This window comes from Aphidius gifuensis, linkage group LG2, assembly GCF_014905175.1.
Source record: "Aphidius gifuensis isolate YNYX2018 linkage group LG2, ASM1490517v1, whole genome shotgun sequence".
Lineage (NCBI taxonomy): Eukaryota > Metazoa > Arthropoda > Insecta > Hymenoptera > Braconidae > Aphidius > Aphidius gifuensis.
The window spans coordinates 20,932,590-21,004,678 of NC_057789.1; the positions used below are offsets into that span (position 1 = coordinate 20,932,590).

General features: G+C 29.4%; 1 non-coding gene across 1 annotated transcript; it reads right to left on the bottom strand.

The window, feature by feature from the left end:
• Positions 1–36,761: 36,761 nt before the first annotated feature.
• Trnay-gua lies at positions 36,762–36,860 on the bottom strand. Its single transcript has 2 exons — positions 36,823–36,860; positions 36,762–36,797 (listed from the first exon to the last, which is right to left on the bottom strand). It is a non-coding gene; the product is annotated as a tRNA-Tyr (tRNA).
• Between the last annotated feature and the right edge of the window lie 35,229 nt (positions 36,861–72,089).

Sequence of the window (72,089 nt, forward strand, 5' to 3'; positions counted from 1 at the left end):
TATAATCTTTGTATATTTAACTTGTTTATACATGGACTTATGATTTCATATGCAGCGGATATAGAATTAAAACAATTCATCGAAAAAAATTATCATCCATTTTTGACGGTTTTTGTAGAGATTGTAAATGCTCTTGAAAAAAATGAAAAAGAATTAAAATGGATTATGTACTTACGAGATAATTTTATCAACAGTAATGATAATAATAACATTAATAGCAATTGTTCGTCATATGTTTATATACATAATATTTAGTAATTCTAAAAACAGCGAGATCAGGAAGTCAAAATGCATTTACGACTCTAACACTCCAAGCGATTCCACAACAGTTGAATCTTGGTGGTGAATATTATTCATTAAAATTTTTAATTGATTATGATTCTCTTGTGGGACATGCAATTGGGCATTACAAATGTTATTGCATGAAAGATAATAGGTTTGTCTTTATTAATGACATGCTTTGCCATGAAACCAAACCAGTAGAAAAGTCAATCCGTGCTTGATTGTATATTGGAAAATCAAGTAATTGAAGATTGAAAAGTTATATTATTGAAGCGATTGATGTGTTAATTATACATTGTAGCGAGATAGAGATATTTGATGTCCCCCACCACATTGACATGTCATATGACATAGTCAATGAGGTGTTTTAGCCATGTATATATGTGTGGGTACGAGAGAACTCTCACCTTCTTGTTGCTTGAGACTCTGCTCTCTTCGCTTCTAGTCCGGTCACCAAGCCAAACGGTGCGTCCGAACTATATTTATAAAGTCGTATTGGTGATGTGGCTATGCCACCTCTCAACCAGTAATAGATATATATATTGTGTCTTGTTAAATTATTATATCAAATAGTCTAATTGTTAAATAAATTGTTTTATTCTTTTTAATATTAAATATAAATTTCGTGTCTTTGTTTAAAATTATTGTTTGAAATTAAATTAAATGTAAAATAGTAAAGTGAGGGAAATAACACCTCACAAATGGCTCCCAACTAGCGGCACAAACCACGCGGTGAAAAAAAGAGTAATAATTTATATAAATTAATAAATATAAATTTTAGTTGTGACCAAATTTCACAATTGGTTTCCAACTAACAGCTCAAACCACGAGGTGACAAAAAAAAATATAAATATTTGATAAAATAAAGAAATTAATAAAATTCTGAAATCAGAACAATAAAAATAATAATAATAAAATTTGGATACACGTGGCAACTAAGCGTTGGGCAGCCTGATTTCATCAGAAAATAATAATAATAATAAATGTACTGTATGATAAAATAATACATGAAAATTAGACAAAATATTTTCATTCAAATTAATAAGTGACATAAAATAATCGATAATATAGTATTTAAAATATTGAAATAATTGCTTGTGTATAATATATAACATAAAATGGAAAAATTAATTTCATTGGTAGTGAACATGTGGCCAACATATAAGCCAATAATAATTGGAAAGGCTGATGTTCAAAATCTATATACAATATTTAAAAAAATTGAGGTCATTGAAGAATTAATTGAGATAATAGATAGAACAATAAATATTGAAAGATTTAATGAAACAATAATTGAATTTATAAAACAAGTAAAATGTATCACAGTTTCTATAAACGGACTGGAATTAATTCATAAAACATATTCAGAGGTCATGTTGTGGTTGCATGGAGCACATGTTGATATATCAAAATTCATGCGATGCAACATGAATAGAGATGTATATGATGAGGAATATCATCGGTTGCATGGTGGTATAGAACTCAAAAATTTAGTTGATAATATTATGCAAGAAGTAGAGAAAGAAGAAAAAGAAAAAATCATGAATAAAATAAACGATCAGCAGGGGGGTGATTCCTCAAAAGATGCTGACCACAGTGATAAAACAATGTGTGATCAACAAAATCAAGCAATAGTTGTTAATAATCAAGATAAAAATAAATTCAATGTTGTGATGAATAACCACAACAATCAAAATGATAAAATAAACTGTAATCAACAAAATAAATTAAATTTTGTTGATAACATATGTGAAAATAAAAGTGTAGTTAATGTTGTGGATAAAAATCACAACAAATACATTGAAGAAACAAGTAATGATCATGAAAATGAATTTGAATTTGTGCATAATAATCACAATAATCATGGTGAACAGATAAAAAATTATCAACAAAATGAATTAAATCTTGTTCATAATGTATGTAAAAATAAAGATAAAATCACGGTTATGCATGAAAATCACAACAATCATGGTGAAAAAATAATTTGTGATCAACAAAATCCAGCAATGATTGTTGATAATAAAAATAAATTAATAAATGTTGTGAATAATAATTACAATGAATACGTTAAAGAAACAAATAGTTGTCCTGAAAATGAATCAAATGTTTTGCATGGAAATCACAACAATTGTGTTGATAAAATAAATAATTATCATGAAATAATTTGTGATAATAATATGTGTAAAAATAATATTAATAGTAATAATTTGAATGTTGTTGAAAATAAATTTCATTTCAAGGTCATAAATAATACTCATGACAATAATATTGTAAAAATAAATGCTGGTCAACAATACAAAATAGATTGTGCCAGAAATAAACATAAAAATAAAATAAAGTGGAAATTGGTAAATAATAAAATGGAGAACGATAATAAAATTAAATGCAAAATAAAATTAACTTATTTGCATTTAACAAATAATAATAAGGGAGACTCCAATAAATCTAAACATGATGGTAACTTTGGAGGCAGAAAAAAATATCATGGTCACTGGGACATGTGTTATATATATGTCTTGGATTATCAATTGAAGGATGGCAATGGTGAATCACGTTGGCTATTGTCTTATGCCCCATGCCAAGGACCAGGTGGCTTGCTAACTTTTATATTGATTTGTGGGCTTCAATGGCGCATTCAATATATGCCATAAGAGAACCAAATGATAGGTGGATGCTACTTCTGCAATATGATGGAAATATTCAAGGAGTGGCGCAAATATATCAAAATTTTATAAAAGAATTATAAAATATGTATTATATCCTTTTTACAAATAATTTAAATTGATAATTCATATATTAGTTTGTAAATTTTTGAGAATCAAGGTCAAATTTTAAAGAAGATAATTTTAATTTTAAAAGATGACTGATATAAATTTTTAAATTTTGATTTTACTTATTATTATGTTAAATTTTTCAAGGTCAATTTTAATTTTAAAGGAAAGATAATTTAATTTTATTTAATGATCATTGAGAAATTTTAATTTTGTAATTATTAATATTGTTTGTCATTATGTTGAATATTTTATATGTATTGGTAATTATGTAACTGTAAGTATTGTTTTGGAGTCATCAAATATTGAATAATGGTATTATGTCTATTTTTTTAATTGTATGTCAAAAAATAAACATAATAGGGGGGTACTGTAGCGAGATAGAAATATTTGATGTCTCCCACCACATTGACATGTCATATGACGTAGTCAATGAGGTGTTTTAGCCATGTATATATGTGTGGGTACGAGAGAACTCTCACCTTCTTGTTGCTTGAGACTCTGAAACTATGAAAACATAAAAAAATGTGCGAAGATATGCGCAGTGCAACAGTGCAAAATATATTAGATACCCTTATAAACATTTCAAAGTGTCTATGGGGAAGGCTTTTTCATTCCACCAAGTTGAAAACCTCCTATCTTCAGAAAATTTCATAGGTAATAATTTCTTTATATTGTAACCGATTTTCTGACCTGCCCGGCGAGAACTATCGGCCAAGGTTAACAACGAGGATTTCTCACCATCCTCCTCTAAGTCACCGGGGGGAGCCATGTTGGTTATCTCGGAAGCCAACAGCCGTAGGAGTAACAAGAACAAAATACGAGAACCTAACTCAGTCTCAGAAATGGTAGAGGGGCGCGGTCCACCTGATCGGACTATGAAATACGTAACCAAACCTGAAGGAACTATCTTGAACCAAGTATAGTGTGTTACATACGCCTATATTACATTGCGACTGTACTATAGCAAAATACTGACGTCACAAGTATCATAAGTGTAGGAGCAAATATTCTACATATGAAATGAGTATTTTGTATAGGGAACCATACAGCGATCCATCCGTGACCAGGTCTTACACATACGTTGCCATTGCAATAATAATTTTTGCAACAATGATCCATTCGTGAACTCACACATACACATTTATGTGTGATAATGGTCTGACCATCACATACACATTATGTAATGAGAATATAATAATAGTTATTATTATAATAAGAGAACCATATAGCGTGATCATTAGTATCAGTCTGCCATTGGAAATTCGGACAGAGTTTCACCAGGACTTAACGTCTGATACCTAGAGAACCTTTACGAGAGATCCAAACGATGTCGAGAGAACCAGTAGTGAACCAAGAGAGCCAGTCAAGAGATGGTAGTGATCAGTTCGAGAGCCAGACAAGTTGTGTCGTCTAACGACGATGTTCTGCGCTAAGCTACTGTGAGTCCTCTGAATCCCCACTCGCGCGCTCTCCCACCTATTGTCCCAGACATGCGCAGCACGCTTTTCTAGCCTGCAACACGAATAGGTATCCGATCCAGCCCGTAGCCTTTGGAGAGTTCGTCTTCTCGACGGATGGAGGGGAAAACTAGCACAGGTCGAGGTTTAACGTATCAAGTCTACTGCAATTAAGTTGACAGCAAATAAATAATTAGAGCATACAAGCTCTTTGTATTAATCATTTATGTCGAGAACCAGCGAAATAATAAATTTCGTTACAATATATAAGGTCCCAAAAGCTTGTAGCGCAGTAATATTGTCATTTGCATAGATACGTAAATAGTTTTGTATGAATGTGTGAATGTAAGAGAGGGGATATACCTCGTCAGGTAAACTGAAAACTTATCTTCTTCTGAGCTCTTGCTTTGGCAACCGCCAACGTGTTCAGTCACACCGGCAAATATCAATAATTGTTATTTTATAAAATTCGAATAAACTTCCACGTTACTTGAATTTTAATGATATTTGTGAATGCAATTTCAACTAAAAGTACGATATTCAAAGTTACATTATAAATATTGTTAAATAATTAAGCATCATTATTGTGATAGATAAAGTGTAAACTATCAATAAATATTTAACATGAGTATACTGGCAAATCATAATTATCACTTGATACTCTTGAGGAGTATGATAAATTATCAATCAACTTCAACATAAATCTACTGGCAAACCATGGTCATTGCTGGGTATTGTTGAGGAAGCATATAATCATCAATTCAAGCCAAGACCTTGGCATTATTAACACCAAATCTACACCATCATCGTCATCAGGGACATCTCAACATCATCATCAGTTTACCTGACCAGGAATATTTTGAATGTATATATATTGTAGTATGGATGAATGAATGTTGTTGATATTAAAATAAATTTCAAACAGACTTTATAATAATAAAATAAATTCGAGAGCTGATTTACCTCCCTCACACATTTTCCTTACCCACACATCCCGAACCCTACAAGCTCGTTTTAATTTTTTTAGTAGTTTCTCTCAAGAGGTAAGTGCCATTTTGCCCTTTTTTATTCTAATGAAAAATTTTATGCAGATTCTATAATGAATTTGATGAACATTTTTCATAAAATTGGAGTGGGCATTATGGGCCTAGTATTTTTTTTTTTCGTTTAAAGTTTTTGCATAAACTCAAATTTCATGAATTTTCAAAATTTAAATATATTTTCTGGACTAAAAAAAAAAAATGAAAATAAATTTTATCTTCCAAAAAAAACGATATATCGATTAATTTTTTTAGAAAATCGATTTTTTCAACTTTTATATACTAAAAAAAATTTTTTTTCAATAAATTAAGGTAAAAAAATACTAATAAAGATGATGAAGACTATTTTTTTCTTTATTAATCACATACAATATATTTATATGATTTTGTAAATTTTCTCTGAAAAAGAAGTCGAAAACTCTTTTACCAAAACATTTTTATCTTCTTGGGGTATAAAACAATGAAGTTTTTTGAGATTGGGTATTCTTTTTTTAGTGCTAAAACGTTTCTCGATCTCATCTTTTTTTTCATTGTAGATTTGGATGGGTGGAAATTTAACTTCAATACTTGGAAGCGACGAAGTATTACTTGCCCAATCAAATAAGTCATGAACTGTCGTTATTTGATTGTCAGATGGTCGCTGAAGACTGACTCGTGCTGCTTGTCGTTTCAGTGTTCCACCAATCCCATCACAAGGCCCTTCGCCATGTGCAGAGGCAAAAAAATGCCACTCTGATGGAAACCCAAAATCTTCGAGATGGTAACATTGGTTCACGATATTTTCATAGTTTTTAAAATGCTGCGGTGCACCACCAGAAAAATAAAAGATTTTGGCGTTATTATTCAGAGAATTTATAAAGTTAACTACAACTTGAGTATAAATATGAACTGCAATTGTATCGTGACTTGGATTGTCTGATAAAACTACCAAGCTTCTATGATCACCTTGAAAATATATGACTACAGTGTATACTGTCACTTGATTGTTATTCCATTGAAAGCCGGGAGCTGCATCCTGGACAAAAAATGCATAGTTTTCTGCAAAGTCACAAATAAGAGTTTGAGCAATAAAATCATGAGTTTTTAGGTCATCTATTCTTGAGCATAACTTAGCTGTAAACTCTGACGTTTCTGAAACAGAAGTTTTCAAAAAATACCGTGGTTTTGTTACCCATTCTTTAAACTCGACTTGGGTAATAAAATTTTCTTCCAGCAGTTTATTTATGGTATTCATCTACATGTCTGTTTTTGGACACATGTTACAATATCCCAAAAAACAATTCTCAGAAGGATTTAAACACAATGTTGTATTGATACATGAAGAATAATCAGTCAACGGTAAATCAGTACCTTCACTTAATTCTGCTAGCTTACAACCTAAAAAATAAAAATATTATATTCAATTATCCTTTATCTGATTTAGAGTAGTTTAGAAAATTAAATACGAAAGTACTCGAGAAACAAAAAATTTAAGCAGTTTTGTAACTTGGCAAAAATTTTTCAGTATGCCTCAATATATTTTAAAAGAACTGCATTCTATTTTACCTGAAATTATAAGTTTCACGTTCTGATGATTAGAGCAAACGCACACAGTATGAGTGCCTGAAGAACCTGATAAAACGCAATGTTGTGGTCTAAGAAATTTAAATTTTGAGTAACTAATTTTTATATTCGGATAACTTTCTCGGAAACGCTCGAATAGCTCATCTAAATGTAAAAAAACGAGCTGTTTTTGTACGTGGGTGCGGACTCCATCATTGTCTTTTACCGATAAATAATCTTTTTTACCAGCCATCATAGCGCTATTTCTTGACTCTTGATAAAATTTAGATACTGTTTTTTTACGTCTTCAGATAGAGATCCCTGTAATAAAAGAAATAATTAATCATTTATTCTTGAATTTATAATGCAATAAAATGTAGTTTGATAATAATAATATGTATTGATTTCAATAGAAAAAAAAAAAAAGTCTCTCATTTTTTTTGAGTTGGCAGAGACTAATTGTCACTTGACGGACTGAAATAATATTTGATACTAATAAATAATAGAAATAATACCATCGCTTCTCTTAAAAGGCAACGACAATATACCACTTTCATGAACAAGTTTTTTTGCTTCTCTTGCCATGTGTTGAGTAGCATTTATAGTTTTTGCAATCAATTTTGTACTCCATACTGGCGGTAATAATGTTAAAATTTGGATTTTTGTCGCTCTATTCGTATTTGGACAATTGAACTTGACCTTTAGTGATTCAATTAAATTTCGGAAATATTTAGCATCATTTTTTAGATCAGTTTCGTTTGTGTTTATAATATGTGATGCACCAAGTGATGTTTTTAATGACATATTGACTTCATTAGTTTTCTTATTTATGTATCTATCACTATTTAATCTTTTTCGTTTGATAGGTGATACGTCCAATGTTCTTAAACTTAGATTTATTTTCTGGTAAACGAATTCCAAGACTAAGCACTGATAAACAGCTCTTTCTGGGCTTATTGTGCTTTGTGAATCTGTTATCAAAAATGAAAAGTGAAAAGATTTTTAATTTTTATCTGATTTCAAAATTAATAACTGAAGTATAAAAATGATTGTAAATAAATTCAATTTTAAATCTTTTATCTGACGTACTGTTTTGTTCAGTAAACTATTCGCCTACTCGTTCAGTACTTTCTTCACCCAGTTGTTCGGTAATATCTTCAACCACTTGTTCATCTACTTGTCCATCATTCTCGTCTTTTTCATTCTTTTCTTCTGATAAATATGGTTCTGTATCATCTTTATTTTGTATCTGAGAGTTATCTGCAGGTGCAGTCTCACGCAAATTATTTCTACATGTCTTACAAACCTTGAGGTTACGATCTAAATTATATTTTTCTGCAGTTTCTGTAGTTATCTTACGGAAGTCGGTGGTTTTTCGACGATGCAAATGAATAAAAATAAGAAACAATCGGCTGAGTGTCAAAAAAAAATAAAATATACTGTGTCTGACAGCCTTGTAGTAGAATCAGCTGTTTATCCGAAGCTAACGTTCACCATAAAAGAATAGAATAAACTAGTTCCATGTCTGAACGACAGAGGTGCTCTATTTGGCGAGTGAGCAATAGGATACTTGTTGCCAACATAAAAAAATTGACATATATTTGGAATTTGCAAAAATATTAATGCATAATTAATATAATGACGTCTTAAAGATCTCACGTTGAAATTTAATCCGAATCGACTATGATAGATACACTTTAAATAATAAAAAAAAAAAAATTAATACTAAAATCGAGGGGACGGGGCAGGTGGTCCTGCGAAAAATATAAAAAAATTAAAACGAGCTTTTGGGACCTTATATATAAAGAAATTATTACCTATGAAATTTTCTAAAGATAGGAGGTTCTCAACTTGGTGGAATGAAGAAGCCGCCCCCATATGTTTGTGAGGTTATAATTATGAAAGCCAGTTATTATAAACAAACAAGTATTGTTACAAAAAAAGTTTTAAAAAGTGATTCCAAAGTGCCAATTAGTGAAAAATTAGATAACTAATAAAAGTATATTAATATATAATTTGAGTTTGCTTCGTACGTAAGTAGTTTCAACAAAATACTCGTTTGTTTATGATTGTCAAAACAAATTACAATAAGATATATGTGCTTTTATAATTTATCAATTTACTTAGTACAAGTTTACTATTAATTATTTTAATAAATTTATGATTTTATTTTCTAGTAATCTTCCAAGCTAATTTTTGTTATGAACAGAGCCGGGAAGTTCGTCTGTTATTTCAGCTTGCCGTAAATACCATGGCAACATGGTGAAATATAGTTTAAAAAAAAGACGATCTGAACCTCGTACATGGAAAAAATGGCCTCAAAAAATGGCCTTATTTTTTTTGGCCTCTTAAAAATGGCCTTATATTTTTGGCCTCTTAAAAATGGCCTTAAAAAATGGCCTTATTTTTTTGGCCTCTTAAAAATGGCCTCAAAAATTGGCCAAAAGAGGCCAAAAACCAAAGAGGCCTTTTTTTAAAGCCATTTTTAAGAAGCCAAAAAAAAAATAAGGCCATTTTTTGAGGCCATTTTAAAGAGGCCAAAAATATATTCCTGTAATTATTAATATGAAAATTACAATAGTAATAATCATTATTTTTCATAATTACAGATATTATAAGGCGAATTTTTACAAACTTTTTTATAATTTATGTTATACCATCGAATACTAATCCATGTCCATTGATATTATTAGAAACATATTTGTATATTTTCTAAACGCGTCTCATTGAACATGTTGCTCATTACATTCGAAATTGTCTAACTTGCTTGAAACTACAACCTTCAGGTAAAATAACAATACCAGATATCCTTCATAAAAAAGGACAAGACCCTTTCAGTTAACTTCACGTGGCAACGTTTATTCGTCATTCTATTGGCTGACGCTGTAGACACATCCATTTTCTTTAGTTCTCACATACACACACATACACGTTATACGTTCAATACATTCAATAAATCGATATATTTAAAATAGTGGCTAAGTTAATTTAATAGTTATAAACAGTATTGAGTACACTGTAAACAAAATAATAGAAAAATACCTTGCCTCATTCTCACAGATGCAATAATGTCAAGTATATTTTATTTATTTATCGGATATTCTCAATAAAAGTGCCATTGGAGTATGTTATTAAAACATTAACCAGATGCAACAATTAAACCAATGTCAAGTGTCATTGTATTCGGTGTTAACATGTTGTTCCAACTATTAATACATCAACAACACCATATACAACATGAAAATGGTCAAAACTTAATTGAAAATATTATTAACATTTAATAAATAATTTAGTGAACTTAAAGGTATACCTATCAGTAATGCATAAGTTGATAAAAAATTAAGATAGTATATAACTTGTCAAAAAAGTGAATGAGAAAGTAATAAATATTTACAGACATACATTAAGTAAAATGGGGCCAAAATAATGGTCAAATTGTATTGATTGATTCGATAATCATTGAATAACACCATCAGCATCAATAATACGATTTGGAACAAAAAAAGCTAGGATCCACATAATGGTTTTTCTTAAAAAACGAATAATAGCAAGTTAAAGTTGAGTGCTCGCAGGGCACGATCTACACGTCATTTTTTGATTTTCCTGTAACATCACATGTTGATCAACAATACAATTATTGAAATTATCTATTGAAATAAAACTTTATAGATATTAATGATTTAAGTGACAGATAAAAGACTGTCACTCATTTAGAATTAATATTAATAAAATTAATATAAAATAGTCGCACTGAATATCGGAATATTCATCATATTTTTTTTTGTTTATTTATTTTTATATATATGTACAGTTAAATGAAAAAGGCTACTGATACAATAACAAACTCAAAGTATGTAAATGCATATCTAATTATTATATGTATATAAAAAAACATACGAAAAAACGTAACTATTCCCAAACATATGACATCGACATTCAAATGAAATAAAACAACCGCGCAAGCGGGCGCTCAGTCTCGTATTTATAAAATCAAGAATCAAAGTTTTTGGTAATTTATATTGACTGTCACGAACTGCTTACAATCTAGCCATGTCCAGTTTATTTGTCTCTAATTCAGATAATTTCACTACAATTGATCTTGGTAAACATAAATTATCTTTATTATGAATAATCAGTGTACCACGTCTCGATCTTTTACTTTTTGGCATTCCACATCCACCAACAATTCGTTTTAAAATTATAACTTTCATATTTGATGCCGCTGCCGCATCTATACCGCCAGCACTTTGACATATACTACTTATTATTGTCCATAAACGATCAAAAGTAAACTCATTAATTAGTGTTAAATTTGCAAATGAATTACTAGTCATATTTTTTAATCGGAATTTAAAAATAATTCGGTCAGTGTTATTAGTTGACAAAGACATAACACGTTGGTATACTTATCAGAAAGCAGTCTCAATAAAGTTAACAATCCGACGATATTAGGAACATCTCCGATTTTAAATGTATATGTTGGACTTGTGAGTGAACATTTAGGTATTTCTTCACGCATTTTATCGAGTAATTCTGTTTAATCTTCACTTCCACCGGCTTGACATTCGTCTTTTAAAACGAAAATATTTAGAAAAAAAATTTTTAAGGAAAAACATAAAAAGAGATAAATCAGTTGTTTAGCCCTTCCAAAGAGTTGAGAAAAGACTTTTGTTGTACCGCCAAACGACAGCCTCGACAATGGGAGATTTGGTCGAGAGTCTGGTGAAATATATGGTGGTGAGACGGACCCATTAAATAACCTCTTTTTTATTTAAGTCTCAGCAGAATCAGAGTTGTGGAGGCTTGCTTCCAAATCAGAATCAATACCTGGTGTGAAGTCAAGAGTATCCTTAACTATCCGGATGCTTTTGGTGTAGCTTGAATTTCGTCAAATGACTCAGCTGGCTTTACTGGAGGAAAAAAATTGGAATCGTACCAAACAATGGTTATAGATTAGATGATAATCAGTCGAAAAAAGCTCTTCAGTGGTGAGAGTGGTGGCATATTCAACAGCAAGTAATATTTAGCATGTAAGTAATTCCCATAGAGTTAAAATAGGTCCAAAAAAAATTTGAAAAAAGTTGATGACAAACGAAAAAACATTTCTCAGTATCATGGTTGTTGGTGGCATGGATGTAGCGAGTATTTTATTATCATTCGTGATAATATGCAAAAAAGATGGTACGATTTGGAATGAACGTTATGAACGTAAGCAAAATACTCCATAGTATTTAAAAGATCAAGGTTATAATGTTATCGAAAAACGGGAATGTGAATTTGAAAAATTGTTGAAAGATGTACCACCAGTGAGAAAATTTGTGGATTATATTGATGCAAATTATTTAACAGCATCAAACCCACGTGATGTTTATTTTAGTAGTAGAGCGGAGAATTTCATCGAGTTATATACAATACAACCTGGCGAGACTCTACAGTATGTAGACTTCACAAGTCTTTATCCGGTTGTTCTTAGGGATTCCGCGTTTTCATTGGTTCATCCAAAAGTATATGCTGGTCGCGATATCGAGTGAGGATTTTTAAAAAATGAGATATTATAAATTAATGGAAATTAATAAAATGTCGTGTCCTTGCATTATCTGATTTACAAATGCCAGTTTTGCCTGTAGGTTCGAAAAATAAAAAACTATATTTCCCCTTTTTGTCGTTCGTGTTTTGATACAATGGAGCCAGGTTTTTGTGATCATAATAATAATGAAAGAAGTAAAATTGGGACTTGGGTCTCGTCAGAAATAAAACTTGTTTTAACAAAAGAATATGTCGTAGAAAAAAAATATGAAGTTTGGCGTCTATGAATAATAAAGAAACTAATGAAGATAGTTTATTCACAGGATTTTTAAAAACTTTTCTTATAAAAAAACAAGGAGCCAGTAGGTACCGATTATGTGTCAAAACTGAATCTGATAAGAATCAATATATCGAGGAATATTTTCAAGCTAAAAATATTAAACCTGATAGAGAAAATATAGATTTTTATCCAGGGCTCCGTACAATAAGTAAAAATATGCTTAATTCGTTATATGGTAAACTAGGACAAAGAAGTTCTTTATGGCGCAAAACACTTCACAGTGATTTACAAAAATATTATGATATAGTAGATAACGAAAGAAATTTGATTCAATTCATCGACCCATTGAACTGTCTTAATTTCGTGAGAATCGATTGATAGAGACAAAACTTGAACAAGAACAACTAACGTTATATTAGCAGCTTCAACAACAGCTTACGCTCGAGAAAAATCATATTCTTGTATTCATGAAAATAGTAAACAAATTTTATATGTTGACTCTATTATAAGAATATGTAAAAAATAAAATGATAAATTAATTACAGGGCGTAAATTGGGAGATTTAACTAATAAGCTAAAAGAGTACGGAGAAGGTTTATACATAAAATCTTTTATATCAGGTTGGCCAAAATTTTATTCGTTTATTGAACAAAAACCTGATAGTGGTTAATTAAAAATCTGTCAATAAAAAGGTGTACTATTCGACCTGAAAGCACAAATATTTATAAATTTTAATACTGTTAAATCAATAATTAACCGTGAAATAGATCTTTTTGAAATGAAATATAATTATATCCGTTGAACAAAAGATCTACAAGCGTATTCTACTATTGATAAAAGAATAATTTCCGTTACAGGACCTCTTCGTAATCACTACGAGAATATTACATATTCTCAAGGGAGTAAAAAACAACATTTGTATTAAAAAAATTTTTCTCAAAAATGGAATAAAATATTTTGTGTAATCAATAGAAATTTTCCGTTAAAAAAATATTTGTATTGTCAAAAATAAAAAAAAAAATTTTTCTTCGATAAATAAAAAAGAAAAAAATTTTTTGTCTGATAAATAAAAATTTAGTTTCTAAAATATATGTATTGGCAAGAATAAAAGAAAGAAAATTGTTTTTTAATAAAAAAAAATTATTTTACCAACCATTTCATTTCTCAGATTTCTTCATAACTCGATCATGTATTTATTTTTTTTCAGTTATCTAAATGACTTCATTGTGTCAATTCCCGCTTACGATGCTTTCTGCGGAAGCATCAGACTGTTGTAAGACTACTTGGTTAAAAAAAATTCTGAATAGAAATATCACCGTTGTAAAATTTTATAAAGTTTTTTTTTTTTTCATGGACAGTTTTAAAAATTTTCTTTAGTTGAATGTGTAGAGGTTTTACGAGAAATAATAGTTCGAATAAAAAAAAAAATTTAGTTATTATCGATGATCTCATGAGATAGTTAGGCTCTTTTACTGTTATTATAGATCTTTCACAAAAAGAAGTCATTCTCTTAGATTATCAGTCATATTGTTATCGCAAAATCTTTTTCATCGTGGCTTCCATGATATAAAGGTAAATACAAATTATATTGTTTCATTCAAAAATTCTCGAGATCGTTCGCAAGTAATTTTTTTAACAAGGCAAATTTACCCTGAAAATCCACGTTTTCTTCAAGAGGCTTATTTTAAAGTGACCTCTGTACCTCATAGATATACTTCACTTGATTCAAAATAGAGTACTTCAGAAAATCTCCATGTTCGTACATGTGTTTTTCCAAGTGATACACATAATTTTGTTTACATTACACGTGAAGATATAAATACTTTAACGTCATCTAATAATAAACCAGTTGTACGAATATAATGGCAGTCATTACGCGTAATCCGTTCAATAAAATACATAGTGTTCTACTACAAGCATTAGGATATGCTCATCTAAAACAACGTCAAGCAATTTCAAAGCATAGTGACAAAAATCTTATTCGCTGAATTGGTTCATTAAATATTCTAAAAAGTACAATAAATATTAAAAAAACGGGGAAAAAGAAATAAAAAAAATATAAATTGATGATTACATTTTTTTCAAGTATATCTCACTCAATTTCATTAATATTATCATCGTCAATAATAAAACAATCAACTTGTGTTTTTATAACTTGAATATAATTATTTAGTTTCAATGACAATTATATTAGTTTTTTAGTCTTTTTTTTTTTTTTTTTTTTAAATTTCAATTTTACTATTTTTTATAAATTTTAGTAGGTTTGGGTATTCTTTTTTTTCAGATGTAAAGTCTTGATGTTTGTTGGTGATTTCCAGAATTCATCAACCGATCTGGAGAAGCATCGACTAAATCAAATAATGATTCTTTTGGCTTTACATATTTTAATTTTTCAGCGTAGCTGCTTCGTATTTTACCCTTGCGAAACCCTCGTCTTACGAATGTCGAATCGTGTTTAATTAAACCATTAGTCACTATTACCCGAGTGTCCGTAAACGGTGAAATAATTGGTTCGTGAACATAACAACTGAAAGTAGTACATGAAGGGTTATTACACTTTGCTCTGGCATAGAAATACATTTTTAGATTAGGCTTATTAGCGTCAGAAAAATAAAATTTGTGTGTTTCAAATTTCAAAATGCAGTCATAGATATTTTGGAAATAATATTAAAATCATCAGTCCAATTTCGTGCCATTCTAAACTTCTCTTTCCACCATTCCGTCCAAAATTGCGCACTCACATCTATTTCTCCATGGTTAGTCAATACTTTGCGAAGTTTGAATTCTTTTTTTACTTGAATTTGTTTTTCTTCATCGGTTTGATAACAGTAATCTGAGTTAATCGTAGATAAATCACATACTTTATTACTATAATTTTTTAAGTTTGTTATTGACTGATTATTCTAAAAAAGTTGTTTATTATTTGTAAATGCATTTGGTGTACTCGTAGAAATTTCTTTTCAATCAGAATTTTTATCATTTTTTTTTAAATCAAAGCCGTTTAAAGAATTAACCGGAATACCATTGTTTAACTCATTCGATTCAGTAAAGTCTTTTATGTTACAAGGGCAGTGGGAATAATGTGTGAATTTCCAAAGCGTAAGAGGGGTAGTGCGCTTTTTGGAAATTCACACATTATTACCACTGTCCCTAGTAACATAAAATATGGTTCGGTACATGTGCCCAATCAGAGAGCCCGCTCACAACTCATTTGGAGGGGAAACACTCGCCAAGGCTCGTGCTTGCCCCTCCAAATTCGTTAAGAGCACACTCTCTGAGTGGGCACTTGTAACGAAATATACTATTTCCGAGTTTTTTGAATAATTGAAATTTGAGTTGTCTAAAAAATTTACTGGCATACTAATGTTTATTTTAATTAATTCAGTAGAATCTTTTTTACACTTAAAAGTATTATATGTCATATCATTAACATCTTCGGTTATTTTATTTTTACTCAAAATAGAAGTGTCAGTCATTAATGTAGGGTTATTCTGAGTTCCAAAATAGTTAAGAGTATTGAATTCCTGTTTTATTGTCATAGATTTTTTTGCTTCCAATTCTAATGATTCTAAAATAATCGATTTTTTTTTTCTAAGTGTATAAATGAAGCTATATTTCATGATTTTTTGATTGTTAATTAACTGTAATCTTTTAAAACATCTTCACGCAGCTTTTTTCGTAGGCCTTTGTTTTGATTATTCGGTTGTTTCAGTAACCACTCTACAAGCTCATTGACATTATTATTCACTCTTCTATATATTTTAAAAATAGCTCGGACTATCATATAAATTGTTACGACAACCATTCTCGACTAAGTCTGTGTTTGAAAATAATAATAAAAAGTATTAGAAGAATCTATCATTGATAATAAATAAAATAAAATATTTATCAAGAATAATTAATAGGAAAAATTAAACAAGTTACTAATAAACTCATACGACAACATTTGCAATTATTATGAAAATATAATTAATATATAATAAGAGTATAAGAAATACAAAAATATTATTTATTCATTTATTTATTCATTCATTCGATTATTTATTTATTCATTTATTTATTTATTTATTTATTTATTTATTTTGAAGGTCAGTCCCAACAGATATAAATCCATTTACAGGGCACTGATACATATATGTATACCCTGGCGAAATCTGCATATCGATATATACGAAATTTGATATTATAAATATTGTATTATTAATACAATATCATATAATTTATTATGTAATAATTATAATAGTCAATTTAATTATTATATCATACTGATAATCATTGTAATTTAAATTATGATATAATGAAATATTATCTAATATTTATTATTTCTTAGATTGCTTGTCCTGACATTTTTATATATTGGATAAATAAAATACAAGTATTTTAATTTTGGCCAACGAAAAGCATAGCTATGTATATGTTATAGTATATAGCTTAATTAATTATTTTGCATATTTGGCAGTCAATTTTTTAGTTATTTTTCTACTTTTTGGACATTTGTATTTTGAAAATAAATTTCATGTATTTTATTTATAAAATAAATAAAAATATCATGTAGCTAATTCAATATGTTTCATGAAATATAGTATTATTCTTAGCTATTTTATATTCCTTGACATTATTTATTTTATAAATGAAATACATGTAAATTTATTTTCATCCAAGTAATTAAGTGATTATTTTTAGCAATTTAGGTTCAATTATGTTTCAAGGAAATAATTCCTAGTCACATTAATTCCTTAGCTGCATCTTTCTTAGCTACTACTTTCCTTAGCTACATTCACTATCTTTTTTAGTTATTTCGTTGCCTTAAATTAAATACTTTGTCTTATTTATGATATAAATTCAATCATCATGAGATAAATATGAATATTTCATATATCAGATTAAATTACTAAATCATTAAAGGCACTTATATATTATCAAGAGTGTAATCATTAGCCAGTAATTTAGTTTAATATAAAGATTTACAATTTACATTAAAATAGTATTTATATATAGTAATATCATCGTCAAGTCATATCAATTTCACTGTCAATAATACTAGCAATTATATTATTTATTATAATGTCAGTAATTCAGTATACATTGTACAATCATCATACATTTTGTTGAATTAGAAAAAAAAAATAATTTGAACTTACGATACAGTGTAATTAAAATTAATTATTATGATTTATTCATTTTATTTCTGCTTTTATTTATATTTTCATGCAATACTAATATTCTTATAAATTTCCTCTATTATATTTTATTATTTCTCCTTTTTTTTTCTTATTTGTATTCACAATTCTTTCATGTTAAGCAAGTAATTATTTTTTAGCTTAGGAGTATCCAATATACATCAAGTTAGCAATTCGTTAGAAATGCCTACTTTTACATTTAGTATTCTATCAGAGAGACAGGGGTGTCTACAGATTAAATCTACTAAATGTACCACCGAATATATATAAGAGGTACTTACAGATTTATTTATATTAGATTTAAAAGAGAAAGGAGAGTATTTCCTAAAATTCGTTTTCTTTGCATTTTTAATAATAGTAATATTTTTTATAAATGACCGGCAGTCTACAATACCTCTAATTAGTTTAATGGAAAAAGAAACGACTGCAACACATCTTCTCACATGAATCGGAATTAACAGGAAATTTTTATTTAGTATTTTATCACATGTACCACGAGTTGTATATTGACCAGTTGATTTGAATATTGATTGCTTAAAAAATAGCCTTTGTATCTTGTTTAATAATTCAGCCAATTTTTTGTTTTTTATCAAAAAAAAGGCCTCAAAAGTCGCCTCTTAAAAAAGGGCCGTATTTTTTTTTGGCCTCTCAAAAATGGCTTTATTTTTTTTTTTTGCCTCTTAATAATAACCTTTTAAAAATAGCTATTCAAAATGGCCTTATGTTTTTGCCCCCTTAAAAATGGCCTTTAAAAATAGCTATTATTACGTTTTTGGCCATTTTAAGAGGCCAAAAATATGAGGCCATTTTCAAGAGGCTAAAAAAAAAAAAAGGTCATTTTTGAGAGGCCAAAAAAAATAAGGGTATTTTTTGAGGCCATTTTTTCCATGTACGAGGTTCAGATCATCTCTTTTTCAACTATATTTCACCATGTTGCCATGGTATTTACGGCAAGCTGAAACAACAGGCGAACTTTCCGGCTCCATTCATAAGTGATAATTTTTCCAAGATTATAATTATTCCACCATTAAAGGCTCATTAAATTTACAACAAACTAGTAGGATAAACAACATACAACCAGTTTTATAAATTCATTAAAACGGCTCCAAGTGCTGAGAATATATACTAAGTATTACGCTGCTTGCTCTTGCTACGCTTACAGTCAAAAAAGTCGCTACCTCGAGGTCACTAGTTTCGGGGCACTGACGAATCAAGAGGCACAACACCGTCAATGTTAGCAAACAAAAAACTGTATGATCTAGAAAAAAACATTAAAGACAGTGGGAACAGAGATGATGCTCCAAACAAAATGCTGGTTCCAAAATTGACAAGTGAGGCAAATTAAAAAAATGACCATGATTCAAATCCATTACTACATTTCCATAAACTAACCATTGAGTTCTAAAAAAAGCCGGAATTTCTTTCTCTCGATAGAATGATGAAAAGCTATGTTCACGATATTCATCAATCACTAATGTTTAGTTATCCACGAATACAACGAGTAATCAAGCTTTCCGCAAAATGAGGGAAGCTTATTGCAAACTTTGATGGAACAGGAGTGATTGCAGCACCATTTAAGGGTTTGAATGAACCGAGATTTTATTATTCTTCACTTGTACCAGGAGACATTGACATTGCTTTAGTGCCTGCTCTGGAATTTTTCACAAATACCCATAATATTCCAAGTATAACTCATTGCTTGGATCAATACAATCATGCTCAGAAGCAACACACGACTTGTCGCCAAGTTTTTTGGATCATTGGAACTGATTTTAGCATTGTCTTCATAAGTTCTGTCATGCAAGTTTTTAACGAGATGCAGTTATCACAGCATTTGAAATTCACCTTCAAATATTTGACAACATGTAATCCAGAAATTCAAAAAAAGCTTAAATATTTGACAATTTCTTATGTTTGTTTATCACATTCAGTAAAAACTGTGTTGAGGAAGGCTGAAATAGTTATAACTGCAATTGAACAAAAAGATTTAGCAGGTTCTTTTATAGTGCGTTTAATCTACTCAGACAGTTTGCAAATGAAAAGTGATTATTTTGAAACGGTAGTTTGCGTATTTGATCTGCCATTCATCCTCCCTAATTTCGCGTAATATTTTCTTGAAGTTCAACGACTCCAAAAAAAAAAAAATGAAGAAAAAACAGACGAAAATAAAGATGATTATGCTTATAAAAAAATTTATCTCGACTCTCATGGTGGAGTCGGCGTAACAGAAGATATCATTCATAAATTAGAACTTAAAAGTCATGATCATATCCGATAAAATTCTCTATATTATCAATTTTTATTTAAATATACCAAGCAGAAAAAGAAAAAAAAAATAAATAGGTTAGTAAAAGATTTTACAATAGCACACTCATGATTTATTTTCTTGAGTTCATAATGTGATATTTTTTATTATGGTCTGCTGTCATGATTTAAGAAGAAAAAATGTTGCGCAGCAGCAACGCATCTGTTGAAAACTTCTTTAAAATTATAAAATCATTTTATCTTACAGGTAAACTTTGGATTACACTTGCTCGATTTAAATTTATCATGCAAGAAAAAATTTTGCACTTGCTATCACAGCAGCAATACTCGAACCAGACAACTTGATAGCTATTAAATAAAGTTAAGAAAGTATTGTGCGAAAATTGAGGTGGATTAAATAGTAAAAAAAAAAAAAAAAATGAACAGGTACTTTTAGGAATGATGAACAACATCTACAGGCAATCTTTCGCCCAGCTATGACTGAACACAACTGCAATAGTTGAGTTCTTTTTTGAAGTTATCTGACAAACAACTCTATACAATCAGGACCACGTCGTATCATAAATTCTGACAGAGATTTGTCATATGTACAATGAAAATAATATGCAGCACTAAGCGGTACATGATTGTCTGAATCATTTTCTCCAGGTTCTAAAATACACTCAAGATCTGTATAGATGACAAATGATGATGGTTCTTTAAATCGATGATTTTTAAATTTTAATATATTTCCACCTTCTTCTGGTAAAATCATTCTCACTTTATTGTTATTTTCACAATCTGTTAAATGTTTTTTATACGAATTTTCAATTTTGAAATGACAGAGGCAACGATCACACAACCACTTTTTATGATTATTCTTTGAAATTTGTGTACTGACAAGTCGTGATAAATTTTGTATACAAGCAAAATGAAATATTGGTTCATCAGTTGACAATCCACTATTTATAATACGTAAATAAATTGTGGGTTTTGATGATTTATGTTTACTCAAATGAACTGGTGCTATTTCACATTTATCATAAATATCATAAACATTGATAGATGAATCATTCATAATCTCAAATTTTTGAATGTCACGTAATATTATCGGGAAATCAATACCATCATATTTTAAAATTGTCTTAAAATCTGGGTATGATGTCATACGATAATTGTGTGATCGAGTTGGATACAGAGCTGCTGTGACTGCATATAAAAAACAGTACTCATCATTATTTTTTATATTCACAACTGCTCTTTTTGCTTGGATTTTCTTCGGTAATTCGATAAATGTTGATAAACCACCTCTCAGTGGCTCATAACGATTAATATTAATCATTAGATTTATAATTGCTCTAAGTGTCCAACCAGAATCTTTTTCTTGAAAATCTTCAATTTTTGTGAGGAATTTACACGTCAATTTATCATTGAACCAATTGCTCAAATCAGTAGTTGGTAGAATCACTTGATTTTTCGTATTGAAATATTTTGTCTCATCGATAGATTCACCATTAGTAGTATACATAGGAGGATCCTGGCTCACCCCCCGCTGTGATCCCCTCCCCCTGCTGCGCCACCCCTCCCCCGCGACCCCCCACCGTGATTTGCGATTGATTTCGCGGAATCCGCGGATATCACCCCGGGGGGTCCGCGAATTAATTTAATTAGGTCAAATCGCTGCAGGGGATCCTTGAATTAATTAATTAGGTCAATTTATTAATTAACTAGGTCAGATCACCACAGGGTGTCCTCCAATTGATTAATTAGGCCGAATCGCCATGGGGGGTCTGATTTTTCATTAGACGCCATATTGGTTTTTTCATTAGACGCCATATTGGTTTTTCTATAAGACGCCATATTTGTTTTTCTATAAGACGCCATTTTAAATTTTTGAAATTTTGAAATTCCCGGGGTCCCATTTTTTTATAAGACGCCATATTGCTTTTTCGTAAGACGCCATATTGGATTTTTTTAAATGTCATCTTTGGTTTTTGAAAGACGCCATCTTGTGTCATTATTATAATTAATGGAAAAAAAATATTTTCCCCAACTGGGATTTGAACTCAGACCTTTGGCATGAGAGTTTGGCACGCTATCGTCTGAAACAAACAAGAGATTATGCTATTCCCTGTCGGTGAAAGAATAGTCCTTCGTATATATTATGGAATTTCAACTTGTTCATATATTATTAATATTTATAAATTGTTCATAAACTACTAAAAATGAAATATTTGAATTTTATAAAAATTATTATTTATAAATTCAAAGTATATAATTTCAAAATTTCCCGCGAAACGACGTCGGTAAAGCAGTAATCGATATTATTGATTATTCTTTTATCGATTATTGATTATTCTTTTATCAATAATTGATTTTTCTTTTATCGATAGAGAAAACAATTAACTAGTTGCGCTAGTCGTCAGAAAAAAAGTGGGGATATCAGTATATAAGCAAGTGCATTTTCATAAAAGTCCTCGTCTTTACATCGATCATTGTGGAAAATTATATCCTGTCAACTATATATATAACAAGTAAGTCATAACCTTAAAATTTTTTTACATTTTAATAGAAATAGTAGTATAAAAAATAACATCGATCATCCTTATTCCATCAATCTCATTGCAATCCTTGGATATTTTATAAATGTTTTAAGTCTTTCATCCTTAGATTTTCACCAGCTATCATTTAACATCAATATTTTTTGCACCAGGTCATTATTTCTCTAAAAAATAACATAACCTTCAAAATTTTAGTAATCCATTAATATCTTCACCATCCTTGAATATTTTTGAAATGTTTTTAATCAATTATCCTTAGATTTTCACCAGCTATCATTTGACATCAATATTTTTTGCACCAGGTCATTATTTCTCTAAAAAATAACATAACCTTCAAAATTTTAGTAATCCATTAATATCTTCGCCATCCTTGAATATTTTTGAAATGTTTTTAATCAATTATCCTTAGATTTTCACCAGCTATCATTTGACATCAATATTTTTTGCACCAGGTCATTATTTCTCTAAAAAATAACATAACCTCTAAAATTTTAGTAATCCATTAATATCTTCACCATCCTTGAATATTTTTGAAATGTTTTTAATCAATTATCCTTAGATTTTCACCAGCTATCATTTGACATCAATATTTTTTGCACCAGGTCATTATTTCTCTAAAAAATAACATAACCTCCAAAATTTTAGTAATCCATTAATATCTTCGCCATCCTTGAATATTTTTGAAATGTTTTCAAGCAATTATCCTTAGATTTTCACCAGCTATCATTTGACATCAATATTTTTTGCACCAGGTCATCATTTCTCTAAAAAATAACATAACCTTCAAAATTTTAGTAATCCATTAATATCTTTGCCATTCTTGAATATTTTTGAAATGTTTTCAAGCAATTATCCTTAGATTTTCACCAGCTATCATTTGACATCAATATTTTTTGCACCAGGTCATCATTTCTCTAAAAAATAACATAACCTTCAAAATTTTAGTAATCCATTAATATCTTTGCCATTCTTGAATATTTTTGAAATGTTTTCAAGCAATTATCCTTAGATTTTCACCAGCTATCATTTGACATCAATATTTTTTGCACCAGGTCATCATTTCTTTAAAAAATAACATAACCTTTAAAATTTTAGTAATCCATTAATATCTTTGCCATTCTTGAATATTTTTGAAATGTTTTCAAGCAATTATCCTTAGATTTTCACCAGCTATCGTTTGACATTAATATTTTCTGCACCAGATCATTATTTCTCTAAAAAAAAAGTAACATAACCTCCAAAAATTTCAGTAATTTGTCATTATCTTTGCAATCCTCATATATTTTATGAAATTTTTTAATAAATTTGTAGATTGTCAGTATATAACTTTCTTTATAACTATTTTTTAATTTTTAGGTCAACCAAACAATTATCAATAAAATGGATCCAACTAAACTACAGAGAATACTCCGAGAGGATTACCGAAAAACAGTTGAACTTTTACAACAGGACGCGAATCCTAAACGCATCCGTTCGACAATTGTTTCATTACGTAGAGATATTACAAATCATAATCAATCACTTCGAAGTTTGCCAACTGCTTATAGAAAAATGACTCAGACAACAGTCATAATGCTGACACGTTTTTTATCAAAATTGGAAAGTTTGCAAGTACGAGGTGCAGGTGCATCTGCAACAGTTGATGTATCAAACGCTTCTACTGAAAACTACATTGAATGGCAAGACTTAGAAAATGTATTTAGAAACAGAATGAAGACCAGCGTTATAATTAATTCATCTTTTACATCTTTAAAAACATAAAGATGTAAAAGACTTTTTTTCTGATGCTAAGAAAATGTTAATTAGTCAGATAGCTCATATTTTACAAGATAAAAATGCACTCAAAGTCAGACTGTATTAGCTTTGAACTATGAAATTGAAAAACCATCTGATAATAGTGTGGAAGTTGAAACAAAATATTTCAGTGAAGGCAGTTTTGAGGTTTTACAATCATCAGATTTAAATCAATTATTCAAGGAAAATTTTGAACATTTTCTAGATGATGTTGAGGAAGCTGAATTAAAAGGATCTGGTTGGAAACTGCTTGAAATTCTTCATCTTGAAATCCAAGTCAATGATTACATACCACTGCAAGGTGGTAATTCATCTTTCGTTGAAATGCCATCATGGATACTGAAAACTCACTCAGTTGTAAACGTAAAAAATTCTGATAATTTGTGTTTCATTTGGTCAGTTTTAGCATGTTTATACAAAGTGCCAAAAAATGGTGAGCGTGTGAGTCATTATATGAAACATCTTGATAAAATAAATTGTAGCGGAATAACTTTCCCGATAACATGGGAAAAAATCAAAGTTTTTGAAAAACAAAATAAGTTGAAAATCAATATTTACGGAATTGAAGATGACGATGATGATGATGATGATGAAAGTGATGATGATGATGATGATGATGAGAAAAAAAATAAAAAACTTAGAAAAGAAAGGATAGGACCATATTATATAAGCAAAAATGAATCTGATCATGAAACGATTCATCTTTTGATGATCAAAAGAGAAATAGAAGCGGGAGATGATGATGATGATGATGATGTTGTTGTTGTTAATGATTTCAATTCACAAAAAAATTTGTCACAATATCATTTTGCATGGATAAAAAACTTATCAAGATTGGTTTATGGACAAGTTTCTAAAAATAAAAATAAAAAAATCATTTGTGATCGCTGCTTATGTCATTTTCAATCTCAACAATCTCGCGATAATCATGAAAAACTATGCAGTGAAAAATGTAAAAGTGCAATGAGATTACCGACTGCAAAAAATAATATTTTACAATTTAAAAGTTATAAACATCAATTAACGGTACCGTTTATAATTTATGGTGATTTAGAATGTTTATTGGAAAAAGTGCACAGTGAAGAACTTGAAAAGAATCAAATTTATCAAAAACATGTTCCAAGTAGTGTAGCTTATTATTTAAAGTGTAGTTATGATGACTCACTTTCCAAGTTCAATCTTCATAGAGGTAAAAATTCAATTGAATGGTTTATTACAGAGCTTGAACAAATTGCTCATCAAGTCAATAAAATAATAGATGATATTAAACCAATGTCTCTTACACGAGATGAAGAATTACAATTTTTGAATGCTAAAAAATGTTATATTTGTGACAAAAATTTTACGAAAAATGACGTTAAAGTACGTGATCATTCGCACTGGACCTCAGAATACCGAGGTGCCGCCCATCAAATATGCAATATAAATTACCAAGAATCATGTATCATCCCAGTAGTATTCCATAACCTCACAGGCTATGATGCACATTTTATCATCAAAAAATTAAAAAACCAGTTTAAAGGTAAAATTGATATACTTGGAATCAATAAAGAAAGATATATTTCATTTACAAAACGTGTCAAGGGTACTAGAATTAAATTGAGATTCATCGATTCATATACATTTATGGCTAGTTCCATAGATTCATTATCAAATAATTTAGATGATAATAAAAAATCAATAACAAGAAGCCTCTGTAAAAATGATGATGAATTCAATTTCATTACAAAGAAAGGAGTATTTCCGTATGATTATCTTGATAAATGGAAAAAATTTGATGACACAACACTTCCATCGAAAGAACAATTTTATTCGAAATTGAATGAAGAAAATATTTCAGATGAAGCATATGCACATGCTCTAAATGTTTGGCAAATGTTTAACATAAAAACCTTGGGAGAATATTCTGATTTATATTTACAGACTGATGTTGCTCTTTTAGCTGATGTTTTTGAAAGCTTCAGAGCTGATTGTTTGAATACATATAAGTTAGATCCAGCACATTATTATACACTACCTGGACTTAGTTTTAGTGCAATGTTGAGATATACTCAGATTGAACTAGAATTGTTGACAGATCCTGAAATGATGTTGTTCATTGAGCAAGGTATAAAGGTGGTTTATCACAAGTCTCAAATCGATATGGAAAAGCAAATAATCGATATATGGGCAGTGAATATAATCCAGAGGAAGAAGAGTCATTTTTAATGTACTTTGATTTAAATAATATGTATGGAGCAGCAATGAGAGAATATCTTCCAACTTGTAAATTTGAATGGATTAATAATTTTGATATTTCAATATTAAATTCAACTGCTGATAACTCAAAATATGGATACATTCTTAAAGTTGATTTAGATTATCCTGCAAGTTTGCATCATCATCATAAAGATTTTCCTTTAGCACCAGTACGCGAAAAACCACCTCTAGAAACCAGTAAAACTCCAAAACTACTGGCAACTCTAGATAATAAAAAAAATTATGTTATCCATTACCGGAATTTAAAACAATATTGTTCGTTGGGGATGATTATTACTAAAGTTCATCGTGTTTTAAAATTTGAACAAAGTGCATGGCTTCAATCTTATATTGATCTTAATACTGAGTTACGAAAGAAAGCCCGTAGTGCATTTGAAAAAGATCTTAGAAAATTATTCATCAATGCAATTTATGGTAAAACACTAGAGTCTGTAAGAACTCGTAAATCCATAAAACTTGTAGAAAAATATGGTGGTAGAGGTGGAGCAAGATATTATATCTCAAAGCCAAACTTTCACAGTCATTTAATCATTGACGATCTTGTAATAATTGAGATGAAACCAACAAGTATACTTTTCAATAAACCAATTTATCTTGGATTTTCTATTTTGGAAATGTCAAAAACATATATGTATGATTTCCATTATAATTTCATAAAACCAAAATATGAAGATAAAGTCAAGTATTTATATGGTGATACTGATTCTGCTGTTTACCACATATTTAGTCATAATCCATATGATTTAATACGTAATAATCCTGATAAATTTGATACATCTGATTATCCAGAAAATAATCAATATGGAATTCAATTAAAAAATAAAAAAGTTATTGGTATTATGAAAGATGAGAATAATGGAAAAATAATGAAAGAATTCATTGGTTTACGAAGTAAATTATACTCTTATGTTATAGCAGATGAAAATAATTCATTAAAAAAACGTGTTCATATGAGAGCAAAGGGCGTCAAAAGATCAACTGTAAGACAAATAACTTTCGATGATTATAAAAATTGTTTAATTAATCATGTTATTTTAAAAAAGCAACAAAATATTATAAGATCACATAAACATGAAGTAACAACAAGAACAATTGAAAAAATTGCTCTCTGTTGGCAAGATGATAAACGACAGTTAACTAATGGTGAAACTGACACTCTGCCTTGGGGATATATACCTGTTGAACGAATGTGTTTGAGTAAAAGTATATTTAAAAGAAAATATGAATGATGTAAATAAAAATTGTATAAATGTATATAATAAAAATTATTGTTAGAAAATAAATACACGTTGCTTTTTTTATTTATTAGTTTATTGATTATCTATCCATTGATTATGACTATTGTCAAATCCAAGATATTTTACATACATCTGATTCCCTCGTCTTTTCAAAACTTTTTCAATCAAATAAATATCGGAATGTCGAACTTTTTGTAGCTCTTCAGTATAAAAGCTTCCTTGTATTGGATTTCCTTGATAGTCTTTAAGCTTATACGTTACAGGTAATGTTTTATTAATTTTAGTAATTGTGAATATTTCGTTTGTCCAATTTGGTTTATATCCTTTATCAAAGACATGATTATATTTACTTATTCTTACATGTTGATTTAATTTAAATTTGATTTTAACATGACAATGATTTAAACTTTTAAATACAGTTTGTTTGAATATTTTAATATTTTTACCAACAACTTCAACTGGTTTCATTTTAATTGTGCGGTGTTTTGTATTATTATATCTTTTAATTAATTCTGGCAGCAATTTCAACCATTTATAATTTCCTTGCATGCTAAATTCAAAAAACATTTTGTTTTTTAGTGTTCGATTAAATCGTTCAACTATTGATGCTTTTAAATGAGTAAATGTTGAATACATATGAACATTATATTTTTTTAACATTGTTTTGAATGTTGAATTATAAAATTCTTTTCCTTGATCCACATGAAGATTTTTGCATATTCGACCTTTTTTGAATATTGATTCCATTGCTGCTGTTACCTCTTTTCCAGTTTTATTTTTGAGTCCAACAGCCCAGCTGAATTTTGAGAAAATATCAATGACTGTTAAAATATAATTATATCCAGAATTGATCTTTGAATGTTCAATCATTTCAACAAGATCAGCTTGCCACGTTTCATCCTTATCACGAATATCAACTTTACGTCGTAAAAAATTTTTTCTTGCTGGAGCGTGTAACTCACGCACAACGTCTCTTTTATAATCAGTCATAGTTCACTGACGGATGTATACAGACTGATTTTTTTATATTAATATATTAATATATTAATCCACATTCTCTCAACTCTTCAATAATTGACATGATCTCATTATCATGATTCGGATTACCAGCTGTTCTTGATGCTACTAATAATCGTAATCGATCAACAAGTTCATTCGGATCGTCCCAATAGATATAATTGACTCTAGTTGGATTATTTTTTCTAAGAGTCATAACCGTTGGTAATAATCCAGTACCATAATGCTCATTATTAACATTCTTATGAGGCGCAATAAAATCGATGTATTTCCGAGATGCTGAATTTTTTATTAGCATATTAGATCTATGATATTGATGATGTGCATTTGTATTATTAATAATTTCATTATAATTTTTTTCATCAATATCAGTAATAGTTCTTCTGTCTGGTGATTTCATAAATAATAATTCCATTAATCCAGGTGTTATTTTGTATGGTGTATCAAAAATATTTAATTCATCATCGTTAAAGAAAATTTTCGCATTTCCAATTTTGTAGTCAGATTTTACTTTTTTTACACCATAATCTTTATCCCACTGTATACTATTGATTTTTCCTAAGTAATCATCTATTAAATCTTTATTTGATTCTTCCACAAATGTTTCCTCGCCTTCATCAGCAGTATCATATTCAGCTTCTTGTTCATAAACTGATTCTTCAATATCAGAAGTACTAAAATTGTCCTCATGTATTGAATTATTTTTTTTATCATTCGTATTTTTTTCATCTGGAAATGATTTATCATCATCAATTAATGATTTTTTGCTAACCGTTGTTGTTGGCAGTTGTGCAGCTAATTTGTTGAGCGGTGTGACAACAGGTTTAAGATATTCATTTGCAGCATCTGATATATTTTCTTTCCCTAATTTTATCAATTGATATTTTTTCCGAATAACGTCTTGTACTTTTTCAATTTCACTTAAAAATTTTGTTTCATCAACTAGTTCTTGCTCACAAAGAGGCATGTTGTTCCTTTGCGATTTTACAATTAACTGAGAAAATTTAACAAATTGTTCTGTTATTTATAGTTATAAAGCAGTCAAAATTTTTTCTATATCTCCCTTTATCTATATCTCTATCTTTATCGATACACAGGAAGCAATATTTTTCTTTCCAACAATCCACACACATCTGACGGAATTTACTATACTCCATATCAATATTAACGTGATCGTGATGTATATGCTTTAAATTTGTATCATCTTGTGGGAAGACTATTAAAAAATTGATATTATCACGTATTAAATGTTTTGGTATTCGTGCATATGATTGACATAAATAAAAAGAATCAACAGCTTTGTGCCTTCCCATACAAAAAAATGCTTTTATATGATTCTGCTTTTCAGTTGCAACATCATCAAATATAAACAACGAATTTGGTTTTGCTTCATCAACTGGTACGACTTGATCGTTGTCGGAAAATTTATAATAATTTATTTCTTCAAGTGGTTCTAGTAACTTTTCTAAATATTGATATTTTGGTTGGTATAATGATTTACTATAAATATAAATATTTGCAAATCGTAAACCATTTGGATCAACAATTAAACTCATTAAAGCGTTCGTTTTACCACAATTACTTCCTCCAATTATCGCACATCTTATTGTATTAGGTAGTAAATCCCCATGTCGTTTTTCTATTAAACCATTACCACTTTTTGATGTAATTATATCAAAGTTTATAACTGGTAATTTTAGAGCTTGTTTCTGGTAATCCATCGTGATGAGCACTGAGCTCAAATCATATAAATTCAACCGTTTTATACCAAAGCAAATCAGTCTCTTATGAGCTATGATTGAGCATACATCAAAAAAGAAAAAGAACAAAAAACGTTGTGGAAAAGGAATTCTCAATAAAATAATCAACAAGTTACCATTTGAACTTCATCTGCCTGGTTATTCATATTGTGGACCAGGTACCAAGTTAGAAAAACGTTTAGCAAGAGGAGATCCGGGAATTAATCCTTTGGACGCAGCCTGTAAAAATCACGATATTGCATATTCGAAAAATCGCAACGACATCAAGGCAAGAAACGCACCTGATGATATTTTAGCTCGTGAAGCAGCTAAACGTATTTTTTCGAAAGACGCTAGTTTAAGTGAGAGAGCAGCAGCTACATTCGTTACTGGAGCAATGAAAGTAAAATCGAAATTTGGCATGGGTTTTGTTACTGAAAAAAAGAAAAAGAAATGTACGAGAAAAAAAAAACCATTATCTTCGTTGAAAAATAGAAAAATAAAAAAAAAGACTGGAGGAAAATTAATAAAAAATAAAAAACGTGCAGTTAAAAAAAAGAAAATAACAAAAAAGAAAATATCATTTTCAAAAATCGTACAAGCAGCAAAACAAGCAATGAAGGGATCAAATAATTCATCAGTTGCAATTAAATCAGCAATAAACGGTGCGAGAGCAGCTATTTAAAAAAATGGTGGCAAGAAAGCTATTACAGTACCTAGAGTTTTACCAGTTGCTAAACATATCGGTGGTGCACTACCACTTTTAATCCCGATTTTCTCAGCTATATCAGCATTGGGTGGATTAGTTGGTGGAGCATCTGGTGTTGTCAAAGCTATCAATGCAGTAGACAAGTAAAGAACAATTAAATGAAAATAAGCGACACAATAAAATGATGGAATCGATTGCCATAGGAAAAGGACTTTATTTAACACCACATAAAAGCGGTATGGGACTTTATCTCTCTCCAAAAAACTTCAACTGATGCTACCACAAAGAGCTTTAACTGATGGTGATTTATTAAAATTTGCTAAACAATCAAAAATTGCTAATTTTCGTGGAGTTTTTATGCGAAATGATATGCCAAAAGATGGACCTTGGAAACAAGAGTGTGGAATCATTAATTTAGATGATAAAAGGAATCCTGGAACACATTGGGTAGCATATAAAAAACTCAATAAAAATTCAGCAATATACTTTGATAGTTTTGGCAACTTACAGCCACCGAAAGATCTTGTCAGTTATCTTAATGTTGGTAGCATCAATTATAATCATAAACGTTATCAAGATTGGAATACGTATAATTGTGGACATTTATGTCTCGCATTTCTCACAGGAAAACTATAAAAGCAGAAGAAAAGAAAATTTCCAATCAGTTATTTATCAACCTTGACAATGAACGATACGTTTACTTTAACTCTCACCGGTAAATCTTCAGTCTTAGAAACTGATTACTTTCCACCCATACAATTATCAAGTGAAAAAAATTATTCATTAGCACTTATTTCATTTTTATCATTTAATTCATTACCAAATATCGATCATGAAAATAATATGATTACATATTTGAACAGTTATGATACAATTGAAATACCAACTGGAAGTTATGAAATAGATGATCTAGCTGCTTACTTAGAAAAATATAATATCAAAATTACATATAATAAAAATACTCTACATTCATATATTACAAGTGAAAGAGACATTGATTTTGTAAAACCAAAATCACCAGCACGTTTACTAGGATTTACACCGAGAATATTGAGTTCTAAAACAAAATATGAATCAAACTACCCGATTAATATTTTAAAAGTGAATACATTGATAATTGAGTGCAACATTACAACAGGAGCTTACGTGAATCAACAAAAAGTTCATACAATATATAACTTTTTTCCTGCTGTACCACCTGGTTATAAAATAATTGAAGTACCAGCTAATCCAATCTATTTACCAATTACTGTTAAAACCATTGATCATTTACAATTAAAAATTGTTGATCAAAACGGAAAATTAGTGAATTTCCGTGGTGAAACAATAACCATTACGTTACACGTAAAATCATAGGAATGGGAATTTGCTTCAATTCACGCGCTATAAAACGTGGGGCATCGTATAAAAGCAGCACATCATGGACACCTCCAGTCAGTCTGAATCGAGCAGTCAAGAAGTTGACATCTCAGAATATAAATTACCTGCAGAGTCTAGGTCTAAAAGTAAAAAAAAATTTTGGAACTTTAATTGGATAAATATAACTTGTCTTAATTGTTTTACACGTCAAAATGAGTGATGAAAATATTTTCGATATAAACGCGCCAGTTCAATTTAACAATGAAATATCCAACTATGAGCTACATGCTCATCAGTCATTTGGATCAACGAGCTTCGATAATAGTGATGAAATAAGAATATCAATACAGAATCAAGATTTGTTTGTTCTACCATCAAAAAGCTACATACGTATGAGTGGAAAATTAACGCAAGAACATGTTGCTGTAAATGCAGAAGATCCACTTGCTAATATTTATCCTTTAACGTTAGTAAATAATGCTATGTGTTTTTTGTTTGATGAAATGCGTTATGAATTAAATGGAGTTTTAATTGATAAATCAAAGAATGTTGGTATAACATCTACAATGAAAAATTATTTGTCATTAAGTTCAAGAATGAATTATGAAAATGCAGGGTGGATAAATCAAAATGGTATGAAATTGATAAATGATGATGGATATTTTGATATATGCGTTCCATTAAATATAATTTTTGGCTTTGCTGAAGATTATCAAAAAATAATTGTCAATGCAAAACATGAACTCATTATGATACGATCACGTTCAAATTTAAATGCGATCGTACGAGATAATGAGAGAGTTCCTGATATGCCAGAATTTGATTTAAAACTTACAAAAATTGAATGGCTTGTACCGTATATAATGTTATCAAACAAAAATAAAATTGATATGATGAAATATATACAAAAAGATCCTGTCATTTCTATTGGATTTAGATCGTGGGACTTATATGAGTATCCATTGCTGCCACAAACAACTCATCATATATGGACAGTGAAAACTGCAACTCAACTGGAAAAGCCACGTTATGTTATTCTTGGTTTTCAATCAGATAGAAAAAATGATTGGCAAAAAGATGTAACACATTTTGATCATTGTAAAATAACAAATGTTAAACTTTATCTTGATTCTCATATTTTTCCATATGGGAATTTGAATCTTGATATTGAAAAAAATCAATTTGCTTTATTATATGATACGTATGCTAATTTTGCAGAGTCTTACTATGGCTCAAAAATAGATTTAGTAACAAAAGATAATTTTATTAAAAAATCTCCATTAATTGTTATTGATTGTAGTAAACAAAATGAGTTTTTGAAAACTGGTGCTGTAGATGTACGCTTGGAATTTGAATCAAAAGAAAATTTTCCTCAAGGCTTAATTTTACATGATAAAATAATTGAATATAGACCAATAAGTGGAATAGTACATAAGTTAACATAAATTAATTGTAACCTATGGTTTTAATTAAATAAAAAACAAACGAAAATAATTTGATTTAGTGTATTTATTTATTTATTTATTCACATTTCCTCATCATCATCGAAATCACGTAGATCATATGTACTATCATCTAATATTACATCTTGGTTATTTTCACCATCAAGAACCATGGTTAGTGTTCCTTTCTTGACAGCATTTTCTAGCTCCTTAAATTTTTGATCATCTTGATTAAAATGTGTAGCAAATCTTTTTGGTAGATATGCATAATTTTCATTGTTGATTTCAACTGTTAGCGCTGGACCATACTTTGATGTTGGAAATCTCGCTACTTTAGTAATTTTATAAACTACTTTTCTCTTAAAATCTTTTAATGATTTGCGTTCGTTAGCTTTTTGAAGTTTTTTTGCTTTTGCAAAACCCATTTTTAATATCTGTAAATGGAAAAGTTATTTTTTAGTTGAAAAAATAATTAAAAAACGATGATAATATCAATAAGTTAATAAAAATTTATAAATATATGATAAAACTTACTTGCTGGTTTCTAAGACTGGGCGCACTACAGCTGATGGACTGAACGATGAGTGATGCTTAGTCTCTGTGCACGAGAATATATACTAAATCTCAGGTCCCCCACCAACGAAAAAGTTCCCTTTTTCGGAAAAACAGGTTATGCTTATCCCTACTATAAATTTTTTAAGAGTGGGGGAACGTTGTGATTGGTTGATATTTTGTGGGGGAAGGAAAACCAGGTGATGCTTATCCCGACTAAAATTTTTTTCTTCTTAGAAAATAGTTTTTACTTTCTATTATTCTAATCTCTTAATCCTCTAATCTTTTTTCTGGAATTTATAACAATAGATGTGAAAAATATTCTTTTGAGAAAAGCTAATAATTCCTGTTTGAACATGTTTCAGTATATTTTCTAAAATTCAATCCATTGTTGTCAGATGATTCATCAATTTTTATAACAATGAAATCTAGTCAGTATTTTTTTTCCTGTTTAAACATGTTAAAACTTGTTGAAACTTGTTTCTATTATTTTATTATACAAACTAAATCTTTTTTTATATCTTATATTTAAAGGAAGGAAGGATAATTCTAAAAAAATTAACAACTTTAAAAAAATTTGGTTTTGCATCATTTATTCATTAATAAAATTTAATTCTCTATTATCAGTTCCTTCTTTACATTTTAAACAATCTTTTTCTAGTACATAATAAGATATTCCAACTTCATCTTCACAATCATTTTGTATTGGATGTTTTTTACATCGTTTTAATTTTGAAATTGTTGGATTTGAACGTTGTTCTACTGATAATTTTTCCCAAATTTCATCAATTTGATGTGATGCAAATTTTATAATAGCCATCACTGGAAGTGCAGCAATATCTTTTTGTGTCAAGTCAGTTATATTGTCAACTGCACAAAAATGTAAAATGGATTTTTTCATGTTGGCTCTTGTTGAAAATTTTTTAATATACCAGTATTTGTATCTCTGTGCATTTTCATATGCACATTTGTAAGAACTGCATAAAGGATGTGAATTCATATGTCGTATTGCTGGATGTTCCATCTCTAATATTTTTATATCTGGACATCACAAGTCTTCCAAATTAAAAATTGTCATTGGATTAAAACGTAAAATAAATGTTAACCATTTTTTTCTATCTTCACCTTTGACAAATAAATAATTAAACTTTCCAACTAATTCTTCAATGATTATTGTTGATACGTTATTATATTGATCACAACCAGCTTCCCAAGATATCCCATGATAATTTTTTTCACAATTATCCACAATTTTTTTATATTCTTCAGTTAGACGTGATTTTTCACAAGGTGGTTTGAATATTTTTATAGTTGGTGAAGATCTTGAATTTATAGGTTAGATAACCAACTCTTTTACAACAAATAAACCTTGAGGTTCTTGAAATCCTTGAAAATCAATAAATGCTGACATTTTGTTTTAATATATATCAACTCAGCTCAACTCAACTGTATAGTGACCAGTTCTAAACTGATGATAATCTTTTTATACCCCTGAGTAACCACTCCCCTCTTTTTTCTATCCCTTCCACTTCTTATTTACTCCTACCATTTTTACCCCCTCTACGACTTATTTTACAAACATCGAATAGATGATGATGAAATATTGAAATTACTTACAATACTTTCTGTAATTTGTCTTGATGATGCAAGAGCTAAGGTTCCAACCTATAAAATGATTGGTCCTCAGTTCGAACCATTATCAAGACAAATTTTTTTTTTTTCATTCCATCAACATTATTTTATTATAAAATGGAAAAAAAAAATCTTCCTTCGAGCCGGATTTGAACCAGCGACCTCTGGATATCTCTTATATTTTAATTAAACCAATTACAGTCCATCGCTTCTACCAACTGAGCTATCGAAGGCGATTTAGTTTTTCATTGAATAATATTTGAAGGAATATTCTTTTACCGACAGGGAATAGCATAATCTCTTGTTTGTTTCAGAGGATAGCGTGCCAAACTCTCATGCCGAAGGTCCGAGTTCAAATCCCGGTTAGGGAAAATATTTTTTATTCATTAATAATAATAATAACACAAGATGACGTCTTTTAAAAACCAAAGATGACATTTAAAAAAATCCAATATGGCGTCTTGCGAAAAAACCAATAAGACGTTGAAAAAAAAAAAATCCAATATGGCGACTTACGGAAAAACAATATGGCGTCGTATGAAAAATGGGACCCGGGAATTTCAAAATTTCAAATTTTAAAATGGCGTCTTATAGAAAAACAAATATGGCGTCTTATGGAAAAACCAATATGGCGTCTTATGAAAAATCGGACCCCCCCCCGTGGCGATTTGATCTAATAAATTAATTAATCAATCCAATTAATTAATTCAAGGACCCCCTGCAGCAATTTAATCTAATTAATTAATTTACGGACCCCCCGGGGAGATTTGATCTAATTAAATTAATTCGCGGACCCCCTGGGACGATATCCGCGGATTCCGCAAAATCAACCACGGATCACAGCGGGGGGTCGCGGGGGGAGGCACATCGGGGGGGGGTGGTCCAGAACTGTCCTATATATACTACTACCATTTTTTACAATTCTAAATTTACAAGCTAAAACACCATTCACTTTCAAATTTTCATGATTTTTGATAATATTCTTTAAACGGTTAATTGGCATCTTTTTAGCATCCTCTAAAAATGAATGTATATCAGTATGTTGAAGATTGACGATAGTTCCTGATCGTATTCGTCCCTGAATTGCTGAATCACCATCTAGCGACTTCACCCTGTCACTTAGTTTTTTAATATATCCAACACCAGCACCATGTTTTTGTTGACTTTTAAATCTTTCACTCGATGATCTAAGTTGAGAAATCGTTGTTTGAATTCTTAATTTATCACTAATTGTCTTTCCAACTTTCAATGCTTTATTCAAAAGCCGAATATTTTTTCTTTCAAATTTTAACCAATTTTCAATTTGTTCTGGTGTTCGAATAGTTTTATATGCTTCCTCCATAATTTTAATTAATCTAAGACACTGTTCAGAACTCATTTTGTTTCTTTATACTGATACTCACGTTATGAAAAGTAATATGAAACTGAACGTGCTATATACTTTTCAAGCTTTATATATACTAAGTTTTTTTCTGGAAAAAACAATAATATTCCATTCGAATGAAAACTGTTCCGAACAGATCAAAAATGTTCTGGAAAAAAAAATCGAGTATGTTCAGGGAAGATCAAAAATATTCGGAAAATAAATAAAGAATGTTCGATTGATCGATATTTATTGATAGATTGAGAATATTCCAGACTATGAAAAAATCTGATGCAATATCTAAAACTCTTGAGAACGTTCGAAGACATACTAGAACATTCCAGAATATTCAAAAACATTCGAGAACTTTTTTTCAATATAAAATGAGTGAAATCAAGAACCGGAGCATCAGATCAATTCGAGCATTCAACAGAATTCATTGAGATAAACAAATCAAAGGTATATATATATATATTTTTAAATTAATTTATTTAATATAAACTCTTTTGATTATTATTATTTCATTTATATTATCATTTTGTAATTTTTTCTTATAGAAGATGGATTTATCAAAACTTAACCGAATCGCTGCCTGCATTAATGGTAATGTACCATTAAAGAAGATGGTTGATTTAACACCAGGGGCTGAATATAAAATCACCAATTTGAGAAAAGCTAATACAAGATTCGGAGTAAAAGTCATCGCAATTATTAATCAAGAATTTGACGTTTTTCTACCAAACCGGATTTCGGTATTTCTCGAAAACGAATCAGAATTCAGCAGCCTAAAAAACTTAGTAGATGGAAATCACCTTGCATTACGCGTTCTAACAGAATCACCTAATAATACATATGAGTTGAGATGAAATTAGAATAATTAAAAAAATTAGAAAAGAAATATTCAGTAATATTTGATGCGATTGATATTAAGAAATTATATTATAAAAAGTAAAAATAAATCTACAATTAAGTAAACAAAATTTAAAGATTTCTATTTTTTACTTACTTATACATCCTAAAAAAAGAAAACAAAACAATATTTTTCATAAATGAAATATTTAAATAAATCATCGAAAAGAATTATTTTTTTAAAATATGCATGTTTATTCTAAAAACTTTTCTAAAAAAAGTATGATTGTATATATAAATTACATGAATGGATAAAATTTTTTTCGAAAAAAAAAAAAATTGTATATAGATGATTATTATTATTATCGATTAGTGTTAATTTTCTATTTATTCAATCAAAGTGAAACAGATTTTGTTGTCTTCCATCGTGCATCGAACATTTTCATCATCGAATAAAACTTGTACTCCATTGTCTGGTTTTGTAATTATTTTTGCGATTTTGATAATAAAAACCAAAGTCGATTGCTCGACTTCATGTAACCATTGTGAGGGAATCCAAGCTCTAACGGTTGGATCTTCATCATTTACATAGAGAACTTGAAGTCTGAAAAAAAAAATAGAAATATCATCATACATACTTTAAACAAAGTGAAACTGATTACACCTTAATCATATATTACAACAATTCAATCATACATTCACAATAAAATCATTCAATTGTATTTCTAAAAATTTCAAAAAATCTATAAAAAAAGAAAAAAAAAAAAAAAAACATTAATAATGATCAATATCATTCAAACACAAAAATAAATAATAAAATAAATATATGCTATTTTATTAAAATACGATTATTGACATTATTTTTATCAAATTTTTTCATAAAAAAAAAAAAAAAAAAGTTACACTTTTTCATTACAAATAAAAAAATAAAAAAAAATATAAAAACAATTACTCCGAAATCAACACGATTTTTCAATAAAACATTTTGTTATCCAAAGTCTCAATTTAGTTACGTTCCGTCTAATATCATTCAATCACAAAAAAAATATTTCAAAAACTGAAGCTAATTTAAGACAATACACTTTTCAATTATTCCGATAATAAAAACTAGATACCATCCACGCTCTTTCATCAAAATACTATTATTGACACTTTTTTTATCCAATTCTTTCATGAAAAAAAAAAAAAAAAACAAAATAAAAAGTTACACTTTTTTATTAAAAAAAAAAAAAAATAAATAAACTCATAACTCGTATTTATTCAATCAATAACATCGTGATATATATTATAATCAATCACAAAAAAAATAAAAAAACAGTTACACTTTTTCGTTTACAAAAATAAATAAAACTACAAACAATCACTGAAAATTCGAAAAAAAAGAATAATAAACTTATAACTAATATTTAATCAACCACAAAAAATAGTTTAAAAAAATATATAACTGATACTACTTTAAGATGACACTGTAAATAAGTCTTATAAGATATAATATATTGATACTTACCCTGACATGTTTCTATTTTTTATTTATGCACTGATAGAAATTTTAACTAAAAATTAAAACCCATGTTGAATAGAAATTACTATACTGCTTTGTATTTTTTGTTTTATTTCTGGGATAGGCCGCGAGAGATGATATTCTACAATAAAATTATGTAAAATGTCACACAATGTCAAAAAATTGTTATGTTACTTCAAGTCTCTGTACATCGTTATCTATTGCAGATAGACATGGGGTTGAGTGGAGTTAATTATTGAGAATTTAATTCTAAACAATTTATAAAGAATTACTTTTTTTGATTAATGTCTTAGATAATAAGTTATGAGTTAATTAAAATAAAGCACATACATGTTTTGTGGAAACGATAAAAAATATTATAAGTTCGAATAAAAAATACTAAACAATTTAATAAATATTCTAATATATATAATAAAATTTATCATGTACACATATAAAAGTTAGCATAGACTTAAATATTTTTTACTATATCGTTTTGTAAAAATTCTGGTTGTGGGGCGAAATAACACAAAGATGGCCGACTGATTAAACAAATGATTGAATTGTCATGTAATTTCAAGCATTTCTACAGCCTTATCTGTTGAAGCTAGGTATGGGGTTAAGCGAGGTTTATTGTTGGTAATTTATTTCTAAACAATTTATCAAGAATGAATTTTTTCTATTTATCAATTAGTTTTCGAGTTTTGAGCGTGTAAACAGAAAAGAAAAAAGGTTGCCGGGAATTGATTGCCGTTCTCCGTGAATCTAGCACAAACTGCCGAACTTAGCACAAAAAATGTCCAACTTTTAAATAAAATTTATAATAAAATATAGTAAATTCTGAAACCGGTAGTGCGTGAATTCTCAATCTGCTAGAATTTACTTGTGAGTATCGTAAATTTAGTCATTTTTTTTTAAGAAAAATTACAATAAAATCATGTAATTTTTATGGCTTAGTGTTGTATATAGTCAATGGCCAAATGTTTTACATAACTTTATTGTAAAAATTATTTATCAATATACGAATAATTCTTACAAATAATCGGAGGAACGCAGTTTTTACTATTCGCTTTGTAATTTTTTCTTATACGTTTGTAATTTTCAGTTAAAATTTCTCTCAGTGTGAGTTTATGAGTTAATGAGGCAACCACTGATGTCGAAATTATAATGATGCGTGACATATATGTAGACCTTTTATAAGGCCTACATTAGGGTGGTTCTTATTTGGGTGATGGCAAAATTTTCATCGTGCCGCCCCCTAAAATCGTTAAAAAAAAATTAAAAAAATTTTTGGGCTATATACGAAATTTTTATTTTCATCTTAGCCACTCCCTGTAAGAGGGTGAAGTTTCCCGTTTAAAATACATAGGGTTTTCTTACTTCAACGTAAGAATCGATCTAAAAGCGTCAATTATGCATGGAAAGAATCTTTCATTATATTAAATCATCGAGAATGAAGTCTGCTTTAAGATAAAAACAAAAAAATCTATATGGGTCATTCCATAATTTTTTTATTACATTAAAGTTTTTTTTTTTTGTTCGATTTCGCTAGTTTTCAACGTTTTCAATATAATATGAGTGTTATGACATTATACTTTATATATTTGATGAAAAAAAATTTTAAATAAAAAATCTATGGGTCATTACACGTAAATTTATGAAATGGGTCATTTTTTTACACACGTTTCATGTTTTACAAATTATAAGTTATAAAAAACTACAAATATTAAATTTTCAAATTAAATTGCATGATGTGTATAAACCATGGAGTTAAATAAAAAATGTAAGCTTTGCTTTTTTACTGTGTTGAAGCATAGGCTGTCGCTGAAGCCTAAAACTTCGGAGTAAGTCAGCTCGAAAACTACCAACTGCAGCGCTGACATCAGCCCTGCACAAAAAAAAAAACAGAACGAAATATTCTTATTCACTCTAGACTGTACATCTATGTTTGAATACCTCCTTGGACTATTCAGGTGCAGTTTAATTATTAATATGGATTAATTGATCAAAATATCCAATAACATCTTATTTTTTCTTATTTTTCAATAAAATTAAAGGTCATCTTATAACTCAAATTGTTCAAGGAATGTCATTTCTTGCAAATCTTTCTATAATTTTTTTAAGTTGAAACAAAAATTTCAATTTTAAGGGATACAGTAGATTATTGAAATACTAATACATTCTATGTAATTTTTTGGTAATTGTTTGGATGCTTGTTATTTTTTATTAATTTTCAAAATTAGCAACTTTTACCATGGGTTATTATGGAGAATGCGGTTTTTGTCAAAAAAAAGTCCATTAAAATAGCAATATCTCTAATCTACAATATGACAATGTAAAGAAAAAAACTATCGGGTTATAAAATGAGACAAGACAAAACGTATGGACATAAAATAAAAGAGGTTTGGAGCTTAGTTTTTTTACAATTAATAATTCAAGTAAAAAAAAATTGTTTTTGATCAGGAATTATTCAGAAATCACTAGAGACCTCTTGTGGATGACTTTTAGAAACACAGTATTTCTATGAGTGCGAAAAAGACAAAAAACAAAAGAAAACTGTTGTCTTACTCTTCGATTTAAAAAATCGGCAGAACCTCTCAACGTGCTTTCAATTACACCCTTTTCAAGAATTAAATAGATAAATAAATCAATTAAATATTATACAAAAGTTCCTTTTTAATACATTAATTTCTAGTCTAAATTAATTCCACAGCAAACTATTCTATAATCGATTGAAATATTTGAGGCTAATGGCTGAGGAATTAATTTAGACTACGAATTATTTTATTTAGTCACATCCATTCCTTAGATACATTTGCCAATAGTTTTTTTTATAAATTATCGATGAAAAAGGTTGCTAAGAAAAGAATGTATCCGAATAAATTAATGCGTAGTCTGAATTAATTTCTCGGCCATTTCCCACAATAATTTCAATTTATTATAGAAAATATTGCTACGTAATTAATCTAGACTGTTAATTAAGTTATTGGCGGCTTTATTTTTTCCTTAGATACATTTGCCATAATTAATTAATCAAAAAAAATATTTGCAAACGTTGCTGAGAAAAAGATGTAACCAAATAAGTTAATTTATAATTTAAATTAACTCTACAGCCATTCGACACAATAATTTTAATTTAATATAGAAAAAATTGCTGTGAAATTAATCTAGACTACGATGTAATTTATTTGGTTACATCCTCTCCTTAGGAACATTTGCTGATAGCTTTTTCATTAATTAATCATGGCAAAAATAGCTAAGGAAAGGGTGTAACCAAATGAATTAATCCAAAGCCTAGATTAACTTTACAGCAATTTTTCCTATATTAAATTAAAGTTATTGTATCAAACGGCTATGGAGTTAATTTAGATTATAAATCAATTTATTTTTTCTTCATTTTCATATTGATGAAAGATTTTTAGAAGTTGATCCATCTCTATAGTCATAGTGTTATCAATTACAAAAGAGGTTTGAAAACAGTGACGGAGTGAAGAGCTGTCAATGCTCCTGCTAAACGAGCTGTTAGCCTGTTTGATGAATACAATTCAATAATAACACAAAATGAAGATCGAAAGCGATTTGTCATACAGATTATGTCAGAATACCGTTTCCTGATGCAAAAAAAAAACAACGGTCATGCAGAAATTAAAAAAAAATAAATAATTCAAAATTTATAAATAAATGTTTTTTGTTTTTTTCATTTCAAGACAATATTCAATATTTAATAATATTAGAAAAAGTTTAGAGTTGAACGGAATTTCGTGTAATGACCCATATATTTTTTTATTTAAAATTTTTTTTCATCAAATATAGGGGAAAGCGGGGCACAATGGAACACCCAAAAAAATATTTTGACTCATATTTTTTTTCATTTTTTCGTCACTCTTCGATTAAAAAAGCCGGAAAAAAGTAGATGCTATAAAAAAAAAATTTTTTTGAAAATTTTTTGAGCATTTTTTTTAAGAACAAAGAAAATTATTTTTTATATGTTTTTTTTGTTCGTCGAGAAAAGTGATGATAAATTAATTTAAAAGCAATTTTCCGTAATTATACATGAAGAGAAATAAAAAAAACTTATTTTTTGTGATTAATATCACATTTTATTAAACAACAATGAATAAATTTATAATAATAATTATTTTTTTTAATTTTTAAAAATTATTTATGTTTTTTTTATTAATAAAAGAGAAAAACTAATCGGAAAATACTATTGTCATACATCGATTTATATTTTTTCCTTAAGTGTTCCATTTTGCCCCGCTTTCCCCTATAAAGTATAATGTCATAACATTCATATTATATTGAAAACGTTGAAAACTAGCGGAATCGAACAAAAAAAAAAAAACATTAGCGTAATAAAAAAATTATGGAGTGACCCATATAAATTTTTTTTTCTTGTCTTAAAGCAGACTTCATTCTCGATGATTTAATATAATGAAAGATTCTTTCCATGCATAATTGACGCTTTTAGATCGATTCTTACGTCTAAGTAAGAAAACCCCATGTATTTTAAACGGGAAACTTCACCCTCTTACAGGGGGTGACTAGGATGAAAATAAAAATTTCTTATATAGCCCAAAAATTTTTTAATTTTTTTTCAACAATATTAGGGGGCGGCACGATGAAAATTTTGCCATCACCCAAATAAGAACCACCCTAGGCCTACATATATTCATGAAAGAAAGGGGATTCCTAGGAAAAAAAGTCATCGCGTCAATAATTTGAATAATATTTACTCTAAAGTCCCTGCACTGAAAAAATTTTTTTCTGTATTGGAGAATAAAACTTCTTTCTGGTAGAATTTTTGTTCTTGGAAATTTTTAGTATTAAATCATGAAAAAAATGTCTTAATAAAAAAAAAAAATTTCTTAATTGGAACAGAAAATTTTTCTTAAATTATCAAATATTTGATTCGAGTTAAAACTAAATGGTCTTTGATAAGAAAAATAATGTTCTTTTATTAAAAAAAAAACTTCTTGATTTAATGGCTATTAACGTATTGTATTAAAAAATAAATGATTCGCAATAATACGTCGATGTCTTGAATTGTGACAAAAGTGCCTTAATTTTAGAAGTTGGCTTTTTGAATAAAATCAACTGACTCCTTAATACGAGAATTTTATGTCACAATTCAAATCAAAATCTATTTTAATTTTAGAAGTCGGCTTCTTGAATAAAATCAAATTACTTTTCCATACAATAACTTTATGTCACAATTCAAGTCATAACGTACCTCAATTTTAGAAGATGGCTTCTTAAATAAAATCAACTTACTTCTCGTTACAATAACTTTATGTCATGATTCAAATTATTAAAGTATAAAATAAATATTTTTATTTAAAAAAAAAAAAAATTATTTTTATTCGGATTTCTTTTGATTATTTATTAATTATTATTTATTATTTTTCTATTTCTTTTTATTTGATAATCTACTTTTCGGCTGCCAATATCTAAACTCAAATATAACTTGTGATGTTCTTCAATTAAATTTCTAAGTAAATTATCATCATCATTTGTAAAACTTGGTGCCATTATCAAAAAAAAAAAATTTTCGTAATAAAATATACAGTTTCCAAACCTTGTCATCTCGAGGAGTAAACTGACCTATTGAAATTCCTAAATATTCCATTATAAATGTCATTTCACCTCCTGACAGTTTTAGATATTTTCTTTCTATAGCTTTTTCATGAATTCTAGATGAAATATTGAAACCACTTGAACTCGGAATATTAACTAAATGAAAATTATTGTTTAAGTCTTCAAGATAAAAAAATTTTTTTTTTTTTGTTTATTATCAAAGAATTCAAAATAAAACCTAATTCATAACGACATATGCCCTCTTGAAAGTCATGAAATGGATCAAGACTAATATTGTCGTAAATTTTATAAATAGGCTCAAAAACACAATTTTCTTTTATTCCGTGACTATGATCATTATCAATGCTGGCTTGTTTTACATCATTATAATAATTTTCTTTATTTCGAATTAAATTTTCGTTTTCTTTTATCATTACATGGCATTGCTGTTTTGATGCTGTACATACTCGACAAAAATACGTTGCTGTAAAGCCTGATGTAAATCCAAGTATTTCATTTAGGCCAAGATTATCACCTAAAATTCTAGCTACACAAAAATACACTTTTTTAATGACATCATCGACTATAATTTCTATGCCTTTTTTTTCAAGATTTAAAAGCTCAGTTTTTAATTTTCCGAAAATTCTCATGTTACCGAATTTTTTGAAATCTTTATGTTCATGAAGTTGGGCTAAGAACCAATGCTCGATTTTTCTTGAGAATTGTGGAGGTAAACAACTTATAACCAGAGCCGGGAAGATCGTCTGTTATTTCAGCTTAGCTTAAATACCATGGCAACATGGTGAAATATAGTGAAAAAAAAAAGACGGTCTGAACCTCGTACATGGAAAAAATGGCCTTATATTTTTGGCCTCTTAAAAATGGCCTTATTTTTTTGGCTTCTTAAAAATGGCCCTTTAAAATGGCCTTATATTTTTGGCCTCTTAAAAATGGCTTTATTTTTTTTGGCTTCTTTAAAATGGCCTTAAAAAAGGCCTTATGTTTTTGGCCTTTTAAAAATGTGATAATGTTAAGATAATTTATTTTATAATTTTTAATTTTACAGCGTTGATGCAAAATTTAAGGTGTAGACATTTTCTCAGATCAAAAACATAAACGATTAACCTCTTCGAGCACTCGACCTGTTATTGCATCCGGACCCTCAATTCATAAGTAATTCAGTATCTAAAACAAGAGTAGATAAAATTAAAAAAAAAAAAATATCGTGTATCATATGTATTAATATTATTCATACAATAATATATTAAAATAAATGTCTCCTAAATTTTCTTTGATATAAATATTTCAATAAATGAATAAACTAATTTTTTCATTTTCATTATATTTATTTGTAATATTTCAAACACATTCGTGTTTATTAATATTCCAGTACATAAATTTGATTAGATCATGGTAGAAATATACAGGTATGTCCATGCCTCGGACGAAAATAAAAATCTACTGCGCAGACCATTGGCGGCCATCTTGTTTGCATGTGTGTAAATCTGTGTGTCTGTCATATTATTATTATTGTACTGTTAATTATTTATGTATGGCATGCTTAAGAGTTACATTAATCATCATTAATCATAAATAAAAACTTTAAAAATATTATTTGATAATTCTACGTATTTATAGATGTTGCAAAACAATTAGAAATTGGACTTTTACTTTTTCACAAAAAAAATTAGATAAAATAATAGTATATTTCGTTACAAGTGCCCACTCAGAGAGTGTGCTCTCAACGAATTTGGAGGGGCAAGCACGAGCCTTGGCGAGTGTTTCCCCTCCAAATGAGTTGTGAGCGGGCTCTGATTGGTACAACGAACTATATTTTATGTTACTAGGGACAGTGGTAATAATGTGTGAATTTCTGAAAAGCGCACTACCCCTCTCACGCTTTGGAAATTCACACATTATTCCCACTGTCCTTGTAACATAAAAGAAATTTTTACATGTTTAGTTAACAAACTAGAAATTTGGATAAAAAGAACAATATAAATATTGCACTGGATGCAACACAATGTTTGGTACATACTTGTACGTACATTTGACTCAGTTTTTAATGAGCAAATTATAGAAGATAATAAAAAAAAAAAAAAATAAGTCAAAAAAAATATGTAACAAAGCTTAATATGTATTTTATTTTATATTTTTTATATAATTAATCATGTGTTCATGTATTTTTATTATTTTAATCTTCTATTAAGATCATCTTTAATATGTATTTTAATTTATGATTTAAATAAAGTCGCGCCACTTTAGCCAATATGACAACCGGTGGTCAGCACTTCTTATTGGCTTAAAAAAACGTATGCGCATGGACCTACCTGTATATTTCTACCATGGATTAGAGCAAGTCATTTATTTCTAAATAAAAAAATTTGGTATCATAAGGAGAATAAAATCGTAATCGTATATATAATCGCGTCGTGGTTAAGTCAGTAAAGCGTCAGAATAAGAATAGGTAGATTAGGTAGCTTTGTTAGTGTCAGGACTTCAAGTCACTTTTCAGGTAAAATTTTCTGATAAAAAAAAAAAAAAAAAAAAATTCAACCAACAAAGTTCGAATAGTAATAAAAAACAATCAAAAAAATGATTGTTAACATGATTTTTTTTTCTCTTATATTTATTTATGTAAAAGAATTTTTTTTCTTTATTTGTTCAATATTTTTCTTGGATTATAACAAATACGTCATAAACCAAGAAGCTTACTTCTAAAATCGCAAACATTTTGTTATAATCCAAGACCTATTTAGTTATAATCCAAGAACCTCACTTCTAAAAATAAAAACATTTTGCCATGATTCAAGAAATTTTTGTTATTATTTAAGAATTTTTTTTTATAATTCAAGACGTATTTGTTATAACTCAAAACAATATTTCCATAATTTAAGAAATTTTTCGTTCTCAAATTAAAAAGTTTTTTATTTAATATAAGAAAATTTTTTTATAATCCAAGAACTTTTTTTGCAAAAACAAAAGTTTTGTATTTTAGAAGTTTTTTTTCTCAGTGTATAATATGGATTTTCTGACTACTTTAATTTCTCAGCTTTATCGTTTTCTTTGGTATATAAATTTATTGAAACAAATTGCATGTATTTCATTTGTCAAAAAAATGAAATACATCGGAAAGAATTATGGTAAAAAAAATTATTTGGTAAGCAACATTACTTCTCGAGCTGCGACTTTTTCTTCGGTTTTTATTCATTTATTCAACAAATGAAATATATGTAGTTTATTTGAAAAAATTGAAAAATCAAGGAAAAGATGTAGCTAAAAAAAAGATAAAGCTAGGAAATTCATGTTACTTACCACACAATTTTTAACCTTAATTCCTTGAGGTTTATTTTTTTATAATTCATGTTATTTATTTTAATGAATTAGGAATTGATTGTAGTTGTCAAACGAAGAAATAATAAACCAGGAAGAAGCAGTCGCCAAAAAAAAATGTAGCTAAGGAATTAATGTAGCTTACCATTTAATTTTTTGGCTACATAAATTTCTTAGCTCTAACTTTTTCTCAGCTACTGTTTTTTTTTGGTTATTTAATTTATTCAAACAAATTGTAACAATATTATTTAACAAATAAATAAATAAAATACCGAGAAAAATCAGTGTATTTATTTGTCAAATAAAAAAAAAAAATCTCAAAGAATAAAGGTAGCCAAAAAAAAATAAAGGTGGTACGCAACATTATTTCCGTAGCTTCATCTTTTTCCTAGCTACTGCTTTTTCTTGGTTATTCAATTTATTCAAACAAATTCTAACAATATTATTTGACAAATAAATAAATAAAATACCGAGAAAAATCAGTGTATTTATTTGTCAAATAAAAAAAAAACATTTCAAAGAATAAAGGTAGCCAAAAAAAAATAAGGTGGTACGCAACATTATTTCCGTAGCTTCATCTTTTTCTTAGGTACTGCTTTTTCTTGGTATTTTATTTATTTATTCGTTAAATACAATTAATAAAATATATATTTTGTTGAATTAAAATTCCATAAAAAAATCGTGACAAAAAAATGTAGCTAAGAAATTAATGTTGCCTACAACATAATTTTTGTGGCTACCTTAATTTCGTGGTATTTATTTCATTTATTTTACAAATAAATTACATGTAATATATTTTACCAACTAAAATACCAGGGAAAAGCAGTACCTAAGGAAAAGAAGTAGCTAAGGAATTAATGTCGATTATTACATAATATTCTTTGACTACATTAATTCCTTAGCAACATCTTTCTCTTAGCTACATCTTTTCTTTGGACATTTTTATTTTTTAAATATAAATTACATATATTAAATTCATTAAATAAATAAAAATGTCCAAGAAAAAGCAGTAGCTGAGAAAAAGAAGTGGCTAATGGATTAATGTTGCTTACTACATTTTTTTTTTGGGAACATTTCGGAGTTTGAACATGTTTTCAAACTATCTTTTTAATCTTTTTTTATTCTATTTTATGTTATTTTATTTTAATTTATTCTACTTTATTATATTCATTTAAATTTATCGGTCATTTTATAAATTGTATTATGCAATTTCAGAGGGATTCCATGTGGAAGAACAGTCCTGAAGAATTTGGAGAAGATGGCCAGGGCGTTGCCTGCTGCAGTGAAGAGAAAGCTGCGTGAGGAATTTGCAGGCGCCATACATCCTCCTCATTACAATGGTAATCTTTTTTATTAAGATTTTTCATATTATTTGAGCATTCTGTTTACTAATTTTTATATTTTTATTTTCAGTTGATGATTATGATGCTGATAATCAGCTAATTTTTCATACTTTTTGTATTTTTTTTATCATATTGTTTTAATTTTTATTTATTTTTTTTAATCAATTTTTTAAAAAATTTTTTTTACAGGATGGTGGTGCTGAAAATGCGGAGTCACTGATGGATTGTGAGGTTTTTTTAAATTTCTTTCCTTTTTTTTTCAGGAAGTTTTTTTCAAAATTATTTTTTTAATGTACAACGCTAGTAAACTTGATGGAATGAGGATGTTATGAAATTTCAAGAATAGATATAAGAAATATTGACTAATTTTGTTGTGCTCTTAGAATCATAGGTAATAGTATTCATTTTTTTTATATTAATTATTAAAGTCAGCCCGTTTCAGAGAGGTTATACATGGCTTTTATCGAGTAAGTGTAACAATATAATTCCGAACATAAACAATTGCGGTTAACCGGAATGACGAATTTCCCAGGAACTACTAAATTATAGAAAAAAATATCAAGTTTTTCTGATAACAATTGTAACGTGATGTTGTCACGTCAACCTTAGATTCTATTTCCCCACATTTATATTGTAATAATAATTTTCTCCTCACTCGGCTTGCTGTTTCCACTCTTGCAAAAGAGAGAAGAAAGAATGAGCCGAGGGAATGGGAATAGCGACTATATAGAGAGCTCAGCTCAGCACAGTCAGCGTTAGGAAGCCTGAGAGGCAGAGTTACTCTTAGAGTCAGCGTTGGCCGACCTTACAATGGACTTGTCAACTTGGTTTTTCAGCTGCAAAGCAGAGAACCTTATTAAGAGTCCGTTTAGGTCGTTCACGAGTTCAATTCCAGTGTTGGTCTCGTCAAGTTAATTCACCAGCTTTTAGCTGAGGTTGGCCTGAGAGATTAACATTTGGATGAATTCACCATTTTATCCACCGTAACTCTCGAGAGTATTTTTCACCTTTTGGCATGAGACTCACGAGACGTTACAATTCGAAAATTAGTATATAAGTTGTAGTAGCATTTAAGAGACAATTGAATAAATAACAAGTTTATTATTTTATTTTATAAAATACTCTGAGTTCTGTCAATTATTTAGATTATTGTAGTCAATTTCAGGTTAGATATTAGTGTTAAATTTACAGTGGATTCTGAGTCTTTACTCGGCCCTATCTACCATAACCAGCACACTGAGCGATTCTTGGGTGTCCTCGTAGGCTTTTTAATCATTCATTTCATTAGGATTATTCGTATTTTAATTGTTTTTCTTGATTTTGTAAAATAAGAAATCCTGGTCGTGTACTTTTAATTGAGCCTTTTGTTGATTTTAGCGTAGAAAATCAATCCCCAATAAGTGATATTTTAATTGTGTCACATGGAGAAAGGGTGACATTCGGTACTAGCCCGAGCAGGTACGTGCATTTTTACGTGAGTGAAAATGTCATGTTACACAATATTATTGTGGCAAATAGTATGAGATTTTCTGTAAATATAAAAACTATCTACGAAAAAATGGAATTTCATCAGGTTTTTCACTGTTTATCACCATCAGTTCGACAACGTAATGAACACAATTCAGTGTTATTTTTTTTTTATATACGATTGCATAGATTTCTCTTGATGTAATTTTTGACCGATTAAAAATAATTTTTTAACTAAGTACAAACCCATTTTTTGAACTAGACAATTTTCAACAAACTAAGAAATCAGTTCCTCTTCAACACTCGTTTACGTTACATCGCTAATTAATATTGATTCGAGTACAACGGGATTTCTTCATACTTACAATATAAAATAGTAGTGTCTGTCCATGACCTCACTTTTCGAGTCGACTCAATAGACAATATACAATACAATTAATTATATTTCAGTGAAATAAAAAAGTGAATATATTATTAGAATTCAAGCCACAGTGTTTGGATTTATTCAAAATGTTATTCCTATTATTTCAATTTACAACCTATCCTCCACATCCGTTAATAGCCTTGTATAAAACATAAGGCCTTACAACCCTTGTGGAATTATCGTGGTATATTTGGATACGTGATGCGATACAATTTTTGGTCCTTCGAGTCGGATTCACCAAGTGAATTTTTTCCTGCGACATAAGTCGAAGTAGCTACCATCGAGTAAGAGTCACAGTTTCTCACACAGCTATACAAAAATGGCACAGCCTAACTCTAATTCTCAAACAGAATTAGTTAAAAAGCTTCACCGACAAAGAGGTGGAATTAAAAAGGCACTTACGGAGCTTATGAAAAAGATAAATTTCATACACGAAAATATAACTACAAGTGATATAGATGAACTACAAGTAACGCTTGAAACCGTCACAGCACGCTATAGTTTATTTGGAGACATACAAGATCAACTAGAAGAAATTGATGACGAAAAAGAAGCTCCAGAAAGAGAGCCAATCGAGAAAACTTATTCTGCTGTTGTTGCTCAACCACGGAAAATAATTCGCAAACTTCAAGACAATATAAATAGTGCAAGTGGTAGTTATCGTGCAAATAATAGTTTTTATCCAACAAATATGACAATACCGTCAATACAAATACCAAAATTTGATGGTACACCAGAAAAATGGGCAAGATTTTTTAGTGTATTTATAAATACAATTGATATCAATCATTCTCTGCCGAAGGCACTCAAACTTTATCATTTGACAAGTGTCCTTACTGACAAGGCTTGGTCACTTATTGGTTATCTATAAATAAATGATGCTAATTATGATCATGCATTATCCATTTTAGTAGATAAATACGAGCATACTCATCGATTGGCCCGCCGACATTATTAGATATTAAAAGATTATCCTTATCTTAAAAAGGATGCTCCAGCAGCAATCGCTGAGTTAGTTGACACATTTAAACAACACTTAGGAGCTCTTAAAAATCTAAAGTTTATGACTCATGCTTGGGATCTACCTTTGATAGATCTCATTCTGTCTAAATTAAATAACAATCCAATTTGTCATTGGGAAATTACTATAAACTCACGTGAAGTACCAAAGTACACTGAGTTATTAAATTATTTAGAACAACGTTTTATTTGCTCAGATATTTCTACACAAAAAGAAAAATAAAATGACACAAAGAAAGGTAAAAAACCCCAGGTTAAAAAAGGTGGTATATCATTGACAACAACTACCACACGTGTCTGTCCAATATGTTCCGAGACACGTTCTGTATATACTTGTGAGATATTCAAAGGTTTTACACAAGAAGAATGATATAAGGCTGCAGTTAAGGCCTCACTATGCTTAAATTGCCTGAAAAAAGGACACGGGGTCAATTATTGGTATGAACGAACCCTCTTGTGAAGCATCAGTCGATAACATGCATATAAAGATTTTCGTATAAAAAACTATGGCGGTTGGAACGGAAAATGGATTTATATTTTAAAAAACTTCGTTCAACATCGACTAATTCTGAAGAAGCATGTCGACATGCAAGATAATCATTCAATTCCCATCTAGGGACTCCTATATCTTCTACTATGACATTTGTTCGTAAAAACTCATCGAAGTTTCTCATAGCTTGACAACCAGCATTAACGTCATAGACTTCTCTCATTTTTGTTAATGTAATCTAGGATTCCATCAGTTTGTGTAATATAATCGTATTCTTCTTGGAGTATAGTTATCCTTTTATTAAACGGCAAATCTCCTGTTTCGAATCTTGTTATAGCATCTGCAATGCGTATGTAGTGTTCAGCAGTCTCCGGGAAGTTCTTTTCATGAAAAAAGTCGTTTAGCTTTTTTCATCGCAGCAGAATCAGGATTTTAATAATCGATCACTCTACGGACGTGGTCAAAATTTTGTGCATCATAAACAGCTGCACGTAACCATGTGCCCCAACTAGTTATTATAGAGTCTGGAGACAATGAAAGAGTCTTCCTCTTGTTGGAGATTTATAAATACTTTATTTGTTTCTGAGATAACTTCATTGGCATTATCAAACTCGTCACGTACCCATTCAGCTACAAGACTTAATGAATGACATAAACACCTTACGTGTAGCATTTAAGAAAAATCAGGAGCTAACAATCTCCCTGATCTCATCATGTATGGGGCTGCATCAGAACAATAAATTAAAACTCTATTGTAGTGAATACCATCAAGCCGCAATACATTTAGAGACTTTATTACAAAATTACGTATAGTTTCACCATTTCCAGCATCAAGGCATGAATGAGCCTTGGTCATCGAAGACGATCGGGTAAAACTGGCCATATAATGGCATCAGCAACAATTCGACCTCTGAAATCAGTGACTTTATCAACACTTAAAAATAGAATGATTGTCAATTTCGTTACGTATGGATTGTAATTTGGATTGATAAATTGCAGGTATATAAGATTGACGAAGTGCTGATGGATCAGTTGTTATTTGATGAGTATACTTTTCGGAAAAAGCTAAAAAAGTTATGACGCTAAAACTAGCGCCCAGCCGTTCCGTGCCCTGTAGTCTACTCAGCTAACTCTCGCGGCAGTTGTAACAGATCGTTAAAATTTAGATTTTTAGTGAATATAATAAGCCTTGTATTTATTTCATGTAAGAATATTATCATTTACGCGTATTTAGGATAAAAAAATAATAATGAATGAAAAAAAAGAACAATTAGAACAAAATTAAAAAAAAATTTTAAATGTTTTTTTTGCTGATCCCGCGAATTTCTCTATAAAAAAATGAGATCCCCTTAGTTACTTATTCTAATCAACGTATTTATTCACTCTCTTAAACTTTGCCATGAAAAAAAAAATTTCAAAAATGTACCCCCCATGCTAGACCACCATAGACGCGATTTTTCTGTTTTTCCCACAAATTACCTTTAAAAAAAATTAGATTCCCTTAGTTACTTATTCTGATCGATGTATTTTATGACTGTGAAAAAATAATTTTAAAATATGTTCCCCCATACTAGTTCACCATAAGATTTTTTTTCCATTTGTATCATCACCAGAATTAACATTTGATGAAACACGTACTGATCTTTATGACAATAAATTGAAGGGAAAATGTTCAGATAAATGACACTAAAAACATTATTGATGAAAAAAATTCATCAACTGAATTGGCAATGTCACCACAAGATTGAATAGAAGAAAATGAAGAATGAACAACCACATTTTGCATGGATCATAGTGATGGTTCATCAACATATGATAGTAATTCTGATGAATTAGAAGTTGATGACGATTATGATTCAAGTGGCAATATCGTATCAGCAACATCAGCAGCTGTTGGAGTTGATGAAGATATAAATGACTTTTTTTCAAAAAATAATGACATTGTGTCATCGAGCTTATGTGAATTTAACCCAGATGTGTAATCAACTCCACAACGAATTATTTCAAACTATGAAAATAACCACGATTCTTTTTCAAAATTCATTGAAGACGATGACTTGTCTGACGAATCAGATATTTCTATTGAAAAGTGTGATGAATCAACAGTCTTGACTTGCACCAACCTTTCTTTTTATTTTCATGAACAAATCGCGGAACCATATGAAGATCTAAAAGTAAAGATTAAGGCAAGCAGCTACATAAAACATGGTGAATCGAATATAGGCGGCTTTCAAAAGATCAAAGGAGAAAAAAATTTCCAATATTAAAAATATGGAATTGAAAACATAAAAAAATTTGCTATTGGATTTAGCTTGGAATGAACCAAAAAGTATGATAAAAGCTGGAAATTTAACGAATGTCACCGAGTTACTAATCTTCCGAAAAGTATCCAGCGAGAACAACTGTCGTGATGATTTAGATCCAGATTTCATCTACCATTTGCACAAACTGGAGAAAGAGCTGACTAAAAAAAATTCCAAGACAAAAAGTGTCCTGGATATATCCAACAAATAAGTTATTTACCATTTTGGGTTATCTTATATTCAGCTCAGCAAATAAAACACTTGTTGAAAATGTCCAGAAGAAATGGTATTGTTCGACTTCAGTAGTGTATCTATATTCGTTCTGTGACAAGGGGTGGTCGAAAAAAGGTAGATCGACGAGGGGACAGAGGAATGAGACCGGTAATGTAGAGATGGTAAAGAAATTTGTGCGCATTCTTACCATAAGTCGGTAATACAGATTTTGTCATTTTAAATTGCGATTTGTCGTGTCCCATGTTCCTATGTTCCCATGTAGTATGTTTTATGTTCCTATGTCTTATGTCCCATATCTTATGTTCCCATACCTCTGAAAAATGTAAAAAAGTCAGAGGGGTAACAAAAAATAAATGATGTTTTAATTTTTATATTAATCAATTTTATTAATTATTATTTACTAGTTAAATACAAAATATAATTCTCTCAGAATTAAAAAAAATAGGAATTCGTTATCATATTTTTATTAATTATCATGAGACCCGGTAGGGTCTCTCGTTAAAGTTGTTCAAAAACGAGAGACTGCCGGGGATATATGTCTTTTAAGTTCGTGTGTGTGACGTCATTGATTTATAGTCAAGTCCATATCTTTTGATTGAGCATCCGAAAAAAAAAAATAACAACAGTTTGACTATATAAATCGAGGTTCCTCTTTTAAATGAGCCTATTATCGGATTTTTCGGTGCCTTATTTAAAAAGATATAAATATATGATAAACCGGCCCCCCGTTTTTTTGTAAAAAATAAATTTCTGTCGATTTTGTCGATATTTGAAGTTTTTACCAAGTTGACGTCCTGTATCTGATAAATTCGCCCCAGAATATTGGTTGATCATCCTGCTCTATCTGATTAGCAGTATGTCATATGGCAGCGAAAGTTGAAAAATGGCGTAGCGATGCTGCGCTCACCATACCTTGTTTTTTATCATTTCTTGTGATTTCTAGGGCCTCTCATTATTATTACTAATCAAAATAATAGTTGTATAAAACGACTCGTGTTAAAGTTTGTAAGTCCATTAGTTAACAAATTAACATTGGCAAGCACAACTGTAGTTGCGTACGCTGGTTATTGCGCAGGATTGTTTTGCCAATATTTTTGAATCTTTGCTGCGATCTGCGATACTGCAAGGCAGTATTAAACGTATGACATTGTCAGACATTATCGTCAAACTATCCAACGCTAAACACTGCCTCAAAATATTGTGGTCAAACGTTTGGATATTGCTTTATATTTTATTGTTGTGTGTGTGCTACTACGAAGTTGCCATATTTTATTAAAGAAAAAAACCAATCAACGAATTTTGAACTCTTCAATTGTCAGTATTTGTAATCATTGTTGAAATAATACATATACAATAATAATACATAATACATAAATAACAGTATTTTATAAGAATATTATTGATACATAGTGTATTAGCTTTCAGTGTCTGTACTTTTTACCAAGTTAATTATAAAATAATAATATTTATTGATGATAGTAATATATAGAGCTTTTAGTGCCCCTAATTTATACAAAGTTAACTCTCGATGCGATCTGAAATACTTCCACGAATTCCCAGTCAGTATTTCAGATCATAGTGTGACAAAAATTATTCACCAATCAACTAGTTATTGAATTTGTAGCTATTGTTTGCTTTTAGTGCCCCTAATTTATACCAAGTTAAATCTCGATGCGATCTGAAATACATCTACGAATCCCCAGTCAGTATTTCAGATCATAGTGTGACAAAAATTATTCACCAATCAACTAGTTGATAAAGTTCTAGCTATTGTTGGAATAACATTTATAAAATAATTAAGATAATAATGTTTATTGATGATAGTAATATATAGAGCTTTTAGTAACCCTAACTTATACTAAGTTAAATCCCGATGCGATCTGAAATACTTCCAAGAATCTGCAGTTGGTATTTCAGATCATAGTGTGACAAAAATTATTCATCAATCAACTAGTTATTGAATTTGTAGCTATTGTTGGAATAATATTTATAAAATAATTATAAAATAATAATATTTATTGATGATAGTAATATATAGAGCTTTTAGTGCCTCTAATTTATACAAAGTTAAATCTCGATGCGATCTGAAATACTTCCACGAATTCCCAGTCAGTATTTTAGATCATAGTGTGACAAAAATTATTTACCAATCAACTAGTTATATTGAATTTGTAGCTATTGTTGGAATAATATTCATAAAATAATAATATTCATTGATGATAACCATATATAGAGCTTCTAGTGCCTCTAATTGATACAAATTTAAAGACCGCAGCAAGAAAATAATTGGTGTATATACCGGAAAACCTAGCTTCAGACAGTATTTTAGATCGCAGTAAAGTGACTATTGATAGATGGCGTAAGACACCTGCGTGCGCCGTTTGTTGATAAATTTTTTAAAAAGATGCCTTCGTAATGGTAAATGAACGGCCTTGCCACTAAAATCGGTATCACTCTGAACTATATAAATTTCTAATGGATTTTTTATTTTTTTATTTCACTTATATTTTTAAAATTATTTTTTGATTTTTTTTTTTTTTGGTAATACAATCATTCATGAATTGATTGATTATTTTTACTTTTAAGCTGAATGTTTAAACAAAAGAAGTGAAATAATATACAAAATCAAAAATATAATTTTTGTAAAAAACAAACTCGTTAAAGTTGTTCTTTACGTTAGCTTAGTACTACTGTATATACTAAATTTTTATTCAATTTAACAAAAAAAAATAAAAAATTCAAACAAACGATGATAAATAATTTAGGAGAATTAAAGCTGCCTGTGTTTGAAAAATAAAATCGAAATAAAAAAAGATCACGTTTTATCCTTATTACACAAACAAACTTTAACGCCGCGGTTTTCTTCACAATTCCAAGATTAGGTTTTTTGGACGAAAACTTTCCAGCAAAAATGCAATTTGATGTTCAACAATCTCACTATTTTGCATATATCTTGTTATTGGATTAACTTTTCAGCTTGTCTTTAGATGAGCTTGATATTAGATTTTTTGGTATTTGCAGGGTATTTCATATAAATTTTTTTGGAAACGTAAATTATATTTCTGTTTTTTTGTATTTTTTTGATAACTCCACCTTCCATTATAGTTATCACAACACTAGTACAGCTGTAATTGAATTGCTGATGAATAACAATCAATAAATCAATCAATGCAAACGACAAATATTCTTGTTTACCTGGGATAGGCATAAAGAAAAGATTTTTTAGTTTCTTCATTTTCAATTTAAAATAGGCTATTTTGGAGTAACATCACATATTTGAGTCCTCTTAGAGAAAAAATTTGTCAGCTGTACCTGATTAATAATCAAAAAAAATTTTTGTCAAATACGCCCTGGTAGAAATATTTCTCCGACGTTTCTCCAACTTTTTTCCATTTTTTCTCCGCCATTTCTCCACCTCTTTACGGAAATGACCCATAGTTGGAGAAATGGCGGACAAATTTCTCCAACCTTTTTTCAGCAAAAATTTACTCCATTTTTTTCCGACTTTTCTCCAACTTTTTTCCGCCATTTCTTCAACCTGAAATTTACTCCAACTTTTTTTCAACTTCTTTCCAACTTTTCTCCAACCATGGGTCATTTTTGTAAAAAGGTGGAGTAAGTTGGAAAAAAGGCGGAGAAAGTTGGAAAAAGTTGGAGAAATATTCCTACCAGGGCGTGCATACGATATCTGTTTTCTAATAATTTGACGTTTCTATTGAAAAATTATTTATTCGCATGTGATACAATATCGAGTCTTAGATAAAAGTATTGTCGATTATTTTGAATGGACATATCATGAAATTATATTAAGTCTTAGCTGTCTGTCAACCTGATCTTGGAATTGTGAAGAAAACCGCGGCGTTAAAGTTTGTTTGTGTAATAAGGATAAAACGTGATCTTTTTTTATTTCGATTTTATTTTTCAAACACAGGCAGCTTTAATTCTCCTAAATTATTTATCATCGTTTGTTCGAATTTTTTATTTTTTTTCGTTAAATTGAATAAAAATTTAGTATATACAGTAGTACTAAGCTAACGTAAAGAACAACTTTAACGAGTTTGTTTTTTACAAAAATTCTATTTTTGATTTTGTATATTATTATATATTTTAGAATTATTTACAAAATTCGAATTTTTGATGACTTAGGAAGAGACGTTAAAGAAATTCAAATACAAAATCTAATTCTCTTAACATTAGAAAAATATGAATTCGTTGTGGAACAATTATAGATTCAGACTTGGAAAAGATTAAAAAAACTCGGTGCAAATAAAATGAAGGTTACAAAAGAAAAAATACAGTAACAATTATGACTTAGAAAATATAACAACAAATTCATATACATCTCATCCTCTTCGCATTAGAAATTTCGAAAACATGGCCCCTCTAGCAGCACATCGTGATTGACAGATGTAACACAAAACAAAACAAAAAAATACATAAGTTTATTTATTTTTTTTTTTTTACAAATATAATATTTTAATTTTTAAAAAAATATACGTACTTTTAATAAAGAACTGATTATTATTCAAACATATCACTATCACTATCAATATTGATAGGTTGATTGCCATCAGGATCCACATTTGGGATGTCAGCATCATCATTGTGCTCGATATTGACCCGATGATTAATCCTTTTTACTTAATGATCCTCATCATCATAAAATTGATAGAAATCAATCGGGTGTCTACATATCGGACACCTGACATTGTCCGATTCTAAAAGTCTTTCCAAACAAGTCTGTCTGCAAAGATAATGTTCGCATGACAGTTTCGCTGGAAATTCAATTGACTCCGGTAGACATATCGGGCACTGATGATCTTCCCAATACCACAAGCCACTTTCTTCTGGTTCACAGGTTTTAAATTTTTTGCAGAATTTTTCGTATTTCTGATGTCTCCGATATTTTCGATTTTTCAATTGTAACTGATCGATTTGTTCATCTGAAATTCTCATCTGTTGTAAATTTCTTTTTTTGGTGTTCTGCAACAGCTTCACTTTATCCAGCAATTTTTTAATTGAATCATCGAGTGTCTCATTATCCTTGGATAGAAGGACGCGTAATGCTACAGCACTCGAAATTGATTTATTATTTTTTTTTATTAAATGGTTTAGGCCCTCGGTGGCAGATGAACTGGGTTGAGACATGTTTTTATTATTATTGGTCCAGATAGAAAGTGCGCCTTAATATCAATTTTTTCGAAAACGAATTTGCAAAATTAACTGTTAAATTTGAACAATATAATATATTCAGTTTATTTTTTCACAAATTCATGTGGATATACACTTAAAAATTTTAAACACTAATTCAGATAGAGTGCACGCTAATTTTTTTTTTTTTTTTGAAAATAAATTTGCAATAATGCACAGGAGATATACAATATTATTACAGTATAATTCGTATAACGATATGGCTAACGACACAACTAAACACGTCAACACGAAAACACGAAAATCCCTAAATATGCCCTTAGATTGATTTTGGCTTTCGTTTCTTATTTAACGAAAACACGACAACACGAAAACACGAAAACACGACAACACGACAACAAGAAAACACGAAAACACGACAAAATCCCAAGATATGTCCTTAGGTTTATTTTGGCTTTTGTTTTTCATTTAACGACAACACGAAAACACGAAAACACGACAAAATGTTCAAATTTATTTAATTTTAATAATATTTAAATTTTCTTTTGCCTTTTTCAAAGTATTACAGAACATAATTAAATACAATAAGCTTGAATAAAATAATAATATTTATATTAATGATCAGGAGTGCTAAAATTTATTTTAAAAATATATTTCAACTCAAAGAAAATAATAAAACATTTTATTTCGTTTAACTAAGTTTTTCTATTTTTATCTTTATTTTAAAATTTCTTTCAGTATGTAATGTAACGTGACATTACCTTCTCACTCAATTTTAAAATTTTTCTCGGGACGCGGATCAACTAATGTTACAGACAAAATAGGGGGGACGGAAAATTTTATTCTACGACGCTAAAATTTACCTAAAAACGTCACTAAAACTAACCAAATAACCAAATAACCAAATACCAAATACCAAATACCAAATACCAAATAGCCAAATAATCACAGAAATCACAAAAATCACAGAAATCACGAAAATCCAATAATCCAATGAGTCCAATGATGCTGATCCGTTCCTGAAAATATAATTCTAAAATTAAGTTGAGGGGTTTGCCTGGGTCGCTCAGTATGCTGGTTCGTGGAGAGAGGGCCGGGTAAAGAATGTTAAAATTACGTCACTGAAATAATAGAACAATGGGAAAATAAATCACTCAACAAAACGATAATTAATGTATTCAAAATTAACCAAGTTTATTTAATAATTAAATACTTAAACCTATCTAATATCCAAATACAACACAATAAAAGATTGACCAAGTACGCTTACTAACAAAGGGAGACAAAAGAACTACACAATACTGACAATGACCAAGATAAAGGGGAATCTTAGGATGGATGACTCCTGCTCCTAGACCTTGGTGGAAGGGATGGCTCCGCTTCCTAAGACTATGGTATGGATGACTCCAATTCCAAGGGGGCAAGGGAGGGGTTGTCCGAGGTTCTGGGATGGCTCACCAGAGAACCTGGACTCACTGCGGCTGTAGGCAAGGGAAAGTCTCTTGTGTGAGCTGTGCCACGGCTTAAATAGCTGTGATTCTACCCTTTCCAATTTTATTCCCACTATGACTGATATGGACCAATCTCAATGGAGTTACTAAAATTGACCAGTCAAAATCATAGTAGGGCTCACGGTGGGAACGGTAGTACTAGAGGGGATATTATTAGTGTACAAACCGGTTACTCCCCTCTTTACTCACAAAAATAAGAATAATAAAAGCGTCCCTGGTCAACCGTACAATAATAATAATAAAGAAAAAATATTCAAGAAAAATAAATATAATTTTAATTTAAGGTAGACGAGCGAGTCTCGTCACAGTAAGTATTTGTATTTTTTTTATTTTAGAGATGTGGACAATATATAGTGTAACTGATTTTTCTACCGATAAAGTAGAAGCCTTAGTTACTATGGGATCAACGAGGATTTCTCACCATCCTCCTCTCCTACTGCCAGGAGGGAGCCAGCTAGTGTATAACGGCAACCAACGGACCGTGGGGTAGTTTCGGGAGCAATGGCCGCCGACGGCCATTTCGGTAGCGACTAGTTCAGTAAGAAATGGTAGAGAGGCGCGGTCCACCATATTAGTTCCAAAACGTCACTCTGGCACCATTACTAAAATGTTTATTGTTTTTAGTATTGGCCGGGAGCGTAATAACCTCACCCCACGGCGGCGGTTATTACCGTGATCATTAACTTTGGTTTAACTCACTCGCACAACCTAAGTCAATACGAGAACGAGGATATTCGTACCTCACAGGCTTTACCAAATATCCTTCTATTGCCTACTCACTCTAGTGCACCAAGTAGCCGAACATAAAGTCCATCCGCAGCCACGCTGGTCTTACGCCGGACCACTCTATGCATTTGGCTACTCGATTATAGGTTACCCTGACAGTAAGTAACCACACTAGAGCGAGAGAGCGAGTGATATACAACGTCCTACCTATACAGCGTAGCGACATCGTAAATCACCTCCAGGAGCATGCACCACACATCGGGAGCTTGGTTGGACTCATCAGTGACATCAACTAGTTCCAACCTAGGACCTAGTCGACGTCATCGTCTAAGTCGGCTAACTCCACCAAGGAGTCATGCCAGCTTTACCAATGATATCAACTAGCTCCTCCATAGGAGCATGTCGACATCACCAAGTCACCAGCCAACTCCACCAAGGAGTTAGCTAGCTTCATCGGAAGCCAACCACGGACTGTCACCAGTCCCGGTGCCATCAGCCAGAATCCTTGCAAACTAGCTCATAAGATATATTATTATCAATTTTCATCAACACTATTTGCTCATTTTTATTCCATGAGTTGGTCAGATCAGTTAATAGTTTGACCCGCGCATCAAATATATTTTGTGGACACTGAGCTGTATGGTATAACATATTATTTAACATGGGTTTTAGTAACTCGGTTTTTTGTGCTAATTACGGCAGTTACGTTGTTTGTATCATAAAAAGTTTCATTGTCATTTTTTAGAGTATTTTCTATTGACTCACATGTCTTTACAAGAGCCCAACGCCCCACTAGTTTTTGATCAAACAGAGGCAGTCTAAAATATTTTCTCACGGCCAATATATGTCTGCATGGCAGCATGGTACCAGTCCACATAGAGCATTGACATTCGGTTGGTGAAACGTGGTATGTTATCAATTTAAACTGGAATGTACACTTTTTAGTTGTTTCGTCTACAGACCGAAATGTAACGAAAGATTTTTTTTTTTATCTCTTCCTCGACCTTTACAAATGATGGATGAGCTAATATATTTCTGTATTGAATTTTAGTGTTGTGATCATCATCGTGCTCAAAATGGTCAATTTTCTTTTTGATAATATTTTGGATTTTTTTATATTTGATATCTTGATCTTTTATTTCAAGAAATTCAAATATATTTTTTATTGCCGGGATTAATGTGTCTCTCGTTTTCATAATTTTTTCAATTTTACCATTTAGTGATTCCAGTCTGTTGTTGGTGGTATTACCCAAGTTTTTATCAAACATTGAAAAAACAGTCCATTGTTCAATACAACAGTGCCAAAATAATCTTTGACTGATGCTGGTGCGATATTACTAAATTGCTCGTAAAATTTATCATATTCTGCTTGCGACGAACTTTTAGCCATTCGATTGATAACTAATAATAATTTTTGTCTCTGAGCAGATGATATATTTCGTTTTTCACAAGTAATTTCTCTACCGAAAATTTTCAAAGAATGAAAGAGACAAATTAGCAAATTGATATGGGGTAACACTTCTTTTATTCTTTGTCTGGCATTTAAATCTTTGTCCGTCATAACGCATGCAGTTTTTTTACATGCTTCTGAGTTACTTCGTTTAAAACATTCCCAGAGCCACTTAATAGTAGAAGCTCTTTCATTTGCTACAATGCTTATACCAACAACTTGAGTTTTTGAATACTTATCCATCACCACCCATATCAACAACACAAAGCCTCTTTTAAACAAATTATACATTAGTATGTTCCATCGAAAGAAACAATTTCTGGAGACGCAGCCATATGTTGTTTCATCGATGGAGTTGAGAAATATAGCCCTTGAAATTCATCATTCTCACGAAGAATTTGTGTCTCAGCACCTGTAAATGGCATTTTTGAAAATTTAATTTTTATAATATTTCATAACATAAGTTAACAAAGCTCAGGTTATGAAAAAAGCAAGTAGATGTTTTTTTCATATGACATTATTATTTTTTTTGGCAACTACGAATAAAAAAAAAAAAAAAACTAAAAATATATTATTTATAGAATTAAAAATAGAAATGAAATTCAAATGTATACAAGTCAAGATACATAGTTATTTATATAAAATTTAACAAAGCATAGCAAAGTAAATATATTAAAATATTAAATTTTACGAAATATTATACCATATGTAGTTTTGAGAAGATGTTCTGCTGCGTATATCTCATCATCTTCTGGATTTCGAAAATTTCGAGTTATGTTGTCTAAATCTTTTCTTGTCAAATTAATTCCAACATCTTCACGAATTTTTTTTCTAATTTTTTGTTTATCTCCTCCAATGTTGAGCATTTCTTCGACTTTTTTTTGTCATCACCTTTAAGTTGTCGTTGCCTTGGTAGATAATTAAAATACTCCTGCAATATTCATTATATTTTGTTAAATAATTATAAAATAATATAATCATTACTCAAATATAAATCACATTCATACTTCAAACTTATGGTTATGGTTTCCGTCAACCGTCTTCAGTTCCAAGTGTGTTTTTTCTTTATTCAAACCCACAGTAAATGTCATTGGACAACTTTGTTTGAAAGTACTGGAAAAAAAATAATTCTTTAATTATATACAATGCTAAATTTAGTATTTGTGAGTATTTTTACATTTATTTTATTACTTAATTTTTTTGATATAATATACTTTTCAACAGTTGCATGTTAGTCAATTATAAATACTAACAAACTATTATACTTGCAAACCATTGTGTCATTTAATGAACATATGTACAAAAACATGAAGTTGGCAGACATAACATACATGTAATCATGATATATTTTATAACTGTTATAATATACTACAACATATATATGCGTCTACCATGTACTGTATTAACATTTATTAGTTTGTAATTTTACCACTAATTGTATTTGTACACGTCATTTCAATATCAATTAATACTAAGAAATATAAACGAGCAATATAACTGAGCAACACCTAAAGTCTTTTTTTTTCTTATTTAAAGATTAGGAATATATATAGTTTGAAAAATATATATACCTATTGCTGAAGGGTGTTTTGTCCCGTATTGGGAGTTATTGATTGCCGACAATAAGAATAGTTTGTCGCAATAGAAAATATGAAGGCGCTTGTTGTTGCTTTCATGTAAATTCTACTTTATTTTTGCATTTGCATACGACTATGGCAGCTTTACATGAAAGCAACAACAAGCGCCTTCATATTTTTCTATTGCGACAAACATTTCTTGTCGGCGAATCGTTATTGGGGGACCCGCAATAACTCCCGCAATACGGGACCAAGAATAGCACCCCAGTTGATTTTGATATGTATTGACCTCCATATTGACAATAATATAAGCGATAAATCAATTCAAATTTAGTGCTTAGATCTTCTGGTGATGGCTTGGTGGTACGAACTGAGTATTCTTGCTGACATTCTACTTTATATGCTGCTAAAGCCCTATCCCATTCTGCACAAGAATTATATACTCTTTCTCCACCAAGAGGATGTTGAAGCACTCGTTTAGATTTCATCTAAAATATAAAAACAAAAATTTATTGATAGTTTGAGATTGTCATAATATATATTGTAATAGTGGTGAGTGTCAATTGACATTGACATAAAAATGAAAAAAAGTTTGCGTACCTTTTGCTATGAACCATCAATACCACAAAATTTTTTTATTCATTAACTTTGTGACAATCACACAATGTTGATATTTTTAGTATCTATTAAGTCTAGTCGAATCATCAATAATCGTAATAATAAAATTACTGATGCTGCATACACAAAGATTTCATAAACACAACCAACAAACGAGACAAAAAAAAAAAATTATTCAACGCATAGTTACAAAATAATGAAGACAAGTAGTCTCATGTATCAGGTCGGTAACTGGTAAAACTGTTGTTTCGGTAACAAACAGCCACTATTATCTCTATTATGATAATTTTTTATTTCTGACCGTGGCGTTGCGATTTTGGGCTAGTTGTCTAACTTGAATAAAGTATATACTTCAAGACAGCTACTTGATTTTTTTTCGTCGTTGGATGGGTTTTCAATTTAGGCGTCGCCTTTGTCTTAATCTGTAAAACAACAGAGTCGTCGTGAAGACAAGCCTTAACTTGTTGATTATCAGCTGATGAAATTTTTTTTTTTATCGAAAATTTATTGAAAAAATATGGACCAAAGCGAGGAACCAAACATTGCTATAAAAAATGATCATACAGTTGCTGAAGCAACTGTGCCTTCCCTGCGGGGGGAATTTTAATTTCTTCTTTAATATATATTAAAATTCGTGACTACAAATTTATTTCATTCTCTATTGTTACAATGATTATTGTTACAGCTAAAATTTATTTAATTTTCATTCATTTTGCTTGTTCCTTCTAATGGGTCATCTCCATGTCCAGAATCGCTTTCTTCTAACCTTTTAAACTTTCTGTTTTTATTCATTTTGTTGTACTATGATTTTAGCCTGTCAATGTTAAATATTTATTACAAAATTGTCGAGTTCGATTGTATTTATTCTATTTACTTTTTTCTCTTGGTTGAATCAGGATCTAACGTTTTAGTTGTTGCTGAAGTCATCATTATATTCTTAATTTTTTTATATTCATTTATTTTCAATTCCTTTAATACTATCATATCACCCTTTTTTCCCTAGAAATTTTCTGCCTTTTCATTCCATATAGTTAGTTCAATCTAAAATATATTTTCTTTGGTAAATTTATTATCTTTATTTAGTTTAATCAAACTTTTTTTCATTTAAATTTTATTTTACTTCATAATCACTGTCGTCTGCTAATGTTATTGTTCTTTATTTTAATAACCGTCCTGACATTGCATATATAAATTCCACTTTATTTATTGCTATTATGATTGCGATGATATGTAAATAATGTCATTATTACTATTGAATAGTTTTCTGTTTTTTTTTTTTTTTTCTTTGCTAAAATTATTTTGCCTGCAAATGAATTAATTGGTAGATGTACAATTTCTTGTATTTTTTTAAACTCGAAATTAATGTTTGGTATATTTATATTTTCCTCATTGTCATCGAATTTTATATTAGCTTCTACTGGTATCATTATTTCTTTATTATTTATTGATGAGCATTGTTCATTAATTTTTTCAATAATCCTCCAGTGATCGTATATATTTTGTTTAAATTGAATATTTAATAATTTATTATGTTGATAATTTTTTTAAAATCTTTGAAAAATCTTGTTGAAAAATATGATTTTTCCATGATATTTTTCTATACTTTTCTTTTTTGTTTACTGATATTTTCTTAATATTTTCCTATAATTATCGTATTTTTCTTTATATTCAGTGATTTTTCTATATTTTTGTTTATTCATTTATATATTCTTTATTTTCCCATATGTTTCTTCATTTTCCATATTCATCGTGTTCAGATTAATCAAGGGACTTAGAAAATTTTCGGGGGGGGGGGGGGGGGTGTTCCCTTATTTATCGTTTTTTTCTTTATATTCAGTCACTTTTCTATATTTTCCTTTATATTCACTGATATTTTCCCATATTTATCGTTTTTTTCTTTATATTCACTGATTTTTCTTCGATATTTTCCTATTTTTTTTTACATTTTTCTCTACATTTACTGATATTTTCCCATATGTATCGTATTTTGCTTCATATTCAGTGATTTTTCCTTCATATTTACTGATATTTTCCCTATTTATCGTATTTTTCTTTATATTCAGTAAGTTTTCCTTGATATTTACTGATATTTCCCTGATATCTTCCCATAATTATAAGAGTTTTTTTTATATTTACCCTTTTTTTTATATTTACTGATATTTTTCCATATTTATCGGTTTTTTCTTCATATTCAGCAATTTTTTCTTTATATTCAGTAATTTTTCCTCTATATTTGCTGATATTTTCCTATATTTATTCCCTTTTTTTTCTTTATATTCACTGATTTTTCTTTGATATTTTTCTATTTTTTTCTACATTGTTCTTTACATTTACTGATATTTTCCCATATGTATCGTATTTTTCTTCATATTCAGTGATTTTTCCTTCATATTTACTGATATTTCCCTGATATTTTCCCATAATTATAAGAGTTCTCTTTATATTTAGCGCTTTTTTCTTTATATTTACTGATATTTTTCCATATTTATCGGTTTTTTCTTTATATTCAGTAATTTTTCCTTCATATTTACTGATATTTTCATATTTAATGATGTTTCTTATATTTATCGTATTTAGATTAAGGGACTTAGAAAATTTCCAGGGTGGGGGGGGGGTCTACCATGGTTAGGGGGGTCCAGATGAAAAGCGAAAACAATAGGAAATTAAAATTCCCTAAAAAAAAAAAACTATCAGTGTATAAGCAAGTTAAGAAATGTCGTTTGAAGATAACAAAGAAGTTAAAACAGTTAAAAAAAGAATTTAATTCATCAGAAGAGTGTGAAAGAGAAGTGTTACGAATGGATAGTTATGATTATTCTCTTGGGTATTCGAAAACAAGTGAAGCTGTTAATAATAAGAAAACAGATAATTTTATTGATATTAACAAAATGAAATACTATCAAGCTCATTGGATTTGTAAAAGACCACGCAAGTAAGCACACTTTAAACTTTTATACTTGTAATTTAAAAATAATTTAATATTGTTATATCCAGATATAATTAGTCGTTATAATCGTTATTTAATATTATTTTAGATCAACGAAACCAATTTGTCCAGTTTTATTAACAGCTAATCTCAATAAAAAAGGAGACAAGTTTATTTTAGTAACATCAAATGTTGGTCATAATCATGTCCCACCAGCAGAAGAAGACGAAGTTAGTTTTTTATAATTTAATTTATTACGACTTTATATATAAAGTAATAATAATAATAGTAATAATTTCATTTATATCATGACTTTATAGGAAACATATGAAGTCGTTCAAGAGGCTATTGTTTACAATGATCCAGCTCTCACTGCTGATCCTGTTGGTGACGAATCTCAAAATGATGATGAACTAGTCTTCAATAAGGTTATTGAAGACCGAGGCAGCAACAATAGTGTTGAGGAGTTGAATAATTGTGATGACGATGTAAGTAGTCAATTTTGTATATGAGTAAAAGTACTTATATATATTAATATACAAAGAAATATATTATATATCATGTATATATATTTAATATAATATTAATTCTTTAGATATAACAGTTATATAATTATGATAACAATATTTTTTATTATGTTTTAGCTGTTTAACAGTCCACCGGAAAACTTGAGTATTTCTCCGAGCGTGCAGATTAATTCTCATTTTACTGCAATACTAGATGATCCTGATACTTCAATAAGTTTCGATGAAAATATCATGAATGATGTGCGTAATGAGACAATAAAAATTATGATGAGTGATGAAGATAAACAATCCAAAAAAAGACCACTTTCACTGGTTGATTGGGGAATCATATCAACAAATGCCAATAAAAAGAACAGTTCTAATATGAATAATGAAAATAACTCTGATGGAATGACTGCTATCAAAAAAGTTGATGGAAAAAAAAAAAAAGATGAAATACCGACAATTGGGAATGTTCATGAGGTTTGTGGTGACCATGTTGAAATAGACAATAACTATGATATAAGAACATTAAAAATTTCAAATAAAAAAGGACCTGGAAGACCACGTGGTATAAAGAAAACAACAGCTATTGGTCTGAATCTTCCTGTAAGAGTAAGAAGTTTTACGTCAAAGAGTAATCACAACAAATTACGATAAATTTCAAAAGAAATAACTGAGAAGGCAGATAATAGTGAAAGTTTGGTGACAGCAGCATTAAATAATGAATTTTTGATTGATATTTCAAAAGTCCCATCAGTTGCTAATGAAATTCCCGACAGCTTGATTGATCCAGCTGTCATGAAATCAATTCATCTCGCTGAAAAATACATAGACAAAAATGCATGGATCCATTTCCGAAAATTGTTGAAAGAAAAGCAAAATAACAATTTATTTTCATGTAAAACATGTCATGAAATTTTTTTAATTGACGATAGTTCAGTGCTGTGTGATGATTGTCGCTATTGGTATCATCAACATTGTGTACTGATAAAACGAAACGCCAAACTACCAAAAAACTGGTATTGTCCATCTTGTAAAGATACAAAATAAAAAAAACTTGGTAAAACGAAATAAAATTTTATTGTCGATA